At 40.0% G+C, this 72,089-nt stretch overlaps 2 protein-coding genes across 3 annotated transcripts in view; both read right to left on the bottom strand.

Moving 5' to 3' along the window:
• Nucleotides 1-12,996: 12,996 nt before the first annotated feature.
• On the bottom strand, nucleotides 12,997-43,165 carry Aadacl4fm3 (AADACL4 family member 3). Of its 2 annotated transcripts, XM_087551683.1 has the most exons (4): nucleotides 36,217-36,764; nucleotides 27,662-27,878; nucleotides 14,897-14,960; nucleotides 12,997-13,820 (listed from the first exon to the last, which is right to left on the bottom strand). In XM_087551683.1, exons 1-4 carry the CDS (start codon nucleotides 36,382-36,384, stop codon nucleotides 13,046-13,048), a joined length of 1,224 nt encoding a protein of 407 aa, XP_087407809.1. In that variant the 5' UTR covers nucleotides 36,385-36,764; the 3' UTR covers nucleotides 12,997-13,045. The 2 variants fall into 2 exon arrangements, with proteins under 2 accessions (XP_087407809.1, XP_087407810.1); XM_087551684.1 differs by lacking the exons at nucleotides 27,662-27,878; nucleotides 36,217-36,764 and adding an exon at nucleotides 42,982-43,165.
• A 16,402-nt stretch (nucleotides 43,166-59,567) lies between these two features.
• The window catches only part of Aadacl4fm3l1 (AADACL4 family member 3 like 1), a 23,310-nt gene continuing 10,788 nt past the window's right edge, over nucleotides 59,568-72,089 (bottom strand). The window contains exons 2-3 of the mRNA XM_087551837.1: nucleotides 61,436-61,629; nucleotides 59,568-60,342 (exon numbers count right to left, since the gene is read on the bottom strand). Of these exons, the coding sequence (XP_087407963.1) occupies nucleotides 59,568-60,342; nucleotides 61,436-61,629 (969 nt within the window). The remainder of the gene's footprint in view (nucleotides 60,343-61,435; nucleotides 61,630-72,089) is intronic.

A 72,089-nucleotide genomic window follows, 5' to 3' on the forward strand; every position in this document is an offset into this window, starting at 1 on the left:
AATTAAATTAAATTTAAATAAAAGAGACCTTGTCTTAATAAGGTAGTGGGAAATGATAGATACCTGAAATTGACCTGACTTCTCTACATGCACATTTACAGGCAAGTGTGCACACTTATACAAATATCTACACATTTATACACATGTGCAAATAGATACAGAAACAGACAGACACACAGATCTCTATTAATCTCTATCTCTGTATCTATCTATATTGATACACACATATCTATCCTCTATCTATCTGTCTGTCTGTCCATCTGCCCATCCATCTGTCCATCCATCCATCCATCCATCTATGTATCTATCAATGTATCTATGTAACTATCTATATATCTATGTATCTATATATCTATGTATATAGCTATTCATCCACCCACCCACCCATCCATTCATCCATCCATCCATTATCTATCTATCTATCTATCTATCTATCATCTATCTATCTATCTATCTATCTATCTATCTATCTATCTATCTATCTATCTATCTATCTAACAGCTTTATGTCTTCAGTGAGCTAAAGGCCCAAGTCCTGGCTACCATTTGTGGTATCTTGCAATGGCAGCCTGATAGGTGTCAGGAGATAGACTTTGACTCTGCACCATTTTGTTTTATGTCTTTGAATAAGTCATTAGCTTGTTGAAATTGAACGTTCCAGTTTAAATATAAAACATATAAATGGTACACATTCTATACACTGTTCAGGGAATGCAGAAGCAGGAATATAACACACCAGCATGACACGCTATTATTTATGGTTACCTAGTATTTTGTGTGATTTAACTTAGCATCTTATATTGTTTAGAAATGGCATCTATGACTCAACTTTGGAAAATGGGACAGAGGACATAGTCCGAAGGATTGAATTTAAAATTGTGAAGTTTCCAGGGCCTTGGTGCTAGCAGAGCCCATCTGTTTGGAAATAGGAAGAACTTCTTGCTGTCCCTAATGAGGTATGATTTCTGCAGCTGAGGGCGGTGCTTGCAACTTGGACTGTCTCTGGTTCACACTTCTAGAGGCTCACTTCATGTCTGTGGGCAGCCTAGAATTTTGTTTTAGGTTGTACTTCCTCTGTGGCTCTCTCATTGTCTATTTCTGACAATATTTGCATGAAGCCAGATATCTGATTCAGAGAACATCTGTTCTCAGAATTCATTCCCCACCTGAGCCACCGCTCTCCCAACAAGGCTATAAAAGCCGCCACTCAGCAATCTTAGCCACGCCAGCTGTGAGGTGAATGGAGAGGCTTCTAGGGACGAGGTTGGGGCCTGCAAACCAAGTTGCCTAGGATACGTGCCTTGGACAATGGATGGTGTCTGAGTAAAAATTTTCAAATGATGCTTATTCTTTCAAACACAAGGACTTAAAATGATGTAGCTTTTTGATTGACCGTCTATCTCAGCTATGACATGCATTCTTGCCCCCTAGATTCAACTACAAATAGAGTATGGAGTATTTCTTGCACACCAGGCTTTTTTTTTTACAGCCTTCAGAAGGGATTTGTATGCCCTGTTGTTATTTGTTTTTGTAGATGTATGTGGGTCTATGTGGATGAAATTGAGAGTGGAGATAATTTGTTGATGAAGGAAATGGTTGGAGAAGGCTGTGGTTCTTGGGGCTGAATGCACCCAGTCTCTCTCTTATTATTGTCTGTTGTCCTCTCTGGGTTACCGTATTTATCTGTCACAAATGGACCTTCAGTGTGAGGCTGAAAAAATGGTATGGTAAACATTAACTCACATCTCTTAATTGGAGGCTGAAAGGACATGTGGGTCCTGTTCCCATCTTTAAGAAATTTCCTGTTCTGTGTTTGGCTTTGGAATAATCCTTGGGACAGGGCCTGAGAAGGACTGTACTGAGTCCAACACTGCTTATGCACCTACCTTGGAGGTATTAGACACCTTACTTGAAGATGGGCCTGGGAACGCTTGTCAAGTGCCTCTGCAGCCATCATTTAGAGAGAGTAGCAATGGCTACTCATGGAGATGAACAGGTGGAAGCAGCCGTTCCCCAGTATTTTTTTTTTTTTGCAAATGGATGTAGGATCCAGTAACTTGAAACTGTACCTATTGGTTCTGAGATCCTTGCAAATAAGGGTTTTCTGCTAAAGGTGTAGTTACTAAGTGTCACCATTTGCAACTGTGTGATATTTCCGGCTATTAAACTCCCAGTGTCCATTTGTTCCCACTTCTAGCACTCCCGAGCGAGCTTGCTGCCTTTTCTTGGAGGATCTGCATCTTCTGGAGACTCAATGTAACCAGCGCTTTCACTGACAGGTGTTACAGGCTTTGATCTTTCTTTCTGTGTATTTTCAGAACTCACACTGCCATAGCATGTATCAATATTGTGTTCCTTGTCACTGTTGAATAACACGCTATTTTATTGCTTTGTTTACCCCTCAGAAATTGATGGATATCTTAGTTTACCAGTTTGGGGCTATTAATATTGAGTGGAACATTTGCCTGCAAGTCTTTATATGAACATACGTTTATGTTTCTTTTGGGGAAATGCCTCTGTGATGTCTTAATTTCCTATTTTTCCTTTCAGTAGCTCTCTTTATTGTTTGTATGTATGTATGTATGTATGTATGTATGTATGTATGTATGTATGTATGTATATATGTATGAATATGTGCCCCTACAGTTTTAACTGGTTTTGAAAAAAATTAAAAACTTTCCAACTTAATTACAGAGCTAACATTCGGATTTGCCGTAGGATTTAGCAAATGAGTGCATTCATCGTGGTGTCTGACTCACGTTCCACTTTAGCTCCTGTCCCTGATGGCAACGGAAAAGCCTGCGGCAGCTTCTGTGCTGGGAGTGAAGATGGATTGGTGTGCAAGCTTACAGAGGGAGAGCGCTCACTTTCACAGCTCCGTCGCCACCTCACCCCCACACTGGCTTTGTTAGCAAGCTTTCTCTGTGTTTTGACTCCCTGCAGTCATTTCTGTTGGAAGGTTGTGGACTATTGTTCTGGAGGTCACCCAGGAAGGCTCTCTGGGGGTGAGAGATATGGAACCAAGTTTTCGGAGCATTAAGTGTGTCTGGCTGTGAAAGCACGCGTGACTCCTGTGAGTGTACAGTGTCTCGCTGGGAAGTGAGCGCTCACGAGACCAGGGCGGGCTCCTCTTCCATCTGACCTGTCATTGTTCATTGATGCCTTTATATCAGCGCGATCCCAGTACTTGAGGTTATTTTATATTTTGTAAAAAATCAAATCAAATAACAACAACAAAAACAACAGCAGCAGCAGCAGCAGCAACAACAACAAAATCCACCACATTTACCCTTAAGGGGAGGGTGATCACAGAGTTTCATCTATGTCTGGCATTATTTGTTTTTTGGCTTCAAAGTTTTCTGCTTTGTTTTCTATCTGCTAAGGACTCACAGCCATTTATGAGGACGGCATTTCTGCAGTAACTTACTGCGGACTTGGGAAATGCTCTAAGAAATGTCTGAATTAGCTGTGGGAGCTCAAGTGGACATTTGCTCACACTTGATTGATGCTGTACTGAGATCACTTTCTCAGCTGAACTTCTTTACTGTTTTTCTGTATTTCTGCTCCTTCTCCTCAAGTAAGGCCTGGTGGGAGAAGGGCAGCCAGAGGAAGCAGTGTTGGGAGAGACAGACTCAAGCACTTGCTGCAGGGGCCTGCATCTCTGCTCCCTGCTTCTGCTTCCTGCTCCTCATCTTTGGTATCTGTGATGGCTGAGCTTTGAGTCTCTCGGATGGTGAGTGCCCAGATCCTTGTCTAAGCATTACTACTGAGTTAGCTGTGAGGGTGTCTGCATGTGAGATTAGCATCTGAGCTTGGAGACTGAGTGAAACAACTTGATGTTCTCTTCGTCATGGGTAGACATCATACCATCCTGTCCAAATGTGGAAGAAGAAATGATCTGTTATCTTCGAAGGCAAAACTTCCCTGGGGATGTTTATCTTCTGCCCTTGACTTCTGCCCTTAGCAAGCCCAGTTATCACAACTTTGGAGTCACACTCAGATTTATACCTTTGGATCTGCTTCGTAAGCCTTTTGGACTAGAGCTCTATATTAGGGCTCCTGGATCTTCCACTTTCAGACCAAAGATGGGGGCTTCTCTGCCTCCAAGGTCATATGAGATACATTTCTACAAATCTTTTTATCTAAGTATTCTATTGGTTTCTTTTCTCTGGACCCAGATTAACACACAGTTTGCTTCATTACTTTTCTTCGCTTTTTAGCATAAACACAGAAAATGAGTTGAGTTTATTATTTTGTGTTTCCATTCCCAAGATTACTATTTCTGCAGTGAGTTTCTGAGGCTGTGAAGAAACTGCTTATCACCTAGATATGAAGCAAAGGATACTACAGTAACAACCCAGTGATCCGTTGATTAAATGTGGCAATATCAGCTACTGGATGATTTAATCCGCGATGGTGGGGAGGGGTCTGTGACATTTCTTACAGCAGTTATGACTGCAGACTCTTCTGATAATTCCACAAAATCTATCCCAAATGTACCGCCCTCATCCTCACTACCTTCCGAGGACAATGTTATCTCAGAACAGTTACTAAAGGTCAACTTTAGCTGTGCAAAGGAACTAACCTGCACAACTGTTTCATCCCACATTCCTTACTGTTTCCTGAAGACTGCTTATTTAATACACATCCAAGTATAACATTTGGATGAATTCTATTCTGCCTCTAGAGCTTCCCCATCCTGAGATCCAAGATGGAGATAGATTTGGCCTGTTTGTGTGCAGACTCCCAGAGAGGGCATTTGGAGCCTCTATCTTCCTATTGGTCCTTTTAACCCAGTTTCCTTTCAGCTTCAGTAGTAGAGCCCTGGTTTTACTGTGGTGAACACAGCACTGTGACCTAGGGTCTACACAGTTTATGTGTTATTGATTCTGTCTCAAATTCTGTACAACCACTCCAGAAACCAGTCTGGCAGTTCCTCAGATAAGTGGACATAGTGCTACCGAGGACCATGCTATACCACTCCTGGGCATATACCAGAAAGATGCTCCAGCATATAACCACTATGTTCATAGCAGCCTTATTAATAATAGCCAGAAGCTGGAAAGAACCCAGAAGTTCTTCCACAGAGGAATGGATAGAGAAAATGTGGTACATCTACACAATGGAGTACTACTCAGCTATCAAAAACAATGACTTCATGAGATTCATAGGCAAATGGATGGAACTGGGAAATATCATCCTGAGTGAGATAACCCAATCACAAAAAAAACCCCACCAAAACCAGAAACAAACAAACAAAAAAACAACACATGGTATGCACTCAGTGATAACTGACTATTAGACCAAAAACTCAGAATACCCAAGATTCAATTTACAGTCCACACAAAGCTCAAGAAGAAGGAAGACCAAAGTGAGGATTCTTCAGTCCTTTTTAGAAGGGGGAACAAAAATACTCACAGAAGGAAATAGCGAGACAAAGTGTGGAGCAGAGACTGATGGAAAGGCCATCCAGAGACTGCCCCACCTGGAGGATCCATCCCATTTACAGACACCAAACCCAGACAACATTGCTGATGCCAAGAAGTGCATGGTGACAAGAGCCTTATATAACTGTCTCCTGAGAGCCTCTGCCAGAGCCTGACAAATACAGAGGCCGATGCTTGCAGCCAACCATTGAATTGAGAAAGGGGTTCACAATAGAGGAGTTAGAGAAAGAACTGAAGGAGCTGAAGGGGTTTGCAACCCCATAAGAAGAACAACAACATCAACTAACCAGACATTCTAGGAGACCCACTGCTCCCAGGACACCATAGCTTGAAGGCATCCCAGGAGTTCCTCTGTACACAGGGCAACTGGGCAACCAACACTACAGTCTGATGACCTCACAGGGGCTCTGTGGCATGCAAAGCAACTGACCCAAAAGACGGAAAGCCTCCCTGGAGTTCAGCTGCAAGCAAGGAGACAGAAACAACAGTCTATAGGCCTTTCTGGAGAAGAGTTTCACATAGGACAACAGTTCGACTTCTCCTCTGAAGATGCAAGAGTCTGAAGCCTCCCAAGGAGATCTACTGCAGCCATGGCAACAAATCAGAAGCTTCTCTGTCCCACTGAAGACCCTCCAGTTGGAAGACCCCACTGGAGATCTGCTTCAGCCAGGGCCACAGGCCTACCAGGAGACCTGTAGCAGCCCAGGGACAAAAGAGCCAGACTCCAGACAGAGTTTCCCAGACCAGCAAACACAAGGGATAAGCCAGATGGTGAGGGGCAGCACAAGACCATAAGAAACAGAAGCCAATACATGTGGCCATCATCAGAACACAGTCCTCCCACCACAGCAAACCCTGAATACACCAACAAACCTGAAAATCAGGAAGCTGACCTAAAAGCCTATTTCAAGAAGATAATAGAGTCCTTTAAGGAGGATATAAGTAACTCACTGAAAGAAATACAGGAAAACACAAGTAAATAGGAAGAAGCCGTAAAGAGGAAACAAATAAATCTTTCAAGAAATACAGGAAAGCACCATTAAACAGGTGAAGGAATTGCATAAAATGGTTCAAAACCTAAAAGTGGAAATAGAAACAATAAAGAAAACACAAATGGAGGCACACCTGGAAATGGAAAACCTAGGATGAAGGTTGGGAATTACAGACATAAGTATTGCCAACAGAGTACAAAAGATAGAAGAGAGAATCTCAGGTGTAGAGGAAACCTTAAAAGAGATTGTCACAACTGTCAATGAAAATTTAAAACATAAAAATACTCCTAACCCAAAACATCCAGGAAATTCAGGACACAATGAGAAAACCAAATCAAGGAATAATTAGAATAGAGGAGAACGAAGATTCCGAAGATTCCCAGCTCAAAGGACCTGAAAACATCTTCAACAAAATCTTAGAAGAAAAGTTCCCCAATCTAAAGAAAGAGATGACCACAAAGGTACAAAAAGTCTATAGATCACCAAACAAATGGGACCAGAGAAGAAAATCCTCTTGTCACATAATAATCAAAACACTAAATGCGCAGAACAAAAAATATTAAAAGCTGCAAGGGAAAAGGGCTAAGTAACATACATAGGTAGACCAATCAGAATTACACCAGTTTCTTCAACAGAGACTATGAAAGCCAGAAGAGCCTGTTCAGAGAACATGCAGAATCTAAGAGAACACAAATGCCATGAAAATGCATTGAATCTGAAAGGACCTAAATTGTAATGACGAAGACATTTGGAAGGCTTGCAGCTGCCTTTCTATGAATGAACCACTCCTGCAAGAGAGGCCAAGGGCTGGGATAGGGAGTTCCCAAATACACACAGTCACAGACATCGCTCTACGGCAAAAACACAGCTACAAAGCAAATACAGCAACAGCAACTGGATAGTCACAGAGAGAAAAGAAAGCTATAGCTTATATCCTAAATATTAATAGCAGCATAGGCCTAAATGGAAAAGAATATACCCAAGTCCTAGAGAAAATACAGAAGGGAACATGGACTGCATTAGAACAAAACTTTTAACTACAAAACAGCAGTTAGGCTCCTAACAAGGATTATTTTTAATTCATCAACAGTGGCTCTTAAGGGAATCTAAAACAAGACATAAACTGCAGAAGCACAGCTTCAACACTGGCTTGGCTAACCCGATTTACCATAGGACAATCGGCCCTTATTTTTTTAAAAACCAAACATGCAAAAATAGCTCCCAGCAAGGACTATGAAATAGTCCATAGTTCGTGTTGCTTAACATCAGCGAAGCAAGGTCAAATCATGGGGACTACCCATGTTGACATACGAACTTACAGTCAAGACATTGTCAGAGAGAGCAAGATCAGCACCAGAGACAGCCAGATGGCTAGAGGCAAACACAGGAACCAAAGGAACAGAAACCAAGACTACTTGGAATCTTAAGAACCCAGTTCTCTGACCAAAGCAAATACTGGATATAACAACACACTGAAAAGGCAAGATTTGGAATTAAAATCACATCTCATGATGATGATAGAGGACTTTAAGAAGGACATAAATAACTGTCTTAAAGAAATACAGGACAATGCAGGTAAACAAGTAGAAGCACTTAAAAAGGAAACACAAAACTCCCTTAAAGAATTACAGGAAAATACAACCAAACAGTTGAAGAAATTGGACAAAACCAGGATCTACAAACAGAAATAGAAACAATAAAGAAATCACAAAGGGAGAGAAATCTGGAGATAGAAAAGATAAGAAAGAGATCAGGAGTCATAGACACAAACATCACCAACAGAATACAAGAGATAGAAGAGAGAATCTCAGGAGCAGAAGATACCATAGAAAACATTGACAGAACCATCAAAGATAATGTAAAACACAAAAACCCCTAACCCCAAACAACCAGGGAATCCAGGACACAATAAGAAGAACAAATCTAAAGATAATAGATATAGAAAAAGTGAAAATCACAACTTAAAGGGCCAGTAAATATCTTCAACAAAATTATAGAAGAAAACTCCCCTAAGCTAAAGAAAGAGATACACATAAACACACAAGAAGCCTACAGAACTCTAAATAGATTGGACCAGAAAAGAAATTCTTCCTGTCACATAATAGTCAAAACACCAAACACACAAAACAAAGAAAGAATATTAAAAACAGTAAGGGGAAAATGTCAAGTAACATATTAAAGTCAGACCTATCAGAATTACACCAAACTTCTCACAAGAGACTATGAAAGCCAGAAAATCCTGGGCAGATATCATACAGACCCTAAGAGAACACAAAGGCGAGCACAGGCTACAATATCCAGCAAAACTCTCAATTAACTTAGATAGAGAAACCAAGATACTCCATGAAAAAAAAAACAAATTTATGCAATATTTTTCCACAAATTCAACCCTACAAAGATAATATATTAAAAACTCCAACACAAGGAGGTAAACTTCACCCTAAAAAAAAGCAAGAAAGTAATCTTCTTGCAACAAACACAAAAGAGGAAAGACACACAAACGTAATTTTACCTCTAACAACAAAAATAGCAGGAGACAACAATCGCTATTCTTTAATATCTCTTACAATCAATGGACTCAATCCCCCCCCCAAAAAGACACAGACTAACAGACTGGAAATGTAAAGAGGACCCAGAATTTTGCTGTATAAAAGAAACACACCTCAGAGACAAAGACAGACACTACCTCAGAGTAAAAGGCTGGAAAACAACTTTCCAAGAAAATGGTGTGAAGAAACAAGTTTGAGTAGCCATTCTAATATCGAATAAAATCGACTTTCAATCAAAAGTCATCAAAAAAGATAAGAAAGGACACTTCATACTCATTAAGGGAAAAATCCACCAAGATGAACTCTCAATCCTGAATATCCAAGTTCCAAATGCATGGGCATCTACATTCTAAAAGAAATCTTACTAAAGCTCAAAGCATACATTGCATCTCACACAATAATAGTGGGAGACTTCAACACCCCACTCTCATCAATGGACAGATCATGGAAACAGAAACTAAACAGATATAGAAAAACTAACAGGAGTTATGAATCAAAATGATTTAACAGATATATATAGAGAGAGCATGTCATCCTAAAACAAAAGAATATACCTTCTCCTCAGCACCTCATGGTACCTTTGCCAAAATTGACCATATAATCAGTCACAAAACAAGCCTCAACAGATTCAAAAAGAGTGAAATGATTCTATGCATCCTATCAGAACACTACAGACTAAGGCTGGTCTTCAATATCAACAAGAACAGCAGAAAGCAAACATATACATGGAAGTTGAACAACACTCTATTCAATGATAACATGGTCAAGGAAAAAATAGCTTATATTCAACAAAACTGGAAAACGTGGATGAAATGGACAATTTTGTAGACAGATACCAGGTACCAAAGTTAAATCAGGATCAGATAAAGCATCTAAACAATACCATAACTCCTAAAGAAATAGAAGCAGTTATTAAAAGACTCCCAACCAAAAAAACCCAGGCCCAGGTGCATTTAGTGATGAATTCTATCAGACCTTCATAAAAGACTTAATAGCAATACTATCCAAACTATTCCACAAAATAGAAACAAAATGAACACTACCTAATTTCTTCTATGAAGCCACAATTACTCTTATGCCTAATCCACACAAAGACCCAACAAAGAAAGAGAACTTCAAATCAATTTCCCTTATGAATATCAATGCAAAAATAATTCAATAAAATTCTCAAAAACCAGATTCAAGAACACATCAAAACAATCATCCAACATTATCAAGTAGGCTTCATGCCAGGGATGCAGGGATGGTTCAATATATAGAAACCCATCAATGTAATCCACTATATACTCAAACTCAAATATTAAAACTACATGATCATTTCGTTAGATGCTGAGAAAGCATTTGACAAAGTTCAACACCCCATCATGATGAAAATCCTGAAATGATCAGGAATTAAAGGATCATATCCAAACATAGTAAAAGAAATATCCAGCAATCCAGTAGCTAACATTGAACTAAATGGAGAGAAAATTGAAACAATCACTAAAATCAGGGACTAGACAAGACTGCCTACTCTCCCCCTACTTATTCAATACAGTACTTCAGTCCTACTGAGAGCAATTGAACAATGGAAGGAAGTCAAAGGGATACAAATTGGAAAGGAAGAAGTCAAAGTATCACTATTTGCAGATGATATGATAGTATAGTTGTGACCCCAAAAGTTCCACCAGAGAACTACTAAGCCTGATAAACAACTTTAGAAAAGTGGCTGGGTATAAAATTAACTCAAACAAATCAGTAGTCTTCCTCTACTCAAAGGATAAACAGGCTGAGAAATTAATTAGGGAAATGTCACCTTTCACAATAGTCACAAATAATATAAAATACCCCGGTGTGACTTTAACCCAGCAAGTGAAAGATCTGTAAGATAAGAATGCCAAGTCTCTGAAGAAAGAAATTGAAAAAGATCTCAGAAGATTCAAACACCTCCATGCTCATGGATTGGCAGGATTAATATAGTAAAAATGGCCATTTTGCCAAAAGCAAACTACAGATTCAATGCAATCCCCATCAAAATACCAATCCAATTTTTCAGAGAGTTAGACAGAACAATTTGCAAATTCATCTGGAATAACAAAAAAAAACTAGGATAGCTATACTCAACAATAAAAGAACTTCTGGGGGAATCACCATTCCTGAACTCAAGCAGTATTGAGCACTATTGGTCTGTACCACTAGTGATAAAAACTGTATGGTATTGGCACAGAGACAGGCAGGTAGATCAGTGGAAGAGAATTGAAGACCAAGAAGTGAACCCACACACCTATAGTCACTTGATCTTTAACAACGGAGCTAAAAACGATCCAATGGAAAAAAGACAGCATTTTCAACAAATGGTTCTGGTTCAACTGGAGGTCAATATATAGAAGAATGCAAATCAATCCATTTTTATCACCCTGTTACAAAGCTTAAGCCCAAGTGGATAAAGGACCTCCACATCAAACCAGATATACTCAAACTAATAGAAGAAACAGTAGGGAAGAGTCTTGAACACATGGGCACTGGGGAAAATTTCCTGAACAAAAAACCAATGGCTTATGTTCGAAGATCAAGAATCACCAAATGGGACCTCATAAAACTGCAAAGCTTCTATAAGGCAGAGGCCACTGTCATTAGGACAAAATGTCAACCAACAGATTGGGAAAAGATTGAATACTACTCGGCTATCAAAAACAATGACTTTATGAAATTCATAGGCAAATAGATGGAACTGGAAAATATCATCCTGAGTGAGGTAACCCAAACACAGAAAAACACACATGGTATGCACTCATTGATAAGTGGCTATTAGCTCAAATGCTCGAATTACCCTAGATGCACAGAACACATGAATCTCAAGAAGGATGATCAAAATGTGAATGCTTCACTCCTTTAAGAGGGGAGTAAGAATACCCTTGGGAGGGAATAGGGAGGCAAAGTTTAGAACAGAGGCTGAAGGAACGCCCATTCAGAGCCTGCCCCACATGTGGCCCATACATACACAGCCACCAAACTAGATAAGATGAATGAAGCAAAGAAGTGAAGGCCGACAGGAACTGGATGTAGATCTCTCCTGAGAGACACAGCCAGAATATGGCAAATACATAGGCAAACGCTAGCAGCAAACCACTGAACTTAGACTGGGACCCCCGTTGAAGGAATCAGAGAAAGGACTAAAAAAGCTTGAAGGAGCTTGAGACCCCATATGAACAACAATGCCAACCAATTAGAGCTTCCAGGGACAAAATCACTACCCAAAGAATATACATGGACTGACCCTGGGCTCCAACTGCATAGGTAGCAATGAATAGCCTAGTAAGGGCACCAGTGGAAGGGGAAGCCCATGGTCCTGCCAAGACTGAATCCCCAGTGAACGTGATTGTTGGAGGTAGGTCAGTAATGGGGGGAGGATGGGGAAGGGAACACCCATATAGAAGGGGAGGTGGAGAGGTTAGGGGGATGTTGGCCTGGAAACCAGGAAAGGTAATAACAATTGAAATGTAAATAAGAAATACCCAATTTAATAAAGATGGAGAAAAGAAAAAAAGAAATAAAAAATATTCAATAAAAAATTAATCCTAGTAAATCTTGTTAGGGTTCTTGTCTACATTTATAACAATATGTAGTTATCATTCTTCTGATGTTACTAAAAATGTTGTATTCTGTTTCTGTACAATTTTATGTCTTTCACCATTTCTTTTGAGTTTTGTTTCTATTTTGATCTTGCTATCATTCTTCCTTAATTAAATTTTATTATCTATATTTGAACCCATTAATAAAGTACATCAGAATTACAGGCATGTTTTTCCCACTTTGATGAAGTTATTAACTCTTAGTTATTTTACCTAACTAATAGCAGCATGTGGTACTGTTAGATGTTCCGTGGAACATTTGCCATTGGAGGGCAACCATACATTTTATATCCTTCAATGTTAAACCAGCAGTTCTGTTCTTCTTCCTCACCCTCCTGTCTCACCATATACTGTTTAAGCATCCTTCTACAATGAAAGAAAAGTCATAATCAAAGAGTCAGGTACAAACCATTCTTCCTTTATTTCATTCAAGGATCACAGTTACCATCATATACCCTTAATATAACTGATGGTAGGATTTAAAGCATTCATGGAGCAGGGGAAAGAGAAAAACTGGTTATCAAAAAAAATAATACATCCGTGAAAGCCATCTTCCACATGGTGCCAGGTCACAGGGACCCCCTGGTCTTCCAAGCGCTTCTTGTAGAGTAAGGTATCATCCCGGAGAATATCATGCTCACAGCTCAATAGAAATGTGTCTGGAAGTTGAGCAATGATCTTGTCATCTGCTAGGAGAGGTGAAATTTTTTCATCCAAAACATGCTTGGTTTCCAGATAGGCAGTCTCATTGAAAGGTCCTAGAAACTCGGGACTAAAATCTTTGCCCTTAAACCTTTGGGGAATGTTGTCAGAGCTAAGCCACTTGCTGTACTTTTTCCACATGTCTGGGGGCACACAAGCTCCTGTCAGTATGGCATTTTTCCAAGAGAGATCAATGTTTAGGTATCTACAAAAAAATGTAATCATTAAGTCTCTCGTAAGCAATGGAACATTGCGTTTCTGCAATTGTGATGGTAACTGGAAGTTAACGCCTTGCAAAATTGGAGTAATCAGGACTTGAGCCCTGATCTGGGGAAGCTTGTCTTGACAGGCCAAAGCCTGAGTGACAGTGGCCACAGCCCAACCTCCAGCACTCTCTCCAGCGATAACCACCCGGGAAGGGTCTACCCCATAGGTTTGAAGGTTCTTCAGGAAGTGAATGGAAGCATTAAGGCAATCAAGGTGAATAACAGGATGACGGTGGTCCGGAAGCTTACGGTACCTAGGGAGAAAAAGAGTGAACAAGGCATTCTATGTACACACTGGAGTCCATTGCAAACAGCATTATCTACTCTCACATGAGACCAAAAATGTTGTGCCAAATGTCCCTAATAAAAAATGTCTGTCATCATTTCTCTTACAAGGACTTGAGGAAACCTATCTAGGGTAAAGATGGTCAGGAATTTCCATTTCATCCCACACCATACATGATTCATTGATGAGCACACAGGAACAAGGCAATTCAAGGCTGTTGCCTTAGGAAGCATAAAAGCTAGTAAAGATACAAACAAGGTCATTGAAAATTTGCTGATCACATGTCTCTCTCTCTGGATTCACCTGTACCTGATGTATTGAGCATGTGTTGAGCACTGATAAAATCGCTGCTAAGTACTCTCAATGTATTTTCTTTCCTACTTCATGAGGAAGCTGTTTTAGTTGAGCTGGTTACAGCAAGGTAGAAATACTGGCAATGATGACATCAAACCAGTGGAAGCAGAAGAATAGGAAAATCCATGCAAGCAGTGGAGTTAGAGCCATGAGAATCAAAGATGGCTGCTCGACAAAGGAGCAGCGAGAAGCTATTTACATTGGCAGACTTGCAGAAACTACCAAAAGTACTGACAGACAGTAGTGGAGATGAGAGCACATCAGCAGAGAAAAACTGAATGCCTTCTAAAGCAACACCACAGAGACCTCCATCTTCTGCTCTGCCCACCCAACAACATTATACAATCTTAACACTACCCATCCACGCAGAGGAAAGCCAGGCTAAGGTATGTATCTGTCAACTCTGTTCCTCCTTAAGTGTTTACATGCATTCCTCACAGGTGTATGTGTGTTCCTAAAATGTATTCATTCTATTTTAATTAACTTCATAAATAAATTTTACACTGTGTATAAGGTTTTGGCTAAGGCTTACCCATGACTTTACACTATCTAAATCCTTAATGATATTGTGTGATATTTTTGCACGATGGGAGTGCAAGAGCAACTTTCTCTGCTCTTCAATCCAAAAATAAATTCTTTGGCAAACACTCTTTTCTGTTAATAAGTCACTAACTACATCAGACCACTCACCCCACCAACAGGACCACTGAGTCTGTCTCACGGGCGAGAAAGTTGCCTAGGCCATGGTAAACATCTGGAAGAGAAGACCCACTGTAAATAGTTGTGACAAGAATCAAGCACATTCTACCACAAAGCCAGGGATAGCTGCCACCTTGGTGGACCTAGAGATGACACCTTCACTGTGAACTTTAGAGAAGGTCAGTGGCTACAGCATATTAAAGGCAGGAAGAGACACAGGGGACATTATTAGGAATGACATTCAGAGGTATGGGAAAGGCTAGTGACAAGTTCTTAAGTGTGAGTGTAGGATCCTTCTGGTGGGAAGATAACATTAAAGCATAAACTAAGTGGTGGAGCCAGCACAGTATATTTTGAGTTTAACAAGGAGATAAAGTGAGTGTGGTTTGCCCACTATGAGCCACCAAAACTGAGGAAAGTGCATGAATTTGAGAATGTTATCAAAAGACATAGATATCTGCCACTGTAATTGGTGAGGGAATGAAAGAATCACATCTAATGCCAAGACAATCCTACTGTGACATTGATGCCCATATCTGGACTGAGACCACTTAGAAAACATTGCTATGGAGAGCTGAAAGCCAGCCGCCAGGAGCACCTACAGACCTGAGAGCAGAGATCCCTGCTCCCAAATCACTTGGGGGAGAGAGCAGAACACCCAGAAGTGTGGACAATCCTGAGACTGCAGAACAGACTGCCACTTCTGCCCAACTTGACCCACATCCCTGGTCCAAGAGGAAACTGCAGAGTGCCTATGGACACAGGAATATAGGAGCAGTCAGCTGCAGGAACCCATGATCCAGGTATGTGCCTGGACCTTAACTGAAGCAGTCATAGAGCTCCCTGAAACCTAATCCCATGGGGGAGAGAACTGGACCCTCAGAAGTGTAGACACCCCTGAGAAATCAAAGGAGACTACTCTCTGCACATATTCCAGACCCAAGAGGTAATCACATAGTGCCATCTGTGCACCCTGGGCACAGAGACCTAGGAGTAGTCAGGGGCAGGACCCTTCCAGATTCTGCCTATGCCAAGAACTTAAAGCCAGCTGCCAAATGTGACTGCATATCTGAGGCCTGAGACCTGAGAACACTCTGTTCCCAGAACTGGCTAAAAGAAAACTGGAAAACAGGTCTGCAGGACTACTGACACTCAGACCTGAAGGAGGATCAAGCCACTGTCAGAAACAGCAAGACAAACTAACACCACAGACAACCTGATGATGAGAGGCAAGCACAGAAACCTACGCAACAGGAGACAGCAGATGCTGGTGAGGATGTGAAGAAAGAAGAACATCCTCCATTTTTGATGGGATTGAACCTGGTAAAACCACTCTGGAAATCACTCTGGATGTTCCTCCGAAAATTGGACACTGCACTACCTGAGAACCCAGCTATACCTCTCTTGGGCATATCCCAAAAGGTGCTTCAATATACAACAAAGACACAACCTCCACTATGTTCATAGCAGCCTTATTTATAATAGCCAGAAGCTGGAAAAAACCCAGATGCCCTTCAACAGAAAGAGGAATACAGAAAATGTGGTACATCTACTCATGGAGAAATACTCGGCTATGAAAAACAATGACCTCATGAAATTCATAGGCAAATGGAATGAACTAGAAAATATCATCCTGAGTGAGGTAACCCAATCACAGAAAAACACACATGGTATGCACTCACTGGTAAGTGGATATTAACTCAAAAGTACGAATTACCCAAGATGCATTGCATGGACCACGAAGCTCAAGAAAAAGGATGACCAAAGTGTGGATGCTTTACTCCTTCTTAAAAGTGTGAATAAAAAGTATCCATAGTAGGGGATGTGGAGGCAACGTTTAGAGCAGAGACTGTTGAACAGCCATTCAGAGCCTGCCCCATATGGGACCCATATATACTCAGCCACCAAAACTAGATAAGCTTGATGAAGCTAAGAAGTGCATGTTGACAGGAACCGGATATTGATCTCTCCTGAATTACACAGCCAGAACATGTCAAATACAGAGGCGAATGCTAGCAGCAAACCACTGAACTGAGAATGAGACCCGCATTGGAGGAAATAGAGACCTAAAGAGCTGAAGGGGCTTACAACCCCATAAGAACAACAATGCCAACCAACCAGGGTTTCCAGGGACTAAACCACTACCCAAAGACTAAACATGGACTGACAATGGGTCCAACTGCATAGGTAGCAGAGGATGGCTTTGTTGGGCACCAATTGAAAGAAAAGTCCTTGGTCCTGCCACAGATGGACCCAATGTAGGGGTTTGTTGTGGGGGGGGGGACTAAGGTGGGATGGATTGGGAGGGAAATACCCTTATAGAAGAAGGGGTGGGGGAAGTTATATATATAGGAAAACTAGAAAGGGAATAACTTTGAAATGTAAATAAAGAAATATCCAATAAATAACAGAGAAACAAACACAAAAAGAAAAAACTAGAGTTACACATTGAGAGAGATTTTTGGTTTTTTCACACTGTGAATTTTAACGTAAAAATCATTCTTAATTACTTAAATCTATATAAAAGGTATACTTTAGAAGATAAACTAGGTTACTAGTACTTTGGTTCTACATAGGCTATTTTATAACAAGGGTTTAAATTGTGTTTCAGCCAAAGAAGTAGAATAACATAGAATGTAATTAAGGACACTCATTAATCTAGGAAAAATTTCTTCCGTATTCCACCATTTCTTATTCAAATGTCTTATCCTTCCCAGTTATTTACTCTTTAGTTAGCATAATTATAGGTTGGGTTAAAGATTTTACTGTTTGTAAGTTGGCAGACATAATGCTTATGTCACATACCTTGGTATACTGGGAAGTTCTAGACAGTTTTTTTTTTTTTTGGCCACTAGAGATAAAAACAAAAAGTCAGTTTATTTCCAAATGTACTCATAGATTACCAAAAAGAATATCAATAATATATTAGTGTATTTTGAAAACATATCACTTTTGATCTTGACAATCATTATATTGGTGTATCAAATAAAATAATAAAAGACCAACAGCACTGTTTAGAGTGCTGAGTTACCTCAATCAACTGACTAACAAACAGCTTTGGATTGAACCAAAATGAAACCTTTCAAAATTGACTTTTATGACCTTGATAGCCTTAAGCTTGAAAAGCAACATAGGGGGCTCTGGTACACTAAACTAACCAAAACTTGGAATTAAGGAAACAGATTTTTATGAAGCACAGGGGAATGTGAGGGGAGGGGCAATGAAGGAGAGTGTGACAGAGAAGGATGTGAATACACAGCAGTTCTATGAAGTAGTGAAAGGACAGTATTTCTAATAAAATCTATTTCCTTCTACCAAGATCATGTGGATAGTGTTTTCTCTAAGACTTCATAATTCAGCAGAACATTGTAAAATAGTCTGAAGTACACACGGACTTGAAACTGGGTGTCATTTAAGTGTAACATCTTTATGGTGTTCCGGGTTTGTTGAAAGCAAACAACAAGGATTATCTTGGTTACAGTGACAAACCAGATATTCTGCACTGCATTTCTGCAGCAAATGTTTAATAGATCTGATTTCTGAAAGTTAAAATTCCTGCTAATCTTTCCTGTCACTGTCGAGGGCTGGGAGTTGTCACCTATTCAGTGAGTTGTGTGGAGTAGGGAGACTGATGTACAATAAGTAAAAGTTATCAGCACAAACATCAGAGTAAAATGATCATTTGGAACAAAATTTCAAAAGGAATTAGAAAATCTGCCATGCTTTCTAAGATGACTTTTCAGTTCTGTCACTTTGCTGTTAGTTAAATGTAAGTTAATCCAAACTATATATACTATGTAGTTAAGGAATGCCTTCAGGCTACAGGATATGTCTATTAAATAGTATGGGTTTTGTTTCATTGTAAAAAAGAAAGAAAATATTGCTATATAAGCTACAACCCACTATCTGAGATGAGCCACAAGCTCTGGACCTATCCTTTCTTTAAGAAAATCCGATGTCATCCCAGGTCTACCTCCATTCTGCAGTCTATCTTCAACCTCCATCAGACTCCTGAACCATAAAGGTAAGCTGCCTTCTGTTACCCATCTTCCCTGCTGGCTGAGTCCTCTGGGACAAGCTAAGCTGTCCTGAGCAGCCTGCCATCCCAGGGGAACTTCCATTCTCAAAATCCTTCTTCTCCACCCACATCAGATTCCTGAACCAAATGAGTAAGCTTCCCTCGTGTTCTCTGAGCCCTCTTGCCCAAGTCAAACTGCCCAGAGCAGCCTGTCATCCTAAGAGAACATCTGTTCTCCTGCCATCTCTGCTCACCTTCATTAGACCTGAGGCTCCTGAACATACCAAATAGCAGTCCAAGGATATCCATCAGAGGCCTGTCACACCAGGACCATCAGTGTTCAGCCCCTTCCCAAAACCTACTACAACAAGAACATCCAGGGATGAAAACCATCCATGTAGCAAAAGGGCCTCAAAAGAACATAATCAACAAGAGCCAGGGCAATATGACACCTCCAAACCTCAACTACCCAACTAGAGCAGCCCTGGATATCCTAACACAACCAAAACACAAAAACATGACCGTAAATCCAACTTATAAAAATAATAGAAGCCTTTACGAAGAAAATGAACAAATCCATTAAAGAAACACAGGCAAATAACAATCAAAAAGATAGAGGCCTTTAAAGAGGAAACAAATAAATGCCCTAAGGACATGCAGGAAAATACAATTGAACAGGTGAGGAAAATAAATAAAACCATGCAAAGTGTGAATAGACCCGAAAGTGTGAATAGAAGCAATAAAGAAAACATAAAGTCAGGAAATTCTGGAGATGGAAAACCTAGGGAAGAGAACAGGAACACGGCCCGGATCTGAAGGGACCCAAACTAAAGCTCCCTGCACCCAAATACCTTGGGAGGGAGAGCTAAACCTTCAGAGGGGCAGAACACCTGGGAAGTCAGAAGAGACTACACTCTGCCCACATTTCTGACTCCAGAGGAAAACACCTAATGCCATCTGGGACCCTGGTCCATGGGGGCCCCAGGAAAGGCTGTGCAGGCCCTCCTGGTTGCCGCCCTCATGGAGAGCTCAAAAGCAGGCCCCCAGGAGCAACTTCAGCCATGGGACCAACTTTTCTGCTCCAAGCAACCTGCCTGTTAGACTAAGGACACAGGCCCACAGGAATAGCTGAAGACAAGTAGACAGGAAAGACTACACACCTGAAAGCAGAACACTCTGTTCCATAACTGGCTGAAAGAAAACAGGAAAACAGGTCAACAGCACTCCTGACACACAGGACCATAGGACAGTCTAGACACTGTCAGAAATAGCAGAACAAGGTAACACTAGAGACAACCTGATGGCAAGAGGCAAGCGCAGGAACCCAAGCAACAGAAACCAAGACGACATGGCATCATTGGAGCCCAATTCTTCCACCTAAGCAAACACTGAATATCCAAACACACCAGAAAAGCAAGATCTAGATTTAAAAATCACATTTGATCATGATGATGGAGGACTTCAAGAAAGACATGAGGAACTCCCTTAGAGAAACGGAGGAAAACATAAATAAACAAGTAGAAGCCTATAGAGAGGAATCACAAAAATCTCTGAAAGAATGATAGGGAAACACAATCAAACACGTGAAGAAATTGAAAATGAAAATAGAAACAATAAAGAAAGCACAAAGGGAGACAACCCTGGATACAGAAAACCAAAGGAGGAGACAAGGAGCCATAGATACAAGCATCACCAACAGAATACAAGAGATAGAAGAGAGAATCTCAGGAGCAGAAGATTCTATAGAAATCATCGACATAACTGTCAAAGCAAATGTAAAATGGAAAAAGCTACTGGTCCAAAACATACAGGAAATCCAGGACTCAATGAGAGGATCAAACCTAAGGATGACAGGTATAGAAGAGAGTGAAGACTCCCAGCTCAAAGGAACAGTAAATATCTTCAACAAAATCATAGAAGAAAACTTCCTTAACCTAAAGAAAGAGATGCCCATAAACATACAAGAAGCCTACAGAACTCCAAATAGATTGGACCAGAAAGGAAACTCCTCCCATCACATAATAGTCAAAATACCAAATGCATAAAAAAAGGAAATAATATTAAAAGCAGTAAGGGAAAAGGTCAAGTAACATATAAAGGCAGACCTAGCAGAATTACACCAGACTTCTCACCAGAAACTATGAAAGCCAGAAGGTCCTGGGCAGATGTCATACAGACCCTAAAAGAACACAAATGCCAGCCCAAGATACTGTATCCTGAAAACTCTCAATTAACATAGATGGAGAAACCAAGATATTCCATGAAAAAAGAAATTTACACAATATATATCTACAAATCCAGCCCTACAAAGGATAATAAAAGGTAAAGCCCAACATAAGGAGGCAAGCTACACCCTAGAAAAAAGCAAGAAACTAATCGTCTTGGCAACAAAACAAAGAGAAGAAAAGCACACAAACATAATCTCACATCCAAATATGAATATAACAGGAAGCAATAATCACTATTCCTTAATATCTCTCAACATCAATGGTCTCAACTCCCCAATAAAAAGACATAGATTAACAAACTGGATAAGGAATGAGGACCTTGTATTCTGCTGCCTACAGGAAACACACCTCAGAGACAAAGACAGACACTACCTCATGGTGAAAGGCTGGAAAAAAATTTCCAAGCAAATGTTCTGAAGAAGCAAGCTGGAGAAGCAATTCTAATATCGAATAAAATCGATTTTCAACTAAAAGTCATCAAAAAACATAAGGAAGAACACTTCATATTCATCAAAGAAAAAATCCACCAAGATGAACTCTCCCTTCAATGGAGGAATGGATACAGAAAATGTGGTACATCTACACAATGGAGTACTACTCAGCTATCAAAAACAATGACTTTATGAAATTCATAGGCAAATGGATGGAACTGGAAAATATCATCCTGAGTGAAGTAACCCAATCAGAAAAACACACACAGTATGCACTCATTGATAAGTGGCTATTAGCCCAAATGCTCGAATTACCCTAGAAGCACAGAACATATGAAACTCAAGAAGGATGACCAAAATGAGAACGCTTCAGTCCTTCTTTAAAAGGGGAACAAGAATACCCTTGGCAGGTAATAGGGAGGCAAAGATTAAAAAAGAGGCAGAAGGAACACCCATTGACAGCCTGCCCCACATGTGTCCCATACATATAGAGCCACCCAATTAGACAAGATGGATGAAGCAAAGAAGTGCAGGCCGACAGGAGCCGGATGTAGATCGCTCCTGAGAGACACAGCCAGAATATGGCAATACATAGGCGAATGCCAGCAGCAAGCTGCTGAACTGAGAACGGGACCCCCGTTGAAGGAATCAGAGAAAGGACTGGAAGAGCTTGAAGGGGCTCGAGACCCCTTAGGAACAACAATGCCAACCAACCAGAGCTTCCAGGGACTAAGCAACTACTCAAAGACTATACATGGACTGACCCTGGGCTCCAACCTTATAGGTAGCAATGAATGGCCTAGTAAGAACACCAGTGGAAGCGGAAGCCCTTTGTCCTGCTAAGACTGAACCCCCAGTGAACGTGACTGTTGGGGGTAGGGCGGTAATGGGGGGAGGATGGGGAGGGGAACACTCATGTAGAAGGGGAGGGGGAGGGGTTAGGGGGATGTTGGCCCAGAAACCAGGAAAGGGAATAATAATCGAAATGTGAATAAGTAATACTCAAGTTAATAAAAAAATAAAAAATAAATAAAAATTATAAATGAAAAAAATATTTGGAATGTCTTGTAATTATGATACTGTTTATTTAGAGGGAGAGGGTATGATCAATGTTATTTGTATGTATGAAACTGTTGCTTTTGACATTCCCTAAAAATAAAAAGATCATTACATTGTAAAAAGAAAAATGTGATACAGAGATAAACAAAGAATTATCAACTGAGGAATATCTCATGGCTGAGAAGTACCTAAAGAAATGTTCAACATCCTTAGTCACCAGGGAAATGCAAATCAAAACAATCCTGAAATTAAACCTCACACTAGTCATAATGGCTAAGAACAAAAATTCAGGTGACAACAGATGCTAGTGTGAATGTGGAGAAAGAGGAACACACCTCCATTGTTGGTGGGATTGCAAGCTGGTACAACCACTCTGGAAATCAGTCTGGAGGTTCTTCAGAAAATTTGGCGTAGTACTACCTGAGCTGGATATACCCAGCTATACCACTCCTGGGCATATACCTAAAAGATCCTCCATATATATAGAAAGGACATATGCTCCACTACGTCCATGACAGCCTTATTTATAATAGCCAGAAGCTAGAAAGAACCCAAATGTCCTTCAACAGAGGAATGGACACAGAAAATATGGTATATTTACACAATGAAGTACTACTCAGCTATTAAAAACAATGACTTCGTGAAATTCTTAGGCAAATGGATTGAACTAGAAAATTTCATCCTGAGTGAGGTAACACAGTCACAAAAGAACTTATATGATATGCACTCACAGATAAGTGGCAAATAGTCCAAAAGTTTGAAATACCCAAGATATAATTCACAGGCCATATGAATCTCAGTAAGAAGGAAGACCAAAGTGTTGATCTTTCGGCCTTCTTAGAAGGGGGAACAAAATACTCACAGGAGGAACAAAAAGTGGAGCAAAGACAGAAGGAAAAGCTGTCTAAAGACTGCTCCACCTGGGGATCCATCCCATATGCAGCCACCAAACCAAGTTACTATTGCTGATTCCAAGAAGTGCTTGCTGACAGGAACCTGATATGGATGTCTTCTGAGCGGCTCTGCTAGAACCTTACTGATACGAAGGAGGATGCTTGCAGCTAACCATTGGACTGAGCACATGGACCCCAATGGAAGAGCTAAAGAAAGGACTGAAGGAGCTGAAGGGGTTTGCAACCACATAAGAAGATCAATATCAACCAACCAGCCCCCCAAAGCTCCCACGGACTAAACTACCAACCAAAGAGTACACATTGAGGGACCCGTGGCTCCACCCGCATGGGTAGCAGAGGATGGCATTGTCTGGCATCAATAGCCGGTTGGGGACTTAGCTCAGTGGTAGAGCACTTGCCTAGCAAGCGCAAGGCCCTGGGTTCAGTCCCCAGCTCCGAAAAAAAAAAAAGTAATAAATACTAGTAGAAGCCTTTGGTGCTATGAAGGCTCATTTCCCCACTGTAGGGAAATGACAAGGCGGTGAGGTGGGAGTGGCTGTGTGTGAGGGGTAGCATCCTTACAGAAGCAGGAGAAGGAAATGGGAAAGGGAAAGGGGATAACATTTTAAATGTAAATAAATAAATATTCAATTAAGAAGAAGGAAGCTAATAAAGAGCAATAGAAAGATTTTATCAAAACAAAACTGATTTAAGTAACAGTTATCTTAAATATTAAAATATATTTGCATTCATTTCAAAGTAGGGGAGTAGGTGTTATATCTTCTTATTAACTTGGCATTCATTTGCTGATTTATTTCCTTTTCTATAACGGGAACAGTTGGCCTTTATTGAGTAACTTTTTTGCTGTGTTTTATAAAAAATAAAATATATAATGTTTTCAATATCAAAAAAGGAAAATGGTGCACATAACTAAATAGAAAAGTCTCAAAAAAGGAATCTCAAATAGCTGAGACACACTTTAAGAAATGTTCAAAGTCCTTAGTCATCCAGAAAATGCAAATCAAAACAACATTGAGGTTCTATTTTTCACCCATCAGAATGGCTAATAACAAAACTCAAGAGATAACACATACTGACAAAAATGTGGAGGGGCCAAGGGAACACTTCTACATTTTTTTGGAGTGTGAACTTGTACAACTACTTTGAAAATCAATTTGGTGTTTTCTCAGAAAAGTGAGAATAGTTTTATCTCAAGACCTAGCTATACCACTTCTGTGCATATACCCAAAAGGTACTCCAACTCACAAAGACACTTGCTCCTTTATGTTCATGGTAGCTTTATTTGTAATAGCCAGAAATTGGAAACAACCTAGATGTCCCTCAACTGAAGAATGGGTAAAAAAATATAGTACATCTGCATAATGCAATGCTACTCAGTTATTAAAAACTGAGACATCATGAATTTTGCAGGCAAATGGATAGAACTTGAGAATATCATCCTGAGTGAGGTAACCCAGGACCAAAAGGACATGTGTAATATGTACTTACTTATAAGTGTATATTAACCATAAATTACAGGTGCCATGTTACATTCCACAGACCTAAAAAAAAGAACCTAAACAATAGTGGAGGTCCAAGTGATGAAGCTTAAATCTCACTTAGAAGGAGGAATAAAATAGTCACTAGAGGCAGATGGAGAAAGGGAACAGGGAGGGAGAGGGTAAGTAGAAGAATGGGGGATTCAGAATCAGGTATGAAGAAGGACAGGAGAAATGCCTAAATGGCCATGAAAATGAGTGGAAATCTGAAACTGATGGGAGTGAGGAGGCGTGGAGCATCTCCAGGATAAAACAGAGACCTGGGATGTGCCCAAGAATCAATGGGGATGACCTTAACCATGACTCACTACTGAAAAGGCCTTCTTCAGTAGACAGAAAGGAACACCAGTGGAGCAAAAGAGGCACCAATTCACCCACAAAACTTTCAACCCAAATTTTATCCTTTCTAAAAGTAATGTAGGCAGGGGAGACAGCAGACTGAGAGAATGGACAACCAATAACTGGCCCAACTTGAGATATATCCCATGGGCAATAACCAGTCCCTAACACTATTAATAATACTCTGTTATGCTTGCAGAGAGGAGTGTGCTGTCCTCTGAGAGGCTCCATCCAGAAGTTGACTCAGTCAGATACAGACACCCACAACCAAACAGTGGATGGATTTTGGGTATTTTTATAGAAGAACAGAAGGAAGGATTGTGGGTCCTGAAGGGCATAGGAACTGTACAGGAAGGCCAACAGGTCAACTAACCTGGGGTTCTCAAAGTCTGAACCACCAACCAAAGAACATATACAAGCTGGACCTAGGCCTCTATGCACATGTGTAGTAGATGTGCAACTTTGTCTTCATGTGGATCCTGAACAACTGGGGTTGTGGGGTGGGTTGGCAGCCCCGTGATTCTTCTTTCTTGTTTGGTTCTTCTTAAGACAGTGAAGAGGGAAGATCATCAGCAGGAATAAGACTTCATCTTATAAGATATTTAGGGCTGCCTTACTATAATTAAACATTATCTGATGTAAGTCTAAGTCACTTTCCTGTGGTAGCTGACCCACCTGTTTGATTTCCTCTGAGGCCAGAAACTGTTTAGCACATCATCATAAAATAGCAGAGTATTATATGAAAGGTTTTATTGCTAGTGCCCCCCCTTTTTTGGTGAGTCAGTCAGAAGCCTCTCTGGCTAAACTGGCTAATCCAGAAAGGAAGGAAAGGAAAAGAATTAAAATATTTTGTACAGGCAAACATGCATTCAAACATTCATACATGCACACTCTTGCTGATCCCATCTCTGTCTGTCACAATGAACTCCAGAAGTATTTATTATATACATACATGTATATATATATATAACATATATATCATATATAGAGAGATGTAGAGATAGATAGATAGATGATAGAGATAGATAGATAGATAGATGATAGATAGATAGATAGATAGATAGATAGATAGATAGATGATAGATAGATAGATAGAAAGAAAGATAAGATAAGATACAGATATGCACATACATACCTACACACAAGCATATAGGCAAACAGACCTGTACATTTGGATGGATGGATGGATGGATGGATGGATGGATGGATGGATGGATGGATGGATGGATGGATGGAGCAACGTTTCCCAAGCCAAACCATTCAACCAACAACCTTATTTCCTTTCTCTGGTCTTTTTATGCCTTCATAGTCAAAATGTTCTTTAGAAAATTACCTCAGAAATAAAATGTTATATAAAATAGGAGTTACAGAAGGATGTCCATATTAAGTTCAAAGTAGTATTTCAATGTGATATACTCATTAAAGATCAGAGGAACAATTTTTACATGGTCTTGACTTATGATAGTACACACTTGTGACTTTATCCTTGTACCTAAATGTGTTTTTCCTTGAACACAAAGTCTATTTCCTTAACCCAAATCTATTTCTCTTTTTAGTGTGATTATGAAAGCGTATTGTATTTCCTATTATGTATCCTTTACTTACTAGTCTGAGGAGTGGGTAATTCTATTCTTGATTCTAACTTATTACACCTTTCTAGCAACTGAGACCATCTCTAAAAACTTTCTTCCTAAAATTATTTGAATGAAATCAGGAATTCTATAGAATTATTCTATATTTGTCTATATAACATCACTACAAGAAAATACATCTTCATTGTTCTGAAGAGATCTGTTCAAAAGTTTGGGCTAAAACCTAGTGATTGTTATATATATTTCATAACAGGAAAAGCATATTAATACCTGGAATCTTTCTTAAGATGGATTTCTCCTTGGCCATGCCTTTGGAAATAAATCTATGATAAATTTTAATCTAAGGCAGACCCATCTCAGGAAGTTCACCTGCTAGTTTTTAGCTTCTAGTTGTGGGCTTCTGACACTGAGAGGAGAAGGGGAAGGGAGAAGATTGTGGGAGGGGTTACCAGGAGAAGGGAAGAGAGTGAAGTATAAAATGAATAAGTAAAACAAAGTAAATTAATTTTCTTTAAAGGGAAAAAGAAACTCCACCTACTACTGCATTAATCCATCCTGAAAAGCCCTCATGAAAATATGTGCAAGTTCCTGCTTTTGCTGAGGGCCATCCTCCCCACCACACATGGAAACTCCTTACCCAGACTGCCAAATATTCCACCTCCTCCATGGTAGAATATGATGCCTCGCCGGAGTTTTGAAGACACTTTTTTGGGCTTGAACAGCCTCACAGGCACTGTCCCAAAACGCGTGTCAGTCACCAACATATTGGGATCCTTCTTTATTATTATTAGGTCTTGGACACACAGTAAAAATGCAGGCGTGGAACAAATTCTCAGTTTCTCTAGTATGGTTCCCTGTAGAAAGTTCAAAGAAAAGACAGAAAGTTGAGGCATAAGAGAGAGTGAGGTGAGTGTGTTGTTGCTGAAGCCACTTAGAATCACTCAGGTGTGTTTACCATTTCTCACCTGCTTCATACATGTGTAAAGAGGTCAAGAGGACATCAATGGCTATTGGTCCTTTTCAGATAGGAGAGAGTGTTCAAACTTTTTTCTCTAAAGAACCTGACTGAATAACATGTTGCTGTGATTGAAGTGCTAGCCTCCACCAAAATTCACATTCAAATTCCATTGCTACTGCCTGTGTTAAGAAGTGGGAAATGTTAGTGGAAATGATGTGGTATCTTCATATGTTAAGTTTTTATGAGGTGACTGTAATAAATATCTTCAATATAGGCTCCAGAGCAGTTAAGTGTGCTGGATTTTCTGACTTGTAAACATGGGCATGCTTGCTTTTTGTACTAACATGTAACATAAGATGGGCCATTGCGGGTATCATTGATCAAGGTCTTCCCAAACTCCAATAAGAATAGCCATTGTCCCTTGGCTCAAGCTAAATCAACCATTTTGAATTGATCCCACCAAGCCCACAAGGGTGAGAAAGTGGATAGAGACCCCATGAAAGTGACTCAAAATGAGAGAACCAGATATTAAGGCAAGCAGTAAAACATTTTCAAACTATTAGACCTTATCATGCTTTTTTTTTTTTTTTAGCGTTTCAATGTTCTCTTAGTTTCTGTATCTCAAAGTCAATTTCCATTCACCTGGAACAATCAACATTCAACCCTGAGAATCATACCCTACGGGAAATCTACATAGTCCTGACATTTGTCATGGGATGGTGACCCAGGACCATCTTTTATTGCCTTACTCATCCTTGGGAAAAAAAAACAACAGGAAACAAAAAGCACCACACATAGATGTCAGATTGATAATTTCTTAGTGTTCTACGAATTTGGAAAAGCATCTAAATGGCACACAGGGGCACCTAAAGGCATGGGGATGGAGGATGAGAAACCAATTCCCACACTGTACAAGGACCGGACACTATTGTAAAATACTTGGAATTTGCTATGGTCCAGTAAGAGAAGTATGATGCCTGAAAAAGTAATTGAGAAAATTCTACACCACCCAGTGTCTACAAATGTAGAAGAGTTGTAGCTAATCTTGGACTCCTGGGAGATTGGCAGGCTTTCACACTCCACCTTGCCATGCTGCCTACTCACTGTACAACTAACTTGATAAAGAGAGGAATGACATGGAATTGGAACAGACAGGCACAAAATACTTTTAATATTGCTGAGATCTTTTAGTTTGTGAAGTCTTAGATAACCATAGGACAGGCTAAAGAGCTGTGTACACCTGTACTCCAGGGTGGAGTACAGATGTGGATAAGGGATATAAGTGAGTCATGACAGTACATTGTAGAAAGCCTATGGGTTTCAAGGTGTAATGAAAATATGTCCATGTGGACACTTCCACTGGATTCTTGCAAGCATTTCTATCTAATCCTATATGTATGAAAGTCCCTTGAAGCATCTCACACAATTCAGGTGTATTAGCATCCACAGAGCCTAAACAGTGACAAGAGTGGTCATTTTACATACTACTGTGCCACACTGGGGTGAACACAAGCAGATTCAATGACATATCCCCCTACCAAACAGTCTGACTGGACCTATATAAATTCTTTTTTATTATTTACTTTTGTGTCTATGAGTGTTCTATCTGTGAGTATACCTACATGCCAGAGGAGGGCATCAGATCCTATTAGAGATGGTTGTGAGTCACCATATGGTTGCTGGGAATTGAACTCAGGGCCTCTGGAAGAGCAGCCAATGCTTTTTTTTTTTTTTTTTTTTGGAAGAGTTGAGTAATATCCTATTTTTTATTATTATATTTTATTGCTTAAAACAATATAATTTTTTATTAACTTCAGTATTTCTTATTTACATTTCGAGTGTTATTCCCTTTCCCGGGTCCCAGCCACTTTGCTGAAGTTGTTTATCAGCTTTAGTAGTTCTCTGGTGGAACTTTTGAGATCACTTAAATATACTATCATATCATCTGCAAATAGTGATATTTTGACTTCTTCTTTTCCAATGTGTATCCCCTTGATCTCCTTTTGTTGTCTGATTGCTCTGGCTAGAACTTCATGAACTATATTGAGTAAGTAGAGAGAGAGTGGGCAGTCTTGTTTAGTCCCTGATTTTAGTGGGATTGCTTCAAGTTTCTCTCCATTTAGTTTAATGGTAGCAACTGGTTTGCTGTATATGGCTTTTACTATGTTTAGGTATGGGCCTTAAATTCCTATTCTTTCCAGGACTTTTATCATGAAGGGGTGTTGAATTTTGTCAAATGCTTTCTCAGCATCTAATGAAATGATCATGTGGTTTTGTTCTTTAAGTTTGTTTATATAATGGATCACGTTGATGGTTTTCCATATATTAAACAATCCCTGCATGCCTGGGATGAAGCCTACTTGCTCATGGTGGATGATTGTTTTGATGTGCTCTTGGATCCTATTTGCCAGAATTTTATTGAGTATTTTTGCATCGATATTCGTAAGGGAAATTGGTTTGAAGTTCTCATTCTTTGTTGGGTCTTTGTGTGGCTTAGGTATAAGAGTAATTGTGTCTTCATAGAAGGAATTCGGTAGTGCTCCATCTGTTTCAATTTTGTGGAATAGTTTGGATAATATTGGTATGAGGTCTTCTATGAAGGTCTGATAGAATTCTGCACTGAACCCCGTCTGGACCTGGGCTCTTTTTGGTTGGGAGACCTTTAATGACTGCTTCTATTTCCTTAGGAGTTATGGGGTTGTTTAACAGGTTTATCTGTTCCTGATTTAACTTCGGTACCTGGTATCTGTCTAGGAAATTGTCCATTTCCTGAAGATTTTCAAGTTTTGTTGAATATAGGCTTCTATAGTAAGATCTGATGATTTTTTGAATTTCCTCTGAATATGTAGTTATGTCTCCCTTTTCATTTCTGATTTTGTTAATTTGGATACACTCTCCTCAGGTAGTTCAATGTTCAATGTTCTGAGGAACCTCCAGACTGATTTCCAAAATGGTTGGACGAGTCGGCAGTCCCACCAACAATGGAGGAGGGTTCCTCTTTCTCCACATCCTCTCCAGCATTTGCTGTCACCTGAGTTTTTTATCTTAGCCATTCTCACTGGTGTGAGGTGAAATCTCAGGGTCGTTTTGATTTGCATTTCCCTTATGACTAAAGATGTTGCACATTTCTTTTGGTGTTTCTCAGCCATTCAGCATTCCTCAGCTGTGAATTCTCTGAACCCCAAAAGTCTGGTGTGATTCTGATAGGTCTGCCTTTATATGTTACTTGCCCTTTTCCCCTTACTGCTTTTAATATTCTTTCTTTATTTTGTGCATTTGGTGTTTTGACTATTATGTGACGGGAGGAGTTTCTTTTCTGGTCCAATCTATTTGGAGTTCTGTAGGCTTCTTGTATGCCTATGGGTATCTCTTTCTTTAGGTTAGGGAAGTTTTCTTCTATGATTTTGTTGAAGATATTTACTGTTCCTATGAGCTGGGAGTCTTCACTCTCTTCTATACCTATTATCCTTAGGTTTGATCTTCTCATTGAGTCCTGGATTTCCTGTATGTTTTTGGCCAGTAGCTTTTTCCGTTTTACATTATCTTTGACAGTTGAGTCCATGATTTCTATGGAATCTTCTGCTCCTGAGATTCTCTCTTCTATCTCTTGTATTCTGTTGGTGATGCTTGTATCTACGGCTCCTTGTCTCTTCCTTTGGTTTTGTATATCCAGGGTTGTTTCCATGTGTTCTTTCTTGATTGCTTCTATTTCCATTTTTAATTCCTTCAATTGTTTGATTAGTGTTTTCCTGGAATTCTTTCAGGGATTTTTGTGATTCCTCTCTATAGGCTTCCACTCGTTTATATATGTTTTCCTGGAATTCTTTCAGGGATTTTTGTGATTCCTCTCTATAGGCTTCTACTTGTTTATTTATGTTTTCCTGTGTTTCTCTAAGGGAGTTCTTCATGTCTTTCTTGAAGTCCTCCATTATCATGATCAAATATGATTTTGAAACTAAATCTTGCTTTTCTGGTGTGTTTGGATATTCCTTGTTTGCTTTGGTGGGAGAATTGGGCTCCGATGATACCATGTAGTCTTGGTTTCTGTTGCTTGGGTTCCTGCGATTGCCTCTCGCCATCAGATTATCTCTAGTGTTACTTTGTTCTGCTATTTCTGACAGTGGCTAGACTGTCCTATAAGCCTGTGTGTCAGGAGTGCTGTAGACCTGTTTTCCTGTTTTCTTTCAACCAGTTATGGGGACAGAGTGTTCTGCTTTTGGGCGTGTAGTTTTTCCTATCTACAGGTCTTCAGCTGTTCCTGTGGGCCTGTGTCTTGAGTTCACCAGGCAGGTCACTTGGAACAGGAAGGTTTGTCTTACCTGTGGTCCCGAGGCTCAAGTTTACTCGTGGGGTGTTGCTTATGAGCTCTCCGTGCAGCCAATGCTCTTAACTCCTGAGCTATCTCTCCAGCCCATAAATTTTTAATAGACTATTAAAACATCAGTTCAAGATGTTAAGTACAAGAGGCAACCTGCTACAGGGGTGAAAATGGCATTGACAGAGCTTACAGATTCTCTAAAGTAAAAACCCCAGGTTCCAGGGATGGGCTGCCTCCCTATAAGGTGTTGGCCAGGAAAGCACGTGAGGCCCATAAAACATAAAAGCTCTTACCACTGCTGTTGAATACATGCCAGACCTAGATAGTGAGACTATTGCTAAAAAGACCACATTGTCTGACTGTAGTATATAGAGAAATAAAGCTGGGGTGGAGGTGGAAGTTCTCTCTTTACTGGCTATCTTTCATAGTGCCAGAGGTGCTATGTGTGTTGCTGGGGAAGAATTGTATTCAAAAGCCCTACTCAGATATGATCCCTGCATGCTAGAGTATCAAATGGGCCACCAACTAGGACCGTATAAAAATTAAAAGGCTGTGCAAAAGAACCCTCACTGGCTGAAGCACTTTGGAAAATGGCCACAATTCTCACCAATAGCAGCCCTCAGAAGACTGGGCTTTGCACCTCACCCAGGCTGTAGAGAGGAGCTGGCCTTGTTGGCTAGAGCACAGATGATCAGCTCCAGGGTATGAGTGTGGAAGAGCTGACCCTGCCACTAGTCTGCCATGAGGTGGTGCTGATGCAGAGATAATTACTCCCCTCCTCCATCACCACTCACCCCCTGTGGCAGTCAGGACAGCTGGCCTCAGAGTCATAAGAGCAGGAGAGTATGACCTATACCTCACTGTGCAGCATAGTAGAGCTGGCCCTGGTGGCAAGGATACAGGTGAGCTGGCTCAGAACATTAGCACCAGGGATATCTGAACACTCATCAGCCATGAGGGGCAGTAGGCTTGAGGTTGATGTTCTCCCCTGACTCACCCCTAACCCCCTTCCATATCAGGAGAGCTAAATCCAAGTTCATCAAATTGGGAGAATTATCCCTGCCCTTCACTAGCTATAGCATTCAGAGAAGCAGGCCTAGCCAGGAGTGATGACACATGCCTTTAGTCCCAACACTGGGGATGCAGAGGAAAGTGGGTCTCTGAGTTTGAGGCCAGGCTGGTCTACAGACACAGTTCCAGAGGAGCAGGCCTGGAACCTCACCTGGATAACACAGTGGAACTGGCCATGGTGGTGAAGGCACAGGAGAGTCAGAACTGAGGTTGTAAGAGTGGCAGAGCTGGACCAACACCTCACCAGCTGCATCACTTGAGAGAGTAGGCCTGTGCCTTGAGTAGGCAGCACAGAGGAGCTGGTTCTAAAAACATGGGTGTGGGTTGCGCTGTCCCAACAAGGACAAAAGAGCAGAAGAGTTGACCTTTTCATCAGCCAATATTTAGATTAGGTAGCCTAGCCGGAACAGTGTTGGACAGCTCTCCCTGATGGTACAAATAAGGGAGAGCCAGGATTCTGACCAGCTCACCTACCACCTAGGCACAGACTTTGCATTGGCTCATTCAGAAATCTATATCTCTGAACTGTTGGAGTTCATGAAAAGGTTGGTCCTGCTGACCCAAAGCTTCAGGATCTTCATGACACCGGGCAACAGCACAATCGCCGGAAGGTGTCTCAGTAAGGATCCAATTTTTATGTGATAGAAGCCAGAGATGTCCAACCGGACCAATAACATGCTGTGATGAACATTGGCAAGTGAAGATATATGGATATATGTGTATAGTGTAGGGCACACTGTGACACACTACAACTTCTGTGATGGGAAAACTTGTGGAGGTAATCAAGGAAATTATTCTTTTGGCACACTCATAGATCAGAGCCTACCATAATTATCACCAGAGAAGCTTCATTCAGCAACTGATGTGAACAGAGACCCACAGGCAAAGATTAGGCAGAGCTCAGGGAATCCTAGGAATAGAGATAGAAAGAACTATAGGAGCCAGAAGAATCAATAACACCACAAGAAAACCCACAGAACCAAGTAATCGGGCCTCATGCAGGTTGTTAGAGATTGATTTTACAGTGAGAGAGCTTGTATGAGTCTGACTTATATCCTCTGTATAGACGCTGCAGTTGTGTAGCTTGGTGGTTTTCTGGAACTCCTAAAACTGGTAACAGGGGCTGTCTCTGAGTCTTTCGTCTGCTTTTAGGACCCTTTTTCTCCTACTGGGTTGCCTTGTCCAGCGTTATGAACGATGTGTCTAGTCTTATTGTAACTTAGTATACCCTGATTCGTTGATATCACTTGGCAGCCTGCCTTTTTCTAAAGAGCTTATCTTCTGGGAGCACATGTAGCAAGCCACTATCAGCAGGAATTTAGCTTAAGAACTGTTTATATATTGAAGCACTAAGGTTGGAAATTTACACATATTTCTGTGCCTTGGGAGAACCAACATCCTCATTTGTAGTGCCAGGAGCTTAAATTAACCTGTGACCCTTGCCTGTTTCTCTAAAGTGACCCATTGTTCATGATAGAAATTCTTCACAGGAGAAGAATGTAAGTTTTTACCACTTATCAAAACATTTAAAGTCTTATCAAGTGCCATTTTATGCTTTCAGCAACCTGGTGATTCAAATGTCATTGCTTCATATCTTATGAGGACTCAGAGGCAAAGAGAAGTTAGCCAAGAACTGTTAAGTCAGTGAAAACACTGCAGCAATGCTGCTCAGCCTGACTGAACACTTGTCGCAATTCCCGCTGCAGTTCTCATCAGCTGTCTTCTGATGAACTTTCTAGCCATTACCAGGATTCCACTCAGAACTGGGACAGGAGCACTCAATCCTATAGCCTACTTCTCATACTGGACAAACTGTATTTTCCACATCTGTTGTACCTCTCAGCATGTGTAGTTCCCTGTCCCCAATTTTCAGCCCAGATGGCCATCTCAAAGCACAATTGTCCAGTGCAATTACACTAGAGGGCTGGATAAATCCATCATACGAATGTCATCAAAGACAGTATTTGGGCCAAAGCTGAGTAAATTAATGTCTATCTTCACAGCCTCATGTGGATGTAAGTAAATCTTCTCGGGACATAGCCATGAAAAAAGGGGAAAGAGGGTGCTGTGGCTGAAGGTGCTTTTAGATCTATCAGGATTTAATGTGCAGCAACTGGGACTGAAATTATTTCTTAGTCCTCAGAAAAGAGCTTCATAGACAAGGGTAGTGATGTTCCTTGTAGTTTCAGGCCTCAGGAGATGGAGTAGGGATTGCAAGTATTGGGTCAAGGCCAAGCCAGTCTACAATGAGAGCTGCTACCTTAATAGAAAATAAAAATAGAAAGTTGAAAGTTGAAGGGAAGAGAAAAAAGAAAAGGAGGAAGTAAGAAAGAGGGGGAAATGCATAAAAATTAAAGGGGGAGAACTCTTCGAATTCCCTCTGCCCACTGAGCCATACATGAGCTGCTCCAAAACCCTGGACACATACACAGCAAAGGACTGTCTTGTCTGGCCTCAGTGGTACAAAATGTCCCAAATCCTTGAGAAATTTGGGGCCCCAGAGAGGGGGGAGTCCTGTTGGGGGAAAGCATCTTGTCAGAGACAGGGGTGAAAGAGGAATGGGATGAGGAACTGTTGAAGAGGGAACTGGGAGGGGGCAAGAGCTGAATTGTTCATTGAATGAATGAATTAACGAATGATCAAACAAACAAACAATCAAACAAATAAATAATTAATTAAATAAATAAATAGGGGGAGGAAAGGGGCAGGGAAGGTGAAGGGTAGGATATAAAAGATTTTCCCAACCCCAGTCTTAGGAGAATCTTGAGAATGAAGAGAGAGAAATGAGAGGAGAAAAGTAAGGTACAAAGAGTGTCTCCAACGCATGGTGGAGCCCAAAACTCACCAAAGTTATCAGGTACTGGATACTGAAATGCAAAATTCTTAACTTGACTGGATGCTTCAGGGTAGATGGAATTTCAACAGTGAGAAGGTGCTGGATGAAAACCCATACAAAGACTCCCAGGAAGAATGTGAGCATTCCTCCTAGCAGCACCAGCCACAAAACAGCCATGATCTAGATGCTCCAGAGGCTCTAGAAGCTGTTGTCCTGAGGGCCTTACTTCAGAACTTGTGGGAAGAGCACTAGATCTGGATTTACTCACATCTGCCTTCACACTCCTTTTGGAGTACATCTGACAGAGTCACCTGACCAGTTTATCAGCACTCTACCTACTTCAGCCAACAAAAGGCAGAAAGTTCTGCTCCAGAGAGACAAAAAGACTGAAAAATTTCTCCCAACATCCCAAGGAAAATCTGAGAATAAGACTTCCACAGAACAGCAGAATTACAGATTCACAGCATCCCAACAACTGTGGCTCCCAGGAAGAGATCTAACATGGGTTACACAGTCCAATATCCTGACCCTTCAGTTGTATGATATGGCATGTATCTGACTCAAGAAAAAGTATGGCAAAGGTAACCAAAGCATTTTACAATCCAACTCATTGCTTCACTGCCTTCCCACTGTTTAATGTTCCAAAGCAGGACACAGATATTTCCAGAGAATCTTCTGGTTAAAACCATCAATTAGTAATCAGCAAGATGTTCAGCAGGTGAAATAAAATACTTGTCACCAAACCTAGCAACCTGATTTTGATATGGAAAACCCACATACTGGAAAGAGAGAACTGAATTCCATATGTTCTGAGCTCATCACATGTGCACTGGTAAACAAATAAGTGTTCCCATATCCACATCAATGCCCAGAATATCTATATAATCATACACTTAAATAAGTATACTTTTAAATAAAATGATAGCAACCAGTGGCTGGCAGGAAGGCTCATCAGGAAAACGATCTTTGCCACACCAGCCTGATGAACTGAGATCAATTCTCAGGATCCATATTTAAAAGTCAGTTGTAGCAATATGGATATCTAATAGCAATGCTCCTACCATGACATTGGAGATAGTGTACTCTAATTAGTCAGAAATCATGAGCTGTTAGCTGGAAGTGCTCAGAAGTACCAAAACCAAGAAGAAATTGCCTACCTCAAAACAGAAGGTGATAAGAAATGGTGATAATATGCGTTCTGATTTTTTAAAAACATATTGTGACACATGCATGTTTACACTCACATACATGCATGGTAAACATATATGATAACTAATATTTAAAAGAAAAAACAAGCTCTCTATTCACTGCCTTTGAAAAACATACCTCACCATCAAAACAAATAGACAAATGGGCAAATAACTTCAATGAGAGGTGTAAAAGTAATTCAGAGCAAATGGAAATAGAAACAAAACTTCAGTGCTATTCCTAACAAAATAGGCTTTAAAACAAAGGTATTCATAAGAGAAAAAGAAGATCCCTTTTTCCTGATTAGGGGAAAAATCACCAATCCTTCATTACAATTCTAATGATACATGCACTCAACCCAAGTGCCCCTAATTTCATAGAACCTATACCAGACTATATCAGGCTTCATATTAATGACAAGACAGTGATGATGGGTCCTTTCAGTACTCCATGTTCATCTATAGCAAAAATGAACTCAGAAATGTTAAATAACATCTAACATTTATAGAACATTGCACTCAAGCACTGCAGAATGCACAATCTTTTCTGCAGCCCACATAACTTTCTTTGAAGTACATTCAGAATACATTATTATTGGACAGAAAGCAAGTCTCCAACAATGACAGGAAAATGAAGTAATTTCTTGCATTCTATCTGACAATAACAAAAAAAAAACCTAGAAATCAACAGCAAGAACCACAGAAAGCACACAAATTCATAGATACTAAAAACACACCACAGAATGGTAAAGACATTGTTGATGAAATTGAGAAGGAAGTTTTTTTTTTATTAACTTGAGTATTTCTTATATACATTTCAAGTGTTATTCCCTTTCCCGGTTTCCGGGCAAACATCCCCCTCCCCCTCCCCTTCCTTATGGGTGTTCCCCTCCCAACCCTCCCCCCATTGCCTGCCGCCCTCCCCCCATAGTCTAGATCACTGGGGGTTCAGTCTTAGCAGGACCCAGGGCTTCCCCTTCCACTGGTGCTTACTAGGATATTCATTGCTACCTATGAGGTCAGAGTCCAGGGTCAGTCCATGTATAGTCTTTAGGTAGTGGCTTAGTCCCTGGAAGCTCTGGTTGCTTGGCATTGTTGTACTTTTGGGGTCTCGAGCCCCTTCAAGCTGAGAAGGAAGTTTTTTAAATTTCCTAGAATTGAATGAAAATGAAAACCCAACATACTGAAAGGATCCATGTCATTCGAGTTAAGGCTAAAAAGTGGGAAATGAAACTTCATAAAGTTAAAACAATTCTATGCAGCAAAAGAAATTGTTATTTGACTGAAGAGACAACCAGAATTGGAAAGAAACTAAGTTAGCTATCGATTTGACTAATAATTTACATTCACCATATACAAAGAACTCAAAAATCTATACGTGAAACCTATTTTTAAAATCTGCTAAGAAAGAGAATGGAGAATTCTCAAATAAAAGGCACAAAAAGACAGGGTAGTTTTTAACATTAAAAAAGCTTTAGCCTCCATGAAATGCAATTTCTTTTTAAATTTTTAAATGTATTTTGTGTTTCTGGGTGTTTTGTCTGCAGGTGTGATTATGCAGCACTGGTGCTCAAACTAGGCTATTCATTGCTACCTGTGAGGTCAGAGTCCAGGGTCAGTCCATGTATAGTCTTTGGGGAGTGGCTTAGTCCCCGGAATCTCTGGTTGGTTGGCATTGTTGTTCATATGGGGTCCCAAGACCCCTCAAGCTCTTTCAGTCCTTGCTCTGATTCCTTCAACGAGGGTCCCGTTCTCAGTTCAGTGGTTTAATTATGGCACTTGCCTATGTATTTGCAGTATTCTGGCTGTGTCTCTCAGGAGAGATCTACATCCAGTTCCTGTCAGTCTGCACTTCTTAGCTTCATCCATCTTATCTAGTGTGTTGACTGTATATGTATGAGTCACATGTGGGGCAGGCTCTGAAGGGGTGTTCCTTCTGCCTCTGTTCTAAACGTTGCCACCCTATTCCCTCCTAGGGTATTCTTGTTCCCCTTTTAAAGAAGGAGTGAAGCATTCCCATTTTGGTCATCCTTCTTGAGTTTCATGTGTCCTGTGCATCTAGGGTAATTGGAGCTTTCAGGCTAATATCCACTTATCAATGAGTGCATACCAGGTGTGTTTTTCTGTTATTGGATTACCTCATTCAGGATGATATTTTCCAGTTCCATTCATTTGCCTATGAATTTCATAAAGTCATTGTTTTTGATAGCTGAGTAATATTCCATTGTGTAGATGTACCACATTTTCTGTATCCATTCTTCTGTTGAAGGGCATCTGGATTCTTTCCATCTTCTGACTATTAGAAAAAAGCCTGCTATGAGCATAGTGGAGGATGAGTCTTTATTATATGTTGGGGCATCATTTGGGTATATGCCCAAGAGAGGTATAGCTGGGTCCTCAGGTAGTTCAATGTTCAATGTTCTGAGGAACCTCCAGACTGATTTCCAAAATGGTTGGACGAGTCGGCAGTCCCACCAACAATGGAGGAGGGTTCCTCTTTCTCCACATCCTCTCCAGCATTTGCTGTCACCTGAGTTTTTTATCTTAGCCATTCTCACTGGTGTGAGGTGAAATCTCAGGGTCGTTTTGATTTGCATTTCCCTTATGACTAAAGATGTTGCACATTTCTTTTGGTGTTTCTCAGCCATTCAGCATTCCTCAGCTGTGAATTCTCTGAACCCCAAAAGTCTGGTGTGATTCTGATAGGTCTGCCTTTATATGTTACTTGCCCTTTTCCCCTTACTGCTTTTAATATTCTTTCTTTATTTTGTGCATTTGGTGTTTTGACTATTATGTGACGGGAGGAGTTTCTTTTCTGGTCCAATCTATTTGGAGTTCTGTAGGCTTCTTGTATGCCTATGGGTATCTCTTTCTTTAGGTTAGGGAAGTTTTCTTCTATGATTTTGTTGAAGATATTTACTGTTCCTATGAGCTGGGAGTCTTCACTCTCTTCTATACCTATTATCCTTAGGTTTGATCTTCTCATTGAGTCCTGGATTTCCTGTATGTTTTTGGCCAGTAGCTTTTTCCGTTTTACATTATCTTTGACAGTTGAGTCCACGATTTCTATGGAATCTTCTGCTCCTGAGATTCTCTCTTCTATCTCTTGTATTCTGTTGGTGATGCTTGTATCTACGGCTCCTTGTCTCTTCCTTTGGTTTTCTATATCCAGGGTTGTTTCCATGTGTTCTTTCTTGATTGCTTCTATTTCCATTTTTAATTCCTTCGATTGTTTTATTGTGTGTTCCTGGAATTCTTTCAGGGATTTTTGTGTTTCCTCTCTATGGGCTTCTACTTGTTTATTTATGTTTTCCTGGAATTCTTTCAGGGATTTTTGTGATTCCTCTCTATAGGCTTCTACTTGTTTATTTATGTTTTCCTGCGTTTCCCTAAGGGAGTTCTTCATGTCTTTCTTGAAGTCCTCCAGCATCATGATCAGATATGATTTTGAATCTAGATCTTGCTTTTCTGATGTGTTTGGATATTCAGTGTTTGCTTTGGTGGGAGAATTGGGCTCCGATGATGCCATGTAGTCTTGGTTTCTGTTGCTTGGGTTCCTGCGCTTGCCCCTTGCCATCAGATTATCTCTGGTGTTACTTTGTTCTGCTATTTCTGACAGTGGCTAGACTGTCCTATAAGCCTGTGTAACAGGAGTGCTGTAGACCTGTTTTCCTGTTTTCTTTCAGCCAGTGTTGGGGACAGAGTGTTCTGCTTTCGGGCGTGTACTTTTTCTTGTGTACAGGTCTTCAGCTGTTCCTGTGGGCCTGCAGAGTTCCTGTGTGTTCCTGTGAGTCAGAAATGTGGGCTGAGTGTAGTCTCTTCTGGTTTCCCAGGCTTGTCTGCCTCTCTGAAGGTTTAGCTCTCCCTCCCACGGGATTTGGGTGCAGAGAGCTGTTAATCCAGTCCCTTTAGGTTCCGATGGTGTCTTGGGTGCAGGGGGTCTGCAGCTCCAGTGCACCTATCTACCATTTCCCAGAGGCCTTATACAGTTTCCTCTTGGGCCAGGGATGTGGGCAGGGGTGGGCAGTATTGGTGGTCTCTCCCACTCTGCAGTCTCAGGAGTGCCCACCTGTCCGGGTGGTGAGCTCTCTCCCACGGGGTTCGGGAGCAGTGAGCTGCGGGCAGGGCTCAGCGAAGTTTGGAATCCAGCTAAATACCGGAAGTGTCCGGTCCTAGAGGAATTTTGCCTTTGTGTGTCCTGAGACCACCAGTCAGGTCATTTGGAGCAGAATGGTTGGTCTTACCTGTGGTCCCGAGGCTCAAGTTTGCTCATGGGGTGTTGCTTATGAGCTCTCCACTAGGTCAGCAACCAGGAGGGCCTGCGCCGCCCTTTCTGGGAGCCCCCGTGCATTGAGGTCCCAGATGGCGTTTGGAGTTTTCCTCTGGCATCAGAAATGTGGGCAGAGTGTAGTCTCTGCTGGCTTCCCAGGCTTGTCTGCCTCTCTGAAGGTTTAGCTCTCCCTCCCACGGGATTTGGGTGCAGAGAGCTGTTAATCCAGTCCCTTTAGGTTCCGGAGGTGTCTCGGGCAGAGGGGGTCTGCAGCTCCAGTACACCTATCTACCGTTTCCCCACCACGCTGTTTTCTTAAGGCTCATTTACTTATGGCAAAGTGATTCACCAGATTGGAATGGTGTACTCTAATCTCAAAAATCACACTGCCACATAAATACTCTTAAAGCAATGGGCATCTTGCTAGGCTTCTGTTGTTTTGAACTTGGTGTATTCTTGTATATGGGACTATGTACAAGAGAAACACCATCTCTGGGTTCCTTTTGGTGATCTCTAGTCAAAAGATAATCAACTGTTCAGGGCTCTCAGGCCACTCACCCCACTGAAAGCAATACCGAGTCTGTCTCCCGGGCCAGGAAACTGCACAAGCGATGGTAAAGGTCTGTAAAAAAAAAGTCAATTGTTAAATAGATGTGATGAGAGCACAGAACTTCCCACAACACTCCCATGGACGTCAGCTACTATAGCGAATATGGATGATATCCCTTCTCTGAAGTTCAGAGTCTAAGTGTTTCAGTATGTCAAGGTCAGGGAGAGGCAATGGTATGCAAATGGGAGAGAGCATGAAGGTGCACAGGAGAGGCTACAAAGGAGCAGTGATGGGCTCTGAAGTGTGTTTTTAAGGATTCTTCTCTTGGGAAGACAAGACTAAATAGAACGTGAAAAGTAGATCTATCAGTTTGGGGGAGCAGAGATGGAGAGGGTGGGAAAGAATAAATGGGTTGTCACTACAATGATCCAGCTGAGCTGAGGGAAGCATGTGAGTATGTGGCCATTGTGAAAAGACAAGATTAACCATTGCTGTGAGTGGAGAAAAGGAGTCATACTCAATGCCATGATAGCCCGACCCAGATATTGATGTTCCAACCTGGAGATAGACTAATATGGGAAATACTGCCAAGGAGGCTACAACCCCTCTGGCTGATGTGAGCCCCAATCTTTCCATCTATGTTCTTTAACAAAAGCACCTACTTCCACTTGTTTTGGCTTCACCACAAAGGATCCTAGTGTAAATGTATGCAACATTCCCTCTGTCATCAGGACCTTTCTCTCCCATCCCATGTGGAAACTACTCACTCAGGCTACCAAAAAGGGCACCCCCTCCATGGAAGAAGATGATGCCTCTCCGGAGGTTGGAAGACACTGCCTTGGGCTGGAACAGTCTCACAGGGATTGTCCCAAAATGCATGTTGGTCACCACTAATGTAGGGTCCTTCTTTCTGCCCCTTAAATCATGAAGAAACTTAATGAAGCTGGGCATAGAGCAGATTCTCAGTTTCTGTAATATATTACCCTGTTGGAGGAAAAGGAAGGAAAATGAGAGTGTGAAGGTAGGGATTAAGGGTCAAGAGGGTAGATGCTGCAGCTACTTTTTAATCTATTTACCATTTCTCACATGTCTCCTGCATATGCACTAATCTCATGGGCATACAACTAGCTTTGCACTTTTTTATATTATGAAGGCAGTTCACACTTTTCTTTTCAAAAGGCTCTTACTGAATGATGATGTTGCTGTGACTTGAGTGTTTCTTTCCCTTCAAACTCATGTTGAAATGTCATTGCCATTGTGAGTGCTAAGAGATGGAACATACTGCCAAACATGGGGATACATCCCACATGCAGTCACCAAAACCAGTCACTATTGGGGATGACAAGAGGTGTATGCTGACAAGAGCCTGATATAGCTGTCTCCTGAGAGGCTATGCCAGAGCCTGACAAATGCAGAGATGGATGCTCACAGCCAACCATTGGATTGAGAATGGGATCCCCAATGGAGGAGTTAGAGAAAAGACTGAGTTAGCTGAGGGGGTTTGCAACCCCATTGTAAGAACAACAATACAACCAACCAGACACCCCAGAGCTTCTAGGGACTAAACCACTAACCAAGAGTACACATGGAGTACTCCAGCAGCATATGTAGCAAAGGATGGGCCTTGTCAGGCATCAATGGGAGGAGAGGCCTTTGGTCCTGTGAAGGCTCAATGCCCCCCAGTGTAGGGGAGTGCCAGGGCAGGAAGACAAGGGGTAAGGAGATGGGGTGGGGATTTTCCAGAGTGTAAAACAGGAAAGGGAATAACATTTGAAATGTAAGTAAAGAAAATATTCAATAAAAGAAAAAAAGAAAAAGAAATGGATTATTTAAGTGGTGGTGACATGCTATCCCCGTGTATGGTTTAAATCCACAATGGAAAAGAATGAAATCATTAATTCTGACTTAGGCTCCTGAGGAGCCAGTTCAGCTGGAACTTTTTGTTCTTTAAACATAAAGCACACTTGTCTTTCTACTGAGGGATGACACAAAGAAGGCTCATTGCTGATACCTTGTTCTTGGGTTTTCCAAACAAATCCAATGAAAGAGACTAACTTATATTGTCTGTACATCACCCTGTCTGTAGTATCCTTAGAGTAGAAGAAAAAGAAAGACTGAAGGACAAACCAGCCTAAGGTTGAGTAGCAGGAAGTCATTAAGTGAGATGAAGCTGAGTACAGGCAGTAGCCCTAACCTGGGTGTCCCTTAACTGTCAACTGACACATTCTAGAGTTGCCTAAAAACAGAGATTCAGTTGATAGATTAAAAAGATCAGATTGTCCTGAAGAGATGACTGTGGGGGGGTCTTAACTGTTAATTGATGTAGGATGATTCACCCCACTATAGGTACTTCCGTTCCCTGGTAGGTGGTCCTGGGCTATATAGAAAGTTTCATAAGCATGAGCCTTTGAGCAGTCCAGGAAGCAGTGTTTCTCCATGATTTCTGCTTCAAATCCCTGCTTCAATTCCTCCACTGACTTCAATGGTTTACACTGACCTGGAGCTGTAGCCTGAAGTGAATTCTTTCCTATGCTAAATTGGTTTTGGTCAAAGTGTTTCATTACAGCAACAGAAAGAAGACCAGAACATTGGCCATCTTTTGTGTTCTGAAAGACTGTAGGTAGCCTGAGATGATAAAGACAGATTTCCATCACTGTCAGTGCTCATCATAATCCACAGTTTCTGGTTATGGACTATGCTTACCCTGTGTGTGTCATTAATAAAAAGAAGTTAAATACGATTGATTAGGGATATATTATAGGATCCACAGAATGGACAGAGGCTTGTACACTTTTCACAAATGAGCTTTTAGTTTTCTGTTTTAACTTATTTATTTGTGGGTGTAATTTAAATGCAATTATGTCCCAGCACATGCAAGACTGTCAGAAGACAGATTAGGTGTAGTAATCTCCTTCTACCACATGGGTCGCAGGGATTGAATTCCATCCACCAGGTTTTGTGGAGAGAACTTTTACTCAATGAACCAATTCACTGGTACTCCAATGTGATTTTTAAGCTAATATGTTCACTCTGATAAATCTTTGCTATTGTAAACTGTAACCGTATTTCACGAAACATTACAGGGTATCATGGTGTGTGTGATCAATATATCATAGTCACTGGACTGTGTCCTCCATGGACTTCACACTTGGGGTATTTCTTTGTCATGACGAAAACAGTATGGTAGGTCAACAAAAATTATTGCAGCCAGTACTTACAAAGTACCTATATTGTGCCATTAGTTCAATTATTTACTTATTTGATCTTTCTAAATCAAGTGTAAGCATTTCCTCTGAGACAGAATGGGAAACTGAGGCATAACAATATCAAAGTGTCTTGTTCAGAGTTGTTCAATAAGTTGTAAGTGATGAACTGTAATGAATTTGGGGTTGAAATCAAATAGATATGGTTTCAAAGCTGAAATATACCATGAGGTTCCATGGAAAATACTGAGCATTATCATGGAGTTCCAATCTTTCTTTTTTGAAAATGAGAAACTGATGTCCATGAAAATAACTGAAGGAGGAGGTGGGGGACTAAGAAGAAGTTGTATAAAGTCTTACTGATGAGTCTGAGAGGACCAACTCTAGATCTTGGTTGATAGAGCTTGTTTTAGTCCAGAGTCCAGCAGGGTACCCCAGTGTATTTCCCTCATGGACAGACTTCCCAATGGGAAACTCGATTATTTTTCTGCTGAAACTGGAAAGCTATGAGTAATCCTACAAGGCAGAGATGATCTAGCACCCATCCAGAACCCTATGTTCTGTGATGATTCCATCAGAAGCTCAACTCTGAATGCCTTGATATCAACTTGCTTCTCCTTGGCCCAGGTTGGTTCCATCTCAGCATATGTTCACATACCCTGTGGTCTATCTTACCATCTATCTTTTCCTGAGATACTCTTTACCACAACCTAAGCAGATAGCTTCAAATGACATAGATACCCAACTTAGGGAATGATATTCTTGTAAAAGCCACCATACTTTTCTTCCTTGTGTGGATACCTGCTCCTTCCCTAAAGTCTCCACCATACTACCAGACTTTCGTAGAGATAGCCTAAAAACTGCATGACAAGTATATGAACATCTGCACATATTTCTTCCAGCAAACCAGAACACTCTCATGGGAATGATCAAACACCAGTGCACTCTTAGCCTCAACTCTAGAATAATATACACTGTTGTTCAGGAATTTTAAATAATGGACAATCACATTACAACTCTCAAAGCCACATATCCTGCAAAGTTATGACATACATTGTAAGGTATTGCTTTGTATGAACATCTTTCATGGCCTGGTTCTAGGGCAGAGATAGAGTACATGGTTAGATAATTACTACAATAAATATCAGTATAACTGTGCCATTATTATATTATAAATATATATCTCAGGATTGCTTGTGATCTAAACATTAGAGAGATACTAAAACACTATTGAAAAATGTTCTGTAAAATGAATTGTGCTTCTTTAATCTTTCTTTCTTTCTGTGTGTGTGTGTGTGTGTGTGTGTGTGTGTGTGTGTGTGTGTGTAATGTTAGTGATGGGTTGAAGCCTACTGTGTCACATATTTTAGGCTAGGGCTCCAACTCTTAACTGCATCTTCCAATTCTTTACTTCTTGTAATAGGGATGGAGTTATTTGTAGCAACCTTCACATCAATGACCACTTCAAAGAATGTCGTTGTCTCCAGGGACTTGGTAAGATGTTTTTAGTGGTACTATAAGAGACCCCAGATCTTAGCACAACTGATTCCATGACAGAAGTGACATTCAGGATTTAAAACTCAGTAAGTAGACAGCACCAGCAGCCAAAGTGAAAGAAAAGGCTTAATCCAGCAAAGTCCATACACTTCTTGGAAAGTCTCAAAATATACTAATTGACAGAAGCCATGTCGGAAAGGGTATAACAAGTGAGTTTCCTGGAGATGGCCCACCGTTTTGTATGGATGTGATGGGTACATTCTGAAATGCAAGGTCCTCAGAGACTTCAACCTAGGATTGCTTCTCACTGCTGATGATCTTTTCCTGCCATTATTACATAGCCTAATGATTATTCTTAGGCATCAACCCACCCTATTGGACAAATTTCCTGCAGATCAACATGAAGATGAACTTTTATGAATTAACATTGTATAAATGAATTAATTACTTTATAGCATTCCTGATTTGATTTAAATAATCCTAGGAAGAAAAGTTTAAGGAGATGGTTTTTGTTGTTTTGCCAGAAAGATGTAATAAAGTCAAAATTGAGAAAAGAATGGGCCCCTTCTCATAGGATAGTAAGTAAATGCTGCATAATAAGAAATATAATGAGCTTTCAAAAATTGCACTAAGAAGAGAAATAGGCTTGAGACAAATTGTAATCAACAAAGAATATTAATTCTAGGTAAGTTCCAAAGATGAAGCCACAGGTGTACACTATGATAAAGCAGGGGCATATAAAACTGTTGCTTTGAACTTATAATGAGCATATACAACAAAACACTACTTTGAACTTACTATCAACATCATTTCCAACTTTTCTTTTGTGTTACATTTTATCAATGAGGTAATTTTATGAAGAACTTTTGTCTAAGAAGGTACAATTTGCCAGAGAGAAGAAATGAGACGTGGGTTTTGGGACTCTCCCGCATCCACCACATGCGTGTGTGTGTGTGTGTGTGTGTGTGTGTGTGTGTGTGTGTGTGTGTGTGTATTATGACATTTTCTCTTCCTTTTCTTTTCTCTCTGGCTCAAGAAGAGTAAAGGAATTCCAAGCCTCTCATGTGGCTAGCAAAGGGCCCTTAAGCCCTACAGAAAAAAACTCAAGTAACAGCCTTTTTTTTAATCCCCTGCTGCTATCAGTAAGAGTCAAATTGCCAGAAGCCAGGGGCCTTTTGGCCAAATAGCAGAGAGTAGAAGAAGGTGGAAATTATGAAAAATAAGCATTTTTTGGTTATGCAATCACCGACAGAGAATTGCCAAAGGTAAAGCAGTTTTGGCCACTGCTGACTCTCCATATCCCCATTTTTATTGCCTGCTTTGGTTTACTCTGTGGTTCCTGGCTAGACCCCAGCAACTAACCTTCCTGTTTAGCTTCTATAGTTATGTTTCTGGTTAAATGCTCTTGTTAAGTGATGTATGTCAACCCAAGACATGGTTTTTGTGCTTAAAAGTTCATGCTAAGAATGGCTCAGTACTATACTGGGATCTGGAACATCCATCACAGTCACGACCTAGTTAACAAAGACTTTATATTGTTTAAAACCATCTCTAAGAAGTCTTCTCTGGTGAATACCTCTCAACAGTGTGTTTTGACAGAGTCCTTCACATAAAGCTCTGTGAAGCTTGTTTTTAATTTTTTCTTTATTTATTTTTCACTCCTATAAAATGCCTCTTTCCCTTCTTTTTTTTTTCTTTATCTTTATGTATTTGAGACGGGATCTTGTGTGGACCCTGCTACTGTCACACTCATAATATAGCTGTGGCTAACCTTAACTCATTGCCTTCTTTATTGTTGAAAAGTTCTGGGATCACAAGCCTGCACCATGCTTAGTCTAAAAAGTTTCCACCGTGCAACTTGTTTTCCAGAAATGATTTTTCCTTTGATGAATATGAATTGTCTTTTCTTATCTTTTTTGATGACTTTTGGTTGATTAATTCCAAGTGAAACACATATCTGAGAGAAAGAGGACACTCTGACTTGGGAACCGTAGAATCTTCCCAGGTTTCTTTCTTCTCCTTAAATTTCTTATCCCTCCATTGTCTATGTCCTCAGAACAATAGAATTCCTGGATTTCTTCTTCTTCACCTTCATCCAGGCCAGCATGCCCTAAGACTTTGGAGTCTAGAAGAGGCAGGGCCCTCTTAAGCCGAGAACACCCTACAAAAATAATCCTAGACCATCCCTGAATTTTCTGTGAAAATCTATAGCAATTGTCAACTGTGGGTATATAGCTTAGGGGCTATTCTTGGTTTTATTATTTAAATTTTGAGAATTTCATACATGAGTACTATATATCAGCTATATCCCATCTCTACCCCTGCATTTCCCTTTCTTCCCTCTCACTCCCACTCAAATTCATGATTTTTTCTTCTCTAATTATTATTGTTACACACACACACACACACACACACACACACACACATACACATCGCATTTCGTATTGCTCCTATGTACAGATATTATAAGTGAGCACTTGGGATTTGGGGTTAGATAACATATCACAGAGCTTGCCCTTGGAGAAAACTGTTTCTCCCCCTTCTCCATAGCCATTGATTAACTATAGTTCTTCATCTAGGGTTGAGATCTTGTCAAATTTCCTCCACCAACTTTGGCATGGCAAGTGTAATTATCATTATTCAAGTCTTATTTCGATGGCCACATCTTAGGGATAGTTGAGATTTCATGGGTGTAGCTTCTATGTTATGTTTAGGAGACACTAACTTGTAGCACCCTGGTCCTCTGGCTCTTACAATATGATCAATATGCAGAGAGTTGGGGCCTTTTCATAAAAAGAAAACACCAATTGGTAGAAAGATCCAACTGTTTGGGGGATATTTGGAAATCCAAGGCCCTCATGTGTAGTGCTGGGGCTCTAGCCACGCCTGAAATTCTTAACCTTGCTTATTTATCTAACATGGTCCATTTGCTTATCATAAAAAATCCCAACAGCACAGGAACATATGTTTTTACAACTTATCAAAATCCATGAGACTTATATAATCCTTTCAGCAGCTTCATGAGAAAAATGCCATTGCCCCTTGAGGACTCTGCGACATGGAAATTAGCCAAGGGACTGTATGGATAATCCCTTGTGTACTGTGTGGAAGAATCACATGACAATAAAAAATCTGATGGCCAATAAGCTCAGGCAGAATTGGAAGGTAATACATCAGGCAAAGAGAGGAACTCTGGGAAACAGTCAGCTGTAAGAACTTGAGCCACCCGGACTTGGGGGAAATTGGATTATGAAATTAATGAGGTAATCAGCCATGTGGCAGGCACAAAATAGTATAAATGGGATAATTGAGCTATAAGCTAGTTGCGGAACAACCTAGCTTAAGACCTGGGCATTTATTAACTAAATATTAGCCTCTGAGTTGTTATAGAGGAACTGGGACATGGGCAGAAAAACCTGTGGTTACAAGAGGCTCCCACAGCCAGTTACAGCAGAGCCAAAATGCTCTGTGACTCTCAACAGTCTCCTAAGGTATTAACGGTCAGTACATGGCCTCTACCAAGTATCCTCTGAGTATTGAGACATCAGGTCTCTCCAAATTGCCTGCCTCCATATTCTTTTCATACTTGATGTGCCTATTGGCACGTGCTGATCCCTGCCCCCAATCTTGAGCCCCAGTTGTGGTACAAAGCAGTGGTACATAGCCCCAAATGTGGTACATAGGGCAGTCAGGCTAGCCTGGTGACTCTATAACATGCATGATTTTGCCTGCTAACAATGCCTGCCCTGTGTTCAGCACACAGTTGAGCAAGTTAATCTCTGCTTTCATGGTCTCTCATACTAATTCCGGAAGCACCTGGAAGCAGGCAAATGGGAAGAAAGGGGAGAAAGGTGTTGAGGCTGAAGGTGTTGGTGAAAGCTCTTGGATGATGGGCTCTTTGTAGGCAGCAGCTCCATCTGAAATTTATTTGCAATTTTCAGGGAAAAAAGCCCAGTATCCAAGTGTGGTGATGCAGTGGAGAGTGAAGCAGTTGGCTCAAGATCAGGCTGGATTAGATTGTAAGAGCTTATTTCAAAAAGAAAAAGAAAGAAAAAAGAGGAGGAAAGGAAAAAGGGGGCCATGAGTGAGAAGAAGGAAAGGAGAAAGGAAAAAAAGAAAGAGGAAACATTGGAGATTCCTCAGACTTCATCTTGTGGGAATCTAGAGAAAGAGGAGAAGGAAATGAAAACAGAAGAAAGAATAAGTTACAACACCCCAATTAATAGTGCCCCCCTCCAGCAAGAGCAAACTCACCAAGGCAATCGTGAAGAGCACCACACATTGCATTAACCTTAATTTGACTGGATGCTGTAAAGAGGAAGAAATTTCTGCTGTAAGAAAATGCTTTACCACAGCCCATATAAAGACACCCAGCAAGAAAATGGACAACCCCACTAGCAGCAGCAGCCACAGAACAGCCATGTTCCCAAGGTCCTGGGCTCCAGAGTTGCTGTCCTAAAGAACTAATGTTGAAATGTTTGAACGGATTACCTAACCCACTTTTGTACACTACTTTCTTCCAGCCCACTGCTTCAAACATGCTCCTTGTCTGAACTGTACCCGAGATAGTTTCATAAGCCAGCCAAGGAGAACCAGAGGTACTTGTTTCCTGAGAAACAAAAAAAGAGTAAGAAGAAATCATGTCAGAACCAGAGATTATTCTCTTCCCCCTATTGAGTAGGACTGTAGCATAACACTTGGGCATAATCTTTGTTCTTGAGTTTCATTTCTTTAAGTGCAAGATTCCTCAGTTTAGAGTTCTCTGTTTAGCTCTGTACCCCATTTTTTTAGGGTCATGTGTTTCTCTGGAGTCTAACTTCTTGAGTGCTTTGTATATTTTGGATATTAGCTGTCTATCTGATATAGGGTTGGTAAAGATCTTTTCCCAATCTGTGAGTTGCTGTTTTGTCCTGTTGAAGTTGTTTGTCAGCTGTAGGAGCTCTCTGATGTCTGGGATCAATTATGTATACTATCATTGTATCTGCAAATAGTGGTAACTTGACTACCTCCCTTCCAATTTGTATCCCTTTGACCTCCTTTTGTTGTCTAATTGCTCTGGTTAGAACTTCAAGTACTGTACTGAATAGATAAGGAGAGAGTAGGCAGCCTGTCTTGTTCCTGGTTTTAATGGGATTGCTTTGAGTTTCTCTCCCTTTAGTTTGATGTTGGCTACTGGTTTGCTGTATATTGCTTGTATTATATTTTTGGACAGTCCTCCCAACCTTCCTCATCCCAAGGCCACCTGTTTATATTATTTCTGCCAGCCCTCAGGGCTTCAGTCCTTTCCCCCCACTCAATACAAGATCATGTTCCCTTCTCCTCCTACCACTGTTCTCTTTCCCTCTCATGTCTCTCCCTCCCACCCACCAGTGGTTGCTTTCTTCTCCCTCCCAAGTGGAACTGAGGCATCCTCACATGGGCTCTTCAACTTGTTGAACTTTTTGAGTCCTGTGAACTGTGTCTTGGGCATTCTGTACTATTTTATTTTGCTAATATCCACTTATTAGTGAGTACACAACATGCATGCCCTTTTATGTCTGTTATCTCACTCAAGATGACATTTTCTAGTTTCATCCATTTGCTTGCAAAACTCAGCATGTCTTCATTCTTCATAGCTGAGTAGTATTTCACTGTGTAAATCTACCACATTTTCTGTATCCATTTTATGTCATGAGACATATGTGTTGTTCCCAGCTTCTAGCGATCACAAATAAGACGTCCATAAAAAGAGTGGAACACATGCCGCTGTGGCACAGTGGTGCCTTTTTGGGGTATATTCCCGAGAGTAATATTGCTGAGTCTTTAGATGGATCTATTTCCAATGTTCTGAGGAACCTCCAAATTGATCTCCAGAGTGGTTGTACCAGTTTGCAGTGGGGGGGGGGGGTATTCTACTTTCTCCACATCCTTGCCAAGATGTGTTGTCACCTGAGGTTTTGATCTTAACCATTCTGATTGGTGTAAAGTGGACTCTCAGGGTCATTTTGATTTGCATTTCCCGATCACTAACATTTTTTAGGTACTTCTCAATCATTGGAGATTCCTCTGTGAATTCTCCTTTTAGTACTATACCGCATATTTTGATTGGGTTGTTTGGGGTTTTTTGGTTATTAGCTTCTTGAGTTCTTTATATATTTTGGATATTAGCCCTCTATTAGATGTGGGGTTAGTGAAGATTTTTTTTTCCCAATCTGTAGGTTGCCAATTTGTCTTACTATGTACTTTGCCTTACAGAAACTTTCCAGTTTCAGGAGGTCTGATTTATCAATTCTTAATCTTAGAGCATGAGCCATTTCAGTTCTGTTCAGGAAATTCCTCCTGTGCCAGTGAGTTCAAGGCTCTTTCTCATTTTCTCTTCTATTATATTGAGTGTTTCTGGTTTTATGTTGAAGCCCTTGATCCACATGGACTTGATCTTTGTACAAGGTGACAAATATAGGTCTATCTTCATTTTTCTGCATATAGAGAGCTGGTCAGACCAGCACCATTTATTGAAGATGCTTTCTTCTTTCCATTTTATAGTTTTGGCTTCTTTGTCAAAGAACAAGTGTGCATAAGTGTGTGGTTTTATATCTAGGTCATCAATTCTACTCCATTGATCAACCTGTCTATCTCTGTACCAATACCATGGAGGTTTTATCAATATCGCTCTGTAGTAGAGCTGAAGTTCAGGGATGGTGATTCCTTCAGAAGTTCCTTTATTGTTAAGAATTGTTTTCACTATTCTGGGTTTTTGCCTTTCCAGATGAATTTGAGAATTGCTTTTTCCATGTCTTTGAAGAATTGTATTTGGACTTTGTTGGGGATTGCATTGAATCTGTAGATTGCCTTTGGTAGGATGGCCATTTTTACCATATTAATTCTGTCAATCCATAAGCATGGGAGATTTTTCCATCTTCTGAGATCTTCTTCAATCTCTTTTTTCAGAGACTTGAATTCTTGTCAAACAGATTTTTCACTTCCCTGGTTAGAGTCACACCAAAGTATATTATATTATTTGTAGCTATTGTGAAGGTAGATGTTTCTCTAATTTCTTTCTCAGTCTGTATATCATTTGTATAAAGGAAGGCTATGATTTATTTGAATTAATTTTATATACAGTCACTTTGCTGAAGTTGTTTGTCAACTGGAGAAGTTCTCTGGTAGAATTTTTGGGGTCACTTATGTATATTATCATATCTGCAAATAGTGATACATTTATTACTTCTTTCCCAGTTTGTATCACTTTGTCTCTTTTTTATTGTACTCAGTAGTACTTCAAGTACTATATTGAAAGATATGGTGAGAGTGGATGACCTTGTTTTATCCCCAATATTAGTGGGATTGCTTCAAGTATTTCTTCATTTGATATGATATTGGCTGTTGGTTTACAATAAGTTGCTCTTCCCTGGTGAAGACCAGCTCTCCCATTCCTACCTTTCCTCACTCACCTATAACTGTTTATGTAGGATTGAGGCTTCATTAGCCTTTCTCTGTCTGATTTGGCATGTCTGATGGTGTCATCCTTGTTGGCTCACATTTGGGCAGTCATAGTAGTAACACTCTATGGATGTATCTTCTGATATTACTTGGAGAAACAATTTCACAGCAGACTGCCTGATTCTCTAGTTCTTATACTCTTTCACTCCCTCTTCTACAACGGTTCCTGAACCTTAGGTACAGGAGAGTTTTGTTTTGTTTTGTTTTGTTTTGTTTTGTTTTAAGTATGAGTGCTCTGTCTGCATATACACATCAATACCAAAAGAGGGCATCAAATACCTTTATAGATGGTTGTGAGTCTTCATGCTCAGAATTGAACTCCAGACCTCTGGAAGATCACACAATGCTCTTAACCACTGAGCCATCACACTAGGCTTCAGGACTATTTTGTCTATATATGCATTGGAACTTGGGATTTCCAATTTTCAATAACAAACATGCTTCAAAAGAAATAAGGTAAGCAATCTCATTTTAAAGTTCTCATTGGCTGCTTCATTGAGTTGTGGTAGCTATATGTATCTGTGAGTATAAAAATAAACATTAGAATGTAATAATACACTTCTGCCCACATTCCTGGCTGAAGTGGAACCTTCCTGTATCCATCTGTACACAGGAACCTAGAAGCAGTCAGGGACAGAAAACTTCCAGTCTCTGCCTGTGCCCAAAGCTGAAAGCCAGTCTCCAAGAGCTCTGACACACCTGAGAGCAGGGGTAAGACCACCACTACTGCTCTGAGGGATTGTCTGGAGCACTCAAGACACAGGAACCTAGGAGAAGTCAGGGACAGGATGCTTCTGGTTTCTGACTGTGCTCAAGCTGACCCAGTCACACAACTCTCCCTACCCAGATCCTGCTGGAAGAAAGCCAGTTTCCAGGAATGTTGACATACGAACTTACAGTCAAGACATTGTCAGAGAGAGCAAGATCAGCACCAGAGACAGCCAGATGGCTAGAGGCAAACACAGGAACCAAAGGAACAGAAACCAAGACTACTTGGAATCTTAAGAACCCAGTTCTCTGACCAAAGCAAATACTGGATATAACAACACACTGAAAAGGCAAGATTTGGAATTAAAATCACATCTCATGATGATGATAGAGGACTTTAAGAAGGACATAAATAACTGTCTTAAAGAAATACAGGAAAATGCAGGTAAACAAGTAGAAGCACTTAAAAAGGAAACACAAAACTCCCTTAAAGAATTACAGGAAAATACAACCAAACAGTTGAAGAAATTGAACAAAACCAGGATCTACAAACAGAAATAGAAACAATAAAGAAATCACAAAGAGAGAGAACTCTGGAGATAGAAAAGATAAGAAAGAGATCAGGAGTCATAGACACAAACATCACCAACAGAATACAAGAGATAGAAGAGAGAATCTCAGGAGCAGAAGATACCATAGAAAACATTGACAGAACCATCAAAGATAATATAAAACACAAAAACCCCTAACCCCAAACAACCAGGGAATCCAGGACACAATAAGAAGAACAAATCTAAAGATAATAGATATAGAAAAAGTGAAAATCGCAACTTAAAGGGCCAGTAAATATCTTCAACAAAATTATAGAAGAAAACTCCCCTAACCTAAAGAAAGAGATACACATAAACACACAAGAAGCCTACAGAACTCTAAATAGATTGGACCAGAAAAGAAATTCTTCCTGTCACATAATAGTCAAAACACCAAACGCACAAAACAAAGGAAGAATATTAAAAGCAGTAAGGGAAAAAGGTCAAGTAACATATTAAAGTCACAAGAATTACACCAAACTTCTCACAAGAGACTATGAAAGCCAGAAGATCCTGGGCAGAGAACACAAAGGCCAGCACAGGCTACAATATCCAGCAAAACTCTCAATTAACTTACATAGAGAAACCAAGATACTCCATGAAAAAAACAAATTTATACAATATCTTTCCACAAATTCAACCCTACAAAGATAATATATTAAAAACTCCAACACAAGGAGGTAAACTTCACCCTAAAAAAAACCAAGAAAGTAATCTTCTTGCAACAAACACAAAAAAGGAAAGACACACAAACGTAATTTTACCTCTAACAACAAAAATAGCAGGAGACAACAATCACTATTCTTTAATATCTCTTACAATCAATGGACTCAATTCCGCCCCAAAAAAAAAGACACAGACTAACAGACTGGAAATGTAAAGAGGACCCAGAATTTTTCTGTATAAAGGAAACACACCTCAGAGACAAAGACAGACACTACCTCAGAGTAAAAGACTGGAAAACAACTTTCCAAGAAAATGGTGTGAAGAAACAAGTTTGAGTAGCCATTCTAATATCGAATAAAATCGAGTTTCAACCAAAAGTCATCAAAAAAGATAAGAAAGGACACTTCATACTCATTAAGGGAAAAAATCCACCAAGATGAACTCTCAACTCTGAATATCCATGTTCCAAATGCATGGGCATCTACATTCTAAAAGAAATCTTACTAAAACTCAAAGCACACATTGCACCTCACACAATAATAGTGGGAGACTTCAACACCCCACTCTCATCAATGGACAGATCATGGAAACAGAAACTAAACAGATATAGAAAAACTAACAGGAGTTATGAATCAAAAGGATTTAACAGATATATATAGAGAGAGCATGTCATCCTAAAACAAAAGAATATACCTTCTCCTCAGCACCTCATGGTACCTTTGCCAAAATTGACCATACAATCAGTCAGAAAACAAGCCTCAACAGATACAAAAAGAGTGAAATGATTCTATGCATCCTATCAGAACACTATAGACTAAGGCTGGTCTTCAATATCAACAAGAAGAGCAGAAAGCAAACATATACATGGAAGTTGAACAACACTCTATTCAATGATAACATGGTCAAGCAAAAATAGCTTATATTCAACAAAACTGGAAAACGTGGATGAAATGGACAATTTTGTAGACAGATACCAGGTACCAAAGTTAAATCAGGATCAGATAAAGCATCTAAACAATACCATAACTCCTAAAGAAATAGAAGCAGTTATTAAAAGACTCCCAACCAAAAAAACCCAGGCCCAGGTGCATTTAGTGAAGAATTCTATCAGACCTTCATAAAAGACTTAATAGCAATACTATCCAAACTATTCCACAAAATAGAAACAAAATGAACACTACCTAATTTCTTCTATGAAGCCACAATTACTCTTATGCCTAAACCACACAAAGACCCAACAAAGAAAGAGAACTTCAAATCAATTTCCCTTATGAATATTGATGCAAAAATAATTCAATAGAATTCTCAAAAACCAGATTCGAGAACACATCAAAACAATCATCCAACATGATCAAGTAGGCTTCATGCCAGGGATGCAGGGATGGTTCAATATATAGAAACCCATCAATGTAATCCACTATATACTCAAACTCAAAGATAAAAACTACATGATCATTTCATTAGATGCTGAAAAAGCATTTGACAAAACGCAACACCCCATCATGATGAAAATCCTGAAGTGATCAGGAATTGAAGGACGATATCCAAACATAGTAAAAGCAATATCCAGCAATCCAGTAGCTAACATTGAACTAAATGGAGAGAAAATTGAAACAATCACTAAAATCAGGGACTAGACAAGACTGCCTACTCTCCCCCTACTTATTCAATATAGTACTTCAGTCTTACCGAGAGGAATTGGACAATGGAAGGAAGTCAAAGGGATACAAATTGGAAAGAAAGAAGTCAAAATATCACTATTTGCAGATGATATGATAGTATAGTTGTGACCGCAAAAGTTCCACCAGAGAACTACTAAGCCTGATAAACAACTTTAGAAAGTGGCTGGGTATAAAATTAACTCAAACAAATCAGTAGCCTTCCTCTACTCAGAGGATAAATAGGCTGAGAAAGAAATTAAGGAAATGACACCCTTCACAATAATTATCAGGGCTGAAATTTACCAAATAGAAACAAAGAAAACAATACAAAGAATCAACAAAACCAAAAGCTGCTTCTTGAGATAATCAACAAGATAGATAAGCCCTTAGCCAAACTAACTAAGGGCTCCAGAGGCAGTATCTAATTTCACAAAATCAGAAATGTAATGGGATACATAATAGAAACAGAGGAAATTTGAAAAAATCATCAGTCCGGATGAAGCAAGAAGTGCAGGCCGGCAGGAACCGGATGTAGATCTCCGGATAAGAGACACAGCCAGAATATGGCAAATATATAGGCAAATGCCAGCAGCAAACCACTGAACTAAGAATGGTCCCCTGTTGAAGGAATCAGAGAAAGGGCTGAAACAGCTTGAAGGGGCTTGAGACCCCATATGAACAACAATGCCAACCAACCAGGGCATCCACGGACTAAGCCACTACACAAAGACTATACAGGGGCTGACTCTGGGCTCCAACTGCATATGTAGCAATGAATAGCCTAGTAGGGGCACCAGTGGAAAGGGAAGCACTTGGTTCTGCCAAGACTGAATGCCCAGTGAACGGGATTGTTGGGGGGAGGTCGGTAATGGGGGGAGGATGGGGAGGGGAACACCCATCTAGAAGGGGAAGGGGGTAGGCGAATGTTGACCCAGAAACCAGGAAAGGTAATAAAAATTGAAATGTAAATAAGAAATACCCAATTTAATAAAGATGGAGAAAAGAAAAAAAGAAATAAAAAATATTCAATAAAAAATTTAATCCTAGTAAATCTTGTTAGGGTTCTTGTCTACATTTATAACAATATGTAGTTATCATTCTTCTGATGTTACTAAAAATGTGGTATTCTGTTTCTGCACAATTTTATGTCTTTCACCATTTCTTTTGAGTTTTGTTTCTATTTTGATCTTGCTATCATTCTTCCTTAATTAAATTTCATTATCTATATTTGAACCCATTAATAAAGTACATCAGAATTACGGGCATGTTTTTCCTACTTTGATGAGAAAGTTATTAACTATTAGTTATTTTACCAAACTAATAGCAGCATGTGGTACTGTTAGATGTACCATGGAACATTTGCCATTGGAGGGCAACCATACATTTTATATCCTTCGATGTTAAACCAGCAGTTCTGTTCTTCTTCCTCACCCTCCTGTCTCAGACCATATACTGTTTAAGCATCCTTCTACAATGAAAGAAAAGTCATGATCAAAGAGTCAGGTACAAACCATTCTTCCTTTATTTCATTCAAGGATCACAGTTACCATCATATACCCTTAATATAACTGATGGTAGCATTTAAAGCATTCATGGAGCAGGGAAAAGAGAAAAACTGGTTATCAAAAAAAATTATACATCCATGAAAGCCATCTTCCACATGGTGCCAGGTCACAGGGACCCCCTGGTCTTCCAAGCGCTTCTTGTAGAGTAAGGTATCATCCCGGAGGATATCATGCTCACAGCTCAATAGAAATGTGTCTGGAAGTTGAGCAATGATCTTATCATCTGCTAGGAGAGGTGAAATTTTTTCATCCAAAATATGCTTAGTTTCCAGATAGGCAGTCTCATTGAAAGGTCCTAGAAACTCAGGACTAAAGTCTTTGCCCTTAAACCTTTGGGGAATGTTGTCAGAGCTAAGCCACTTGCTGTACTTTTTCCACATGTCTGGGGGCACACAAGCTCCTGTCAGTATGGCATTTTTCCAAGAGAGATCAATGCTTAGGTAGCTACAAATAAATGTAATCATTAAGTCTCTCGTAAGCAATGGAACATTGTGTTTCTGCAATTGTGATGGTAACTGGAAGTTAACGCCTTGTAAAATTGGAGTAATCAGGACTTGAGCCCTGATCTGGGGAAGCTTGTCTTGACAGGACAAAGCCTGAGTGACAGTGGCCACAGCCCAACCTCCAGCACTCTCTCCAGCGATAACCACCCGGGAAGGGTCTACCCCATAGGTTTGAAGGTTCTTCAGGAAGTGAATGGAAGCATTCAGGCAATCAAGGTGAATAACAGGATGACGGTGGTCCGGAAGCTTACGGTACCTAGGGAGAAAAAGAGTGAACAAGGAATATTATGTACACAAAAGGCACTGGAGTCCATTGCAAACAGCATTATCTACTCTCACATGAGACCAAAAATGTGGTGCCAAATGTCTCTAATAAAAAAAATGTCTATCATCATTTCTCTTACATGGATTTGAGGAAACCTATCTAGAGTAAAGATGGTCAGGAATTTCCATTTCATCCCACACCATGCATGATTCATTGATGAGCACAATGAGGGGCAATTCAAGGCTGTTGTCTTAGGAAGCATAAAAGCTAGTAAAGATCCAAACAAGGCCATTGGAACTTTGCTGATCACATCTCTCTCTCTCTGGATTCACCTGTACCTGATGTATTGAGCATGTGTTGAGCACTGATAAAATCGCTGCTAAGTACTCTCAATGTATTTTCTTTCCTACTTCATGAGGAAGCTGTTTTAGTTGAGCTGGTTACAGCAAGGTAGAAATACTGGCAATGATGACATCAAACCAGTGGCAGCAGAACAGTAGCAGAAGAATAGGAAAATCCATGCAAGCAGTGGAGTTAGAGCCATGAGAATCAAAGATGGCTGCTCGACAAAGGAGCAGCGAGAAGCTATTTACATTGGCAGACTTGCAGAAACTACCAAAAGTACTGACAGACAGTAGTGGAGATGAGAGCACATCAGCAGAGAAAAACTGAATGCCTTCTAAAGCAACACCACAGAGACCTCCATCTTCTGCTCTGCCCACCCAACAACATTATACAATCTTAACACTACCCATCCACGCAGAGGAAAGCCAGGCTAAGGTATGTATCTGTCAACTCTGTTCCTCCTTAAGTGTTTACATGCATTCCTCACAGGTTTATATGTGATCCTAGAATGTATTCATTCTATTTTAATTAACTTATAAATAAATTTTACCCTGTGTATAAGGTTTTAGCTAAGGCTTACCCATGACTTTACACTATCTAAATTCCTTAATGATATTGTGTGATATTTTTGCACGATGGGAGTGCAAGAGCAACTTTCTCTGCTCTTCAATCCAAAAATAAATTCTTTGACAAACACTCTTTTCTGTTAATAAGTCACTAACTACATCAGAATACTCACCCCACCAACAGGACCACTGAGTCTGTCTCACGGGCGAGAAAGTTGCCTAGGCCATGGTAAACATCTGGAAGAGAAGACCCACTGTAAATAGTTGACAAGAACCAAACACATTCTACCACAAAGCCAGGGATAGCTGCCACCTTGGTGGACCTAGAGATGACACCTTCTCTGTGAATTTTAGAGAAGGTCAGTGGCTACAGCAAATTAAGAGCAGGAGGAGACACAGGGGACATTATTAGGAATGACATTCAGAGGTATGGGAAAGGCTAGTGACAAGTTCTTAAGTGTGAGTATAAGGATCCTTCTGGTGGGAAGATAACACTAAAGCATAAACTGAATGGTGGAACCAGCACACTATATTTTGAGTTTAACAAGAAGATAAAGTGAGTGTGGTTTTCCCAAAATGAGCCACCAAAACTGAGGAAAGTGCATGAATTTGAGAATGTTATCAAAAGACATAGATATCTGCCACTGTAATTGGTGAGGGAATGAAAGAATCACATCTAATGCCAAGACAATCCTACTGTGACATTGATGCCCATATCTGGACTTAGACCACTTAGAAAACATTGCTATTGAGAGCTGAAAGCCAGCCGCCAGGAGCAACTACAGACCTGAGAGCAGAGCTCCCTGCTCTCAAATCCCTTGGGGGAGAGAGCAGAACACCCAGAAGTGTGGACAATCCTGAAAACCGCAGGACAGACTGCCACTTCTGCTCAACTTTGCCCACATTCCTGGCCCAAGAGGAAACTGCAGAGTGCCTATGGACACAGGAATATAGGAGCAGTCAGCTGCAGGAACCCATGATCCAAGTATGTGCCTGGAACTGAACTGAACCAGTCAAACAGCTCCCTGTACCAAATCCCATGGGGGAGAAAACTAGACCCTCAGAATTGTGAACACCCCTGAGAAATCAAAGGAGACTACTCTCTGCACATATTCCAGACCCAAGAGTTAATCACATAGTGCCATCTGTGCACCCTGGGCACAGAGACCTAGGAGTAGTCAGGGGCAGGACCTTTCCAGATTCTGCCTATGCCAAGAACTTAAAGCCAGCTGCCAAAAGTGACTACATACCTGAGGCCTGAGACCTGAGAACACTCTGTTCCCAGAACTGGCTAAAAGAAAACTGGAAAACAGGTCTGCAGGACTACTGACACTCAGACCTGAAGGAGGATCAAGCCACTGTCAGAAACAGCAAGACAAACTAACACCACAGACAACCTGATGATGAGAGGCAAGCACAGAAACCTAAGCAACAGGTGACAGCAGATGCTGGTGAGGATGTGAAGAAAGAAGAACACTCCTCCATTTTTGATGGGATTGAACCTGGTAAAACCACTCTGGAAATCACTCTGGATGTTCCTCTGAAAATTGGACATTGCACTACCTGAGAACCCAGCTATACCTCTCCTGGGCATATCCCAAAAGATGCTTCAATATACAACAAAGACACAACCTCCACTATGTTCATAGCAGCCTTATTTATAGTAGCCAGAAGCTGGAAAGAACCCAGATGCCCTTCAACAGAAGTAGGAATACAGAAAATGTGGTACATCTACTCAACGGAGTACTACTCAGCTATGAAAAACAATGACTTCATGAAATTCATAGGCAAATGGAATGAACTAGAAAATATCATCCTGAGTGAGGTAACCCAATCCCAGAAAAACACATATGGTATGCACTCACTGATAAGTGGATATTAGCCCAAAAGCTCGAATTACTCAAGATGCAGTACACGGACCACAAGAAGCTCAAGAAGAAGGATGACTAAAGTGTGGATGCTTCACTCCTTCTTAAAAGGGTGAACAAAAAATATCCATAGGAGGGGATATGGAGCCAACATTTAGAGCAGAGACTGTTGAACAGCCATTCAGAGCCTGCCCCATATGTGACCCATATATACGCAGCCACCAAAACTAGATAAGATTGATGAAGCTAAGAAGTGCATGCTAACAGGAACCGGATATAGATCTCTCCTGAGATATACAGCCAGAACATGTCAAATACAGAGGTGAATGCTAGCAGCAAACCATTGAACTGAGAACAAGACCCCCATTGGAGGAAACAGAGAAAGGACTGAAAGAGCTGAAGAGGCTTGCAACCCCATAAGAACAACAATGCCAACCAACCAGAGTTTGCAGGGATGAAGCCACTACCCAAAGACTATACATGGACTGACCCATGGCTCCAACTGCATATGTAGCAGAGGATGGCTTTGTTGGGCACCAATTGAAGGAGAAGCCCTTGCTCCTGCCACAGATGGACCCAGTATAGGGGTTTGTTGGGGGGAGGAACTAAGGTGGGATGGATTGGGATGGTAACACCCTTATAGAAGAAGGAGTGGGGAAAGTTATATGGCTAGGAAACCTAAAAAGTGAATAACATTTGAAATGTAAATAAAGAAATATCTGGGGGTTGGGGATTTAGCTCAGTGGTAGAGCGCTTGCCTAGGAAGCGCAAGGCCCTGGGTTCGGTCCCCAGCTCCGAAAAAAAAAATAAAAAAAATATATTTCAAAAAGAAATATCTAAAAAAAATAGAGAAACAAACAAAAAAAGAAAACTCGAGTTAGACATTGAGAGAGATTTTTAGTTTTTTGACATTGTGAATTTTAAGCTAAAAATCATTCTTAATTAGTTAAATCTATATAAAAGGTATACTTCAGAAGATAAACTAGGTTAGTAGTACTTTGGTTCTAAATAGGCTATTTTATAACAAGGGTTTAAATTGTGTTTCAGCCAAAGAAGTAGAATAACATAGAATTTAATTAAGGACACTCATAAAATGTAGGAAAAATTTCTTCATTATTCCACCATTTCTTATTCAAATGTCTTATCCTTCCCAGTTATTTACCCTTTAGTTAGCATAAGTATAGGTTGGGTTACAGATTTTACTGTTTATAAGTTGGCAGACATAATGCTTATGTCAAATACCTTGGTATACTGAGAAGTTCTAGACAGTTTTATGGGCCACTAGAGATTAAAACAAAAAGTCAGTATATTTCCAAATGTACTCATAGATTGTCAAAAAGAATATCAATAATAAATTATATTTTGAAAACATATCACTTTTGATCTTGACAATCATTATATTGGTGTATCAGATAAAATAATAAAAGACCAACAGCATTGTTCAGGGTGTTGAGTTACCTCAGTCAACTGACTAACACCTTTGGATTGAACCAAAATGAAACCTTTCAAAACTGACTTTTATGACCTTGATAGCCTAAAACTTGAAAAGTAACATAAGTGGCTCTGGTACACTAAGCCAACCAAAACTTGGAATTAAGGAAACATATTTTTATGAAGCACAGGGGAATGTGAGGGGAGGGGCAATGAAGGAGAGTGTGACAGAGAAGGATGTGAATAAATAGCAGTTCTATGAAGTAGTGAAAGGACAGTATTTCTGTTTCAGGAAAAAATTTGTATTTCCTTCTACCAAGATCATGTGGATAGTGTTTTCTCTAAGACTTCATAATTCAGCAGAACATTGTAAAATAGTCTGAAGTACACACGGACTTGAAACTGGGTGTCATTTAAGTGTAACATCTTTATGGTGTCCCAGGTTTGTTGAAAGCAAACAACAAGGATTATCTTGGTTACAGTGACAAACCAGATAATCTGCACGTTTCTGCAGCAAAGGTTTAATAGATCTGATTTGTGAAAGTTAAAATTCCTGCTAATCTTTCCTGTCACTGTCGAGGGCTGGGAGTTGTCACCTATTCAGTGAGTTCTGTGGAGTAGGGAGACTGATGTACAATAGGTAAAAGTTATCAGCACAAACATCAGAATAAAATGATCATTTGGAACAAAATTTCAAAAGGAATTAGAAAATCAGCCATGCTTTCTAAGATGACTTTTCAGTTCTGTCACTTTGCTGTTAGTTAAGTGTAAGTTAATCCAAACTATATATACTATGTAGTTAAAGAATGCCTTCAGACTACAGGATATTTCTATTAAATAGTATGGGTTTTGTTTCATTGTAAAAAAGCAAGAAAACCTTGCTATATAAGCTACAACCCACTGTCTGAGATGAGCCACAAGCTCTGGACCTATCCTTTCTTTAAGAAAATCCGATGTCATCCCAGGTCTACCTCCATTCTCCTGCTGTCTATCTTCAACCTCCATCAGACTCCTGAACCATACAGGTAAGCTGCCTTCTGTTACCCATCTTCCCTGCTGGCTGAGTCCTCTGGGACAAGCTAAGCTGACCTGAGCAGCCTGCCATCCCAGGGGAACTTCCATTCTCAAAATCCTTCTTCTCCACCCACATCAGATTCCTGAACCAAATGAGTAAGCTTCCCTTCACCCACTCAACCTCCTGTTCTCTGAGCCCTCTTGGCCAAGTCAAACTGCCCAGAGCAGCCTGTCATCCTAAGGGAACATCTATTCTCCTGCCATCTCTGCCCACCTTCATTAGACCTGAGGCTCCTGAACATACCAAACAGCAGATCTGAAACCGTACAGCCCAAGGATATCCATCAGAGGCCTGTCACACCAGGATCATCAATGTTTAGCTCCCTCACAATACCTATTACAACAAGAACATCCAGGGATGAGAACCATCCATGTAGCAAAAGGCCCTCAAAAGAACATAATCAACAAGAGCCAGGGCAATATGACACCTCCAAACCCCAACTACCCAACTACAGCAAGGATATCCTAACACAACCAAAACACAGAAACATCACTGTAAATCCAACCTTATAAAAATAATAGAAGCCTTTAAAAAGAAAATGAACAAATCCAAAGAAACACAGGAAAATAACAATCAAACAGATAGAGGTCTTTAAAGAGGAAACAAATAAATCCCTTAAGGACATAGAGGAAAATACAATTGAACAGGTGAGGGAAATAAATAAAACCATGCAAGACCCAAAAGTGTGAATAGAAGCAATAAAGAAAACATAAAGTCAGGAAATTCTGGGGATGGAAAACCTACAGAAGAGAACAGGAACACTAGATACAAGCATCACAAACAGAATAGAGGAAATGGAAGAGAGAATCTCAGGCATAGAAGATACAATAGAAGAAATTGATACATCAGTCCAAGAAAGTGTTAAATCCAAAAATTCTGGACACAAAATATCTAGGAAATCTCAGATAGCACGAAAAAAACTAACCTAAAAATAGTAGGAATAGAAGAACATGAAGAGTCCCAGTTACAAGGCACAGAAAATATTTCAGACAAAATCGTACAAGAAAATTTTCACAACATAAAGAAAGAGACCCCTTATAAAACATACGAGAAGTTTATAAAACACCAACTAGGGCTGGAGAGATGGCTCAGTGGTTAAGAGCACTAACTGCTCTTCCAGAGGTCCTGAGTTCACTTCCCAGCAACCACATGGTGGCTCACAACCATTTGTTATGGGATCTGATGCCCTCTTCTGGTCTGTCTGAAGGCAGTGTGACAGTGTACTCACATACATACAATAAATTAATAAATCTTTTTAAAAAAAACCAACTACATTGGAACAGAAAAGAAAATCTGTCAATCATTAAATAATCAAAACAAAAAAATTTACAGAAGAAAGATAGCATTTTGAAAGCCGTAAGGGGAAAAGACCAAGTAACATACAAAGGCAGACCTATCAGAATTATACCTGACTTCTCAACAGAGACTCTAATAGCAAGATGGGCCTGGAGAGATATCCTGCAACTTCCAGAAAACCACAGCAAAACTCTTAATCACCATGAAGAGAAAAAACAAGACATTTCAAGACAGTATCTAGCCACAAATTCAGCCCTATAGAATATACTAAAATGAAAACTCCAACCCAAGAACAATAACTACATCCAAAAAATCCCCACATGAAATAAGTAATTCCCTACCACCACCAAAACAAAGGACACACACACACACACACACACACACACACACACACACACACACACCATTACCAACAACAACAACAACATCAAAATAACAGGAAATAACAATCACTGGTCACTCCTGTCTCTCAACATCAATGACCTCAATTCCCCAGTGAAGATACGAGCTAACAGAATGGATTAAAAAACAGGATCCATTGTCATGCTGAATACAAGAAACATACCTTAATTATAAAATAGACAATACCTCAGAGTAAAGGGCTGGAAAAAAATTTTTACAAGCAAATGGACCCAAGAAGCAACTGGAGTAGCCATCCTAATATCTAATAAAATTGACTTGCAAACAAAATTAATCAGAAGAAACAAGCATACTCATTAAAGGAAATATCTACCAAGATGATATCTCAATTCTAAACATCTATGCCCCAAACATAAGGGCACCCACATTTGTAAAAGAAACATTGCTAAAGCTTATATCATATATCAAATTCTACACATTAGTAATAGGAAACCTCAACACCCCACTCTCACCAACTGACAGGACATCCAGTAAAAAACTAAACACAGAAAAAATGAAACTAATAGGCATTATAAATCAAATGGGCCTAACAAACATCTGTTGAATATTTCACCCAAACACAAAAGAATATACATTCTTCTCAGAACCTCATTAATCCTTCTCCAACATTTACCACATAGTCAGTCACAAACCAAGTCTCAAAAGATAGAAGAAATAATTTTTGCATCTTTCTAGATTTGTATCTTTCTTATAACCTTCTAGAATTTGATGAAAATGAAGGCACAACATAATGAAATTTATGGGACACAATGAAAGCAGTGCTAGGAGGAAAGTTCATATCACTAAGCATCTCTATAAATATATTACAAAATTCTCATATGAGCAATTTAAAAGTACACCTGAAAGCTTTAGAAAAGAAGTAAGCACACTAAAGAGGAATAGAAGTCAGGAAATAATCAAAATCAAGCCTGAAATCGATCAGTTGGGAACAAAGAAAACAACACAATGAATCAACAAAAACAAGAGCTGGTTCTTTGAGAAAATCAACAAAATAGAAAAACCCTTAGCCAAACTAACCAAAAGACAGAGAAACATTGTCCAAATAAAAAAACTCTGTAAAAAAAGGGAAACAGAACAACTGACACTGAGGAAATTCAAAGACTCATTAGGTGTTTCTTCAAAACCCTGTACTCCACAAAATTGGAAAAGCTTAACAAAATGGATTTTCTAGACAGATACCATATATCAAAATTAAATCATGATCAGTTAAACTATTTAAACAAACCCATAACCCTTAAAGAAATAGGGGAACAAATTAAAAGTCTCTGAAACAAAAAAAGCCCAGGGCCAGTTGGTTTTAGTGCAGAATTCTACAAGACTTGCAAAGAAGAGCTAACTCCAATACTACTCAAACTATTCCACAAAATAGAAACACAAGGTACACTTCCAAGCTCATTCTATGAGGCTACAGTAACCCTGACACCTAAACCACAGAAAGACTTAAGAAAGAGAACTTCAGACCAATTCTCTTTATGGGCATTGATGCAAAAATACTCAATAAAATACAAATTTAATGCAGGAACACATTAAAGACATCGTCCATCACGATCAAGGAGGCTTCATCCGAGGGATGCAAGGATAGTTTCTGAAGAAATTGAAGATGATCTCAGAAAATAAAAAGATCTCCCATGTTCATGGATTGGCAGAATTAATATAGTAAAAATTGTCATCTTGTTTAAAGCAATCTACAGATTCAATGCAATCCCCATCAAAATTCTAACCCAACTCTTCATAGAGTTAGAAAGAGCAATTCGCAAATTTGGTTGAAATAACAAAAAAAACAGAATACAAAAATTATTCTCAATAATGAAAGAACTGGGGCATCACCATCCTTGACCTCAAGCTGTATTACAGAGCAATAGTGAGATATATAGATGATATAGATATAGATATAGATAGATAGAGATATATAGATATAGATATAGATAGAGATAGAGATAGAGATAGAGATAGAGATAGATATAGATAGAGATAGAGATAGAGATAGAGATAGAGATAGAGATAGATAGATATACAGATATAGATAGATAGATAGATAGATAGATAGATAGATAGATAGATAGATAGATAGAGAGATATGGTATTGGTACAGAAACAGGCAAGTAGATAAATGGAATAAAAGACCCAGAAATAAAGCCAAACAGCTATGGTCACTTGATCTTTGACAAAGCAGCTAAAAATCATCCAATGGAAAAAACAGCATTTTCAACAAATGGTACTGTTTCAACTGAAGGTCAGAATGTAAATCAATCCATTCTTATCTTCTTGTACAAAGTGCAAGTCCATGTGCATCAAGGTCCTCCACAAAAGAAAGATACACAGAAACTAATACAAGAGAAAGTGGGGAAGATCCTCAAACACATAGCCATAGGGGGAAAATTCCTGAACAGAACACCAATGGCTTAGGCTCTAAGATCATGAATCAACAAATGGGACCTCATAAAATTGCAAAGTTTCTGCCATTAGGACAAAACAGCAAACAACAGATTGGGAAAAGGTCTTTATTAATCCTACATCTGTTAGAGGGCTAATATCCAAAATATACAAAGAACTCAAGAAGTTAGACTCCAGAGAGCCAAATCACCCTATTAAATATGGGGTACAGAGATAAAGAATTCTCAACTGAGGAATATCTAATGGCTAAGAAATACCTAAAGATTTTGTTAATTTGGACACACTCTCTGGATCCTCTCGTTAGTCTGGCTAAGGGTTTATCTATCTTGATTTTCTCAAAGAACCAACTTTTGGTTCTGTTGATTCTTTCTATGGTCCTTTTTGTTTCTACTTGGTTGATTTCAGCTCTGAGTTTGATTATTTCCTGCCTTCTAGTCCTCCTGGGTGTATTTGCTTCTTTTTGCTCTAGAGCTTTTAGGTGTGCTGTCAAGCTGCTGACATATGCTCTCTCCTGTTTCTTTCTGCAGGCACTCAGCGCTATGAGTTTTCCTCTTAGCACAGCTTTCATTGTGTCCCATAAGTTTGGGTATGTTGTACCTTCATTTTCATTAAATTCTAAAATGTGTTTAATTTCTTTCTTTATTTCTTCCTTGACTAGGTTATCATTGAGTAGAGCATTGTTCAATTTCCACGTATATGTGGGCATTCTTCCCTTATTGTTATTGAAGACCAGTTTTAGGCCGTGGTGGTCTGATAGCACGCATGGGATTATTTCTATCTTTCTGTACCTGTTGAGGCCCGTTTTTTGACCAACTATATGGTCAATCTTGGAGAAAGTACCATGAGGAGCTGAGAAGAAGGTATATCCTTTTGCTTTAGGATAGAATGTTCTATAAATATCCGTTAAGTCCATTTGGCTCATGACTTCTCTTAGTCTGTCTACGTCTCTGTTTAATTTCTGTTTCCATGATCTGTCCATTGATGAGAATGGGGTGTTGAAATCTCCCACTATTATTGTGTGAGGTGCAATGTGTGTTTTGAGCTTTAGTAAGGTTTCTTTTACGTATGTAGGTGACCTTGTATTTGGGGCATAGATATTTAGGATTGAGAGTTCATCTTGGTGGATTTTTCCTTTGATGAATATGAAGTGTCCTTCCTTATCTTTTTTGATGACTTTTAATTGAAAATTGATTTTATTTGATATTAGAATGGCTACTCCAGCTTGCTTCTTCTGACAATTTGCTTGGAAAGTTGTTTTCCAGCCTTTCACTTTGAGGTAGTGTCTGTCTTTGTCTCTGAGGTGTGTTTCCTGTAGGCAGCAGAATGCAGGGTCCTCGTTGCGTATCCAGTTTGTTAATCTATGTCTTTTTATTGGGGAGTTGAGGCCATTGATGTTGAGAGATATTAAGGAATAGTGATTATTGCTTCTCGTTATATTCATATTTGGATGTGAGGTTATGTTTGTGTGCTTTCACTCTCTTTGTTTTATTGCCAAGACGATTAGTTTCTTGCTTCTTCTAGGGTTTAGCTTGCCTCCTTATGTTGGACTTTACCACTTATTATCCTTTGTAGTGCTGGATTTGTAGAAAGATATTGTGTAAATTTGGTTTTGTCATGGAATATCTTGGTTTCTCCATCTATGTTAATTGAGAGTTTTGCAGGATACAGTAACCTGGGATGGCATTTGTGTTCTCTTAGGGTCTGTATGACATCAGTCCAGGATCTTCTGGCCTTCATAGTTTCTGGCGAGAAGTCTGGTGTGATTCTGATAGGTCTGCCTTTATATGTTACTTGACCTTTTCCCCTTACTGCTTTTAATATTCTTTCTTTATTTTGTGCGTTTGGTGTTTTGACTATTATGTGACGGGAGGTGTTTCTTTTCTGGTCCAATCTATTAGGAGTTCTGTAGGCTTCTTGTATGCCTATGGGTATCTCTTTTTTTTAGGTTAGGGAAGTTTTCTTCTATGATTTTGTTGAAGATATTTACTGGTCCTTTGAGCTGGGAGTCTTCACTCTCTTCTATACCTATTATCCTTAGGTGTGATCTTCTCATTGAGTCCTGGATTTCCTGTATGTTTTGGACCAGTAGCTTTTTCCGCTTTACATTATCTTTGACAGTTGAGTCAATGATTTCTATGGAATCTTCTGCTCCTGAGATTCTCTCTTCCATCTCTTGTATTCTATTGGTGAAGCTCGTATCTACAGCTCCTTGTCTCTTCTTTTGGTTTTCTATATCCAGGGTTGTTTCCATGTGTTCTTTCTTGATTGCTTCTATTTCCATTTTTAATTCCTTCAACTGTTTGATTGTGTTTTCCTGGAATTCTTTCAGGGATTTTTGCGATT

The sequence above is a fragment of the Rattus norvegicus genome, chromosome 5, assembly GCF_021556685.1.
Source record: "Rattus norvegicus strain SHRSP/BbbUtx chromosome 5, alternate assembly SHRSP_T2T, whole genome shotgun sequence".
Lineage (NCBI taxonomy): Eukaryota > Metazoa > Chordata > Mammalia > Rodentia > Muridae > Rattus > Rattus norvegicus.

Coding starts and splice junctions, on each gene's coding strand:
- Aadacl4fm3 (XM_087551683.1), bottom strand. CDS start 36,384: ATGGCTGTTTTGTGGCTGGTGCTGCTAGGAGGAATGCTCACATTCTTC. Junction 27,879..36,216: donor TCCAGTACCTGATAACTTTG/GTGAGTTTTGGG, acceptor AACTTTCTACAG/GGAACCATACTAGAGAAACT. Junction 13,821..14,896: donor TCAGTGGTCCTGTTGGTGGG/GTGAGTGGTCTG, acceptor TTTTCTCCCTAG/GTACCGTAAGCTTCCGGACC.